General features: G+C 45.2%; 2 protein-coding genes across 3 annotated transcripts; both read right to left on the minus strand.

Moving 5' to 3' along the window:
* Positions 1-29,535: 29,535 nt before the first annotated feature.
* On the minus strand, positions 29,536-34,173 carry LOC121536345 (tumor necrosis factor ligand superfamily member 13B-like). The gene is made up of 6 exons (XM_041843620.2): positions 33,516-34,173; positions 32,149-32,332; positions 31,514-31,570; positions 31,207-31,331; positions 30,546-30,696; positions 29,536-30,463 (listed from the first exon to the last, which is right to left on the minus strand). The coding sequence occupies exons 1-6, from the start codon at positions 33,792-33,794 to the stop codon at positions 30,351-30,353; spliced, it is 909 nt and encodes a 302-aa protein (XP_041699554.1). The 5' UTR covers positions 33,795-34,173; the 3' UTR covers positions 29,536-30,350.
* A 2,609-nt stretch (positions 34,174-36,782) lies between these two features.
* LOC121537095 (protein ABHD13-like) lies at positions 36,783-39,998 on the minus strand. Of its 2 annotated transcripts, none has more exons than XM_041844863.2 (2): positions 39,822-39,998; positions 36,783-38,705 (listed from the first exon to the last, which is right to left on the minus strand). In XM_041844863.2, the coding sequence occupies exon 2, from the start codon at positions 38,659-38,661 to the stop codon at positions 37,600-37,602; it is 1,062 nt and encodes a 353-aa protein (XP_041700797.1). In that variant the 5' UTR covers positions 38,662-38,705; positions 39,822-39,998; the 3' UTR covers positions 36,783-37,599. The 2 variants fall into 2 exon arrangements, with proteins under 2 accessions (XP_041700797.1, XP_041700796.1); XM_041844862.2 differs by having other exon boundaries at positions 39,811-39,998.
* Between the last annotated feature and the right edge of the window lie 32,091 nt (positions 39,999-72,089).

Here is a 72,089-nt window from a genome sequence, read left to right on the forward strand (position 1 = left end):
CATTTCCTTCCCTCTACCAGTCTAAATGGTGTACCCATTTCCTTCCCTCTACCAGTCTAAATGGTGTACCCATTTCCTTCCCTCTACCAGTCTAAATGGTGTACCCATTTCCTTCCCTCCACCAGTCAAAATGGTGTACCCATTTCCTTCCCTCTACCAGTCTAAATGATGTACCCATTTCCTTCACTCTACCAGTCAAAATGGTGTACCCATTTCCTTCCATCTACCAGTGTAAATGGTGTACGCATTTCCTTCCCTCTACTTCTCTAAATGGTGTACCCATTTCCTTCCTTCTACCTCTCTAAATGGTGTACCCATTTCCTTCCCTCTACCTCTCTAAATGGTGTACCCATTTCCATCCCTCTACCAGTCTAAATGGTGTACCCATTTCCATCCCTCTACCAGTCTAAATGGTGTACCCATTTCCTTCCCTCCACCAGTCAAAATGGTGTACCCATTTCCTTCCCTCTACCAGTCTAAATGGTGTACCCATTTCCTTCCCTCTACCAGTCTAAATGGTGTACCCATTTCCTTCCTTCTACCTCTCTAAATTGTGTACCCATTTCCTTCCCTCTACCTCTCTAAATGGTGTACCCATTTCCTTCCCTCTACCAGTCTAAATGATGTACGCATTTCCTTCCCTCTACCTCTCTAAATGGTGTACCCATTTCCTTCCATCTACCTCTCTAAATGGTTTACCCATTTCCATCCCTCTACCAGTCCAAATGGTGTTCCCATTTCCTTCCCTCTACCAGTCTAAATGGTGTACCCATTTCCTTCCATCTACCAGTGTAAATGGTGTACGAATTTCCTTCCCTCTACTTCTCTAAATGGTGTACCCATTTCCTTCCTTCTACCTCTCTAAATGGTGTACCCATTTCCTTCCCTCTACCTCTCTAAATGGTGTACCCATTTCCTTCTCTCTACCAGTCTAAATGATGTACGCATTTCCTTCCCTCTACTTCTCTAAATGGTGTACCCATTTCCTTCCATCTACCTCTCTAAATGGTGTACCCATTTCCTTCCCTCTACCAGTCTAAATGGTGTACCCATTTCCTTCCCTCTACCAGTCTAAATGGTGTACCCATTTCCTTCCCTCAACCAGTCTAAATGGTGTACCCATTTCCTTCCCTCTACCTCTCTAAATGGTGTACCCATTTCCTTCCCTCTACCAGTCTAAATGGTGTACCCATTTCCTTCTCTCTACTTCTCTAAATGGTGTACCCAATTCCTTCCCTCTACCTCTCTAAATGGTGTACCCATTTCCATCTCTCTACCAGTCACAATGGTGTTCCCATTTCCTTCCCTCTACCAGTCTAAATGGTGCACCAATTTCCTTCCCTCTACCTGTCTAAATGGTATACCCATTTCCTTCCCTCTACCTGTCTAAATGGTGTACCCATTTCCTTCCCTCTACCAGTCTAAATGGTGTACCCATTTACATCCCCCTACCAGTCTAAATTGTGTACCCATTTCCTTTCCTCTACCAGTCTAAATGGTGCACCAATTTCCTTCCCTCTACCAGTCTAAATGGTGTACCCATTTCCTTCACTCTACCAGTCTAAATGGTGTACCCATTTCCTTCCATCTACCAGTGTAAATGGTGTACCCATTTCCTTCCTTCTACCTCTCTAAATTGTGTACCCATTTCCTTCCCTCTACCTCTCTAAATGGTGTACCCATTTCCTTCCATCAACCAGTCTAAATGATGTACGCATTTCCTTCCCTCTACTTCTCTAAATGGTGTACCCATTTCCTTCCATCTACCTCTCTAAATGGTGTACCCATTTCCATCCCTCTACCAGTCCAAATGGTGTTCCCATTTCCTTCCTCTACCAGTCTAAATGGTGTACCCATTTCCTTCCATGTACCAGTGTAAATGGTGTACGAATTTCCTTCCCTCTACTTCTCTAAATGGTGTACCCATTTCCTTCCTTCTACCTCTCTAAATGGTGTACCCATTTCCTTCCCTCTACCTCTCTAAATGGTGTACCCATTTCCTTCCCTCTACCAGTCTAAATGATGTACGCATTTCCTTCCCTCTACTTCTCTAAATGGTGTACCCATTTCCTTCCATCTACCTCTCTAAATGGTGTACCCATTTCCTTCCCTCTACCAGTCTAAATGGTGTACCCATTTCCTTCCCTCTACCAGTCTAAATGGTGTACCCATTTCCTTCCCTCTACCAGTCTAAATGGTGTACCCATTTCCTTCCCTCTACCTCTCTAAATGGTGTACCCATTTCCTTCCCTCTACCAGTCTAAATGGTGTACCCATTTCCTTCTCTCTACTTCTCTAAATGGTGTACCCAATTCCTTCCCTCTACCTCTCTAAATGGTGTACCCATTTCCATCTCTCTACCAGTCACAATGGTGTTCCCATTTCCTTCCCTCTACCAGTCTAAATGGTGCACCAATTTCCTTCCCTCTACCTGTCTAAATGGTATACCCATTTCCTTCCCTCTACCTGTCTAAATGGTGTACCCATTTCCTCCCCTCTACCAGTCTAAATGGTGTACCCATTTACATCCCCCTACCAGTCTAAATTGTGTACCCATTTCCTTCCCTCTACCAGTCTAAATGGTGCACCAATTTCCTTCCCTCTACCAGTCTAAATGGTGTACCAATTTCCTTCACTCAACCAGTCTAAATGGTGTACCCATTTTCTTCCCTCTACCAGTCCAAATGGTGTATCCATTTACATCCATCTATCAGTCTAAATGGTGTACCCATTTCCTTCACTCTACCAGTCTAAATGGTTTATCCATTCCCTTCCCTCTACCAGTATAAATGTTGTACTCATTTCCTTCTCTCTACTTCTCTTAATGGTGTACCCAATTCCTTCCCTCTACCTCTCTAAATGGTGTACCCATTTCCATCTATCTACCAGTCACAATGGTGTTCCCATTTCCTTCCTTCTACCAGTCTAAATGGTGTACCCATTTCCTTCCCTCTACCAGTGTAAATGGTGTACCCATTTCCTTCATTCTACCTCTCTAAATTGTGTACCCATTTCCTTCCCTCTACCTCTCTAAATGGTGTACCCATTTCCTTCCCTCTACCAGTCTAAATGGTGTACCCATTTCCTTCACTCTATCCGTCTAAATGGTGTACCCATTTCCTTCCCTCTACCAGTCTAAATGGTGTACCCATTTCCTTCCCTCAACCAGTCTAAATTGTGTACCCATTTCCTTCCCTCTACCTCTCTAAATGGTGTACCCATTTCCTTCCATCTACCTCTCTAAATGGTTTACCCATTTCCATCCCTCTACCAGTCCAAATGGTGTTCCCATTTCCTTCCCTCTACCAGTCTAAATGGTGTACCCATTTCCTTCCATCTACCAGTGTAAATGGTGTACGCATTTCCTTCCCTCTACTTCTCTAAATGGTGTACCCATTTCCTTCCTTCTACCTCTCTAAATGGTGTACCCATTTCCTTCCCTCTACCTCTCTAAATGGTGTACCCATTTCCATCCCTCTACCAGTCTAAATGGTGTACCCATTTCCATCCCTCTACCAGTCTAAATGGTGTACCCATTTCCTTCCCTCCACCAGTCAAAATGGTGTACCCATTTCCTTCCCTCTACCAGTCTAAATGGTGTACCCATTTCCTTCACTCTACCAGTCTAAATGGTGTACCCATTTCCTTCCATCTACCAGTGTAAATGGTGTACGCATTTCCTTCCCTCTACTTCTCTAAATGGTGTACCCATTTCCTTCCTTCTACCTCTCTAAATTGTGTACCCATTTCCTTCCCTCTACCTCTCTAAATGGTGTACCCATTTCCTTCCATCAACCAGTCTAAATGATGTACGCATTTCCTTCCCTCTACTTCTCTAAATGGTGTACCCATTTCCTTCCATCTACCTCTCTAAATGGTTTACCCATTTCCATCCCTCTACCAGTCCAAATGGTGTTCCCATTTCCTTCCCTCTACCAGTCTAAATGGTGTACCCATTTCCATCCCTCTACCAGTCTAAATGGTGTACCCATTTCCTTCCCTCTACTTCTCTAAATGGTGTACCCATTTCCTTCCCTCTACCTCTCTAAATGGTGTACCCATTTCCTTCCCTCTACCAGTCTAAATGATGTACGCATTTCCTTCCCTCTACTTCTCTAAATGGTGTACCCATTTCCTTCCATCTACCTCTCTAAATGGTGTACCCATTTCATTTTAAATTTACATTTTAGTCATTTAGCAGACGCTCTTATCCAGAGCGACTTACAGGAGCAATTAGGGTTAAGTGCCTTGCTCAAGGGCACATTTACGTCATTTAGTAGACGCTCTTATCCAGAGCGACTTACACATTGGTGCATTCACCCTCTAGCCAGTGGGTTTTTTTTTTTGGGGGGGTAGAAGGATTACTTTATCCTATCCCAGGTATTCCTTAAAGAGGTGGGGTTTCAAATGTCTCCGGAAGGTGGTGAGTGACTCCGCTGTCCTGGCGTCGTGAGGGGAGCTTGTTCCACCATTGGGGTGCCAGAGCAGCGAATAGTTTTGGCTGGGCTGAGCGGGAACTATGCTTCCGCAGAGGAAGGGAGCCAGCAGGCCAGAGGTGGATGAACGCAATGCCCTCGTTTGGGTGTAGGGACTGATCAGAGCCTGAAGGTACGGAGGTGCCGTTCCCCTCACTGCTCCATAGGCAAGCACCATGGTCTTGTAACGGATGCGAGCTTCAACTGGAAGCCAGTGGAGTGTGCGGAGGAGGGGGGTGACGTGAGAGAACTTGGGAAGGTTGAACACCAGACGGGCTGCGGCATTCTGGATGAGTTGTAGGGGTTTAATGGCACAGGCAGGGAGCCCAGCCAACAGCGAGTTGCAGTAATCCAGACGGGGAGATGACAAGTGCCTGGATTAGGACCTGTGCCGCTTCCTGTGTAAGGCAGGGTCGTACTCTCCGAATGTTGTAGAGCATGAACCTGCAGGATCGGGTCACCGCCTTGATGTTAGCGGAGAACGACAGGGTGTTGTCCAGGGTCACGCCAAGGCTCTTCGCACTCTGGGAGGAGGACACAACGGAGTTGTCAACCGTGATGGCGAGATCATGGAACGGGCAGTCCTTCCCCGGGAGGAAGAGCAGCTCCGTCTTGCCAGGGTTCAGCTTGAGGTGGTGATCCCGTCATCCATACTGATATGTCTGCCAGACATGCAGAGATGCGATTCGCCACCTGGTTATCAGAAGGGGGAAAGGAGAAGATTAGTTGTGTATCGTCAGCGTAGCAATGATAGGAGAGGCCATGTGAGGATATGACAGAGCCAAGTGACTTGGTGTATAGGGAGAAAAGGAGAGGGCCTAGAACTGAGCCCTGGGGGACACCAGTGGTGAGAGCACGTGGTGCGGAGACAGCTTCTCGCCACGCCACTTGGTAGGAGCGACCGGTCAGGTAGGACGCAATCCAGGAGTGAGCCGGGCCGGAGATGCCCAGCTCGGAGAGGGTGGAGAGGGAGGATCTGATGGTTCACAGTATCAAAGGCAGCAGACAGGTCTAGAAGGACAAGAGCAGAGGAGAGAGAGTTAGCTTTAGCAGTGCGGAGAGCCTCCGTGACACAGAGAAGAGCAGTCTCAGTTGAATGACCAGTCCTGAAACCTGACTGGTTTGGATCAAGAAGGTCATTCTGAGAGAGATAGCAAGAAAGTTGGCTAAAGACGGCACGCTCAATAGTTTTGGAAAGAAAAGAAAGAAGGGATACTGGTCTGTAGTTGTTGACATCAGTGGGATCGAGTGTTGTTTTTTGAGAAGGGGTGCAACTCTCGCTCTCTTGAAGACGGAAGGGACATAGTCAGCGGTCAAGGATGAGTTGATCAGCGAGGTGAGGTAGGGGAGAAGGTCACCGGAGATGGTCTGGAGAAGAGAGGAGGGGATGGGGTCAAGCGGGCAGGTTGTTGGGCGGCCTGCAGTCACTAGTCGCAAGATTTTATCTGGAGAGAGAGGGGAGAAAGAAGTCAAAGCATAGGGTAGGGCAGTGTGAGCAGGACCAGCAGTGTCATTAGACTTAACAAACGAGGATCGGATGTCGTCAACCTTCTTTTCAAAGTGGTTGACGGAAGTCATCCACAGAGAGGGAGGAGGGGGGGGAGGATTCAGCAGTGAGGAGAATGTGGCAAAGAGCTTCCTAGGGTTAGAGGCAGATGCTTGGAATTTAGAGTGGTAGAAAGTGGCCTTAGCAGCAGAAACAGATGAAGAAAATGTAGAGAGGAGGGAGTGAAAAGATGCCAGGTCGGCAGGGAGTTTAGTTTTCTTCCATTTCCGCTCAGCTGCCCGGAGCTCTGTTCTGTGAGCTCGCAATGAGTCGTCAAGCCACGGAGCTGGAGGGGAGGACCGAGCCGGCCGGGAGGATAGGGGACACAGGGAGTCAAAGGATGCAGAAAGGGAGGAGAGGAGGGTTGAGGAGGCAGAATCAGGAGATTGGAGGGAGAAGGATTGAGCAGAGGGAAGAGATGATAGGATGGAAGAGGAGAGAGTAGTGGGAGAGAGAGAGCGAAGGTTGCGGCGGCGCGTTACCATCTGTGTAGGGGCAGAGTGAGTAGTGTTGGAGGAGAGCGAGAGAGAAAAGGATACAAAGTAGTGGTCGGAGACATGGAGGGGAGTTGCAGTGAGATTAGTAGAAGAGCAACATCTAGTAAAGATGAAGTCAAGCGTATTGCCTGCCTTGTGAGTAGGGGGGACGGTGAGAGGGTGAGGTCAAAAGAGGAGAGGAGTGGAAAGAAGGAGGCAGAGAGAAATGAGTCAAATGTAGACGTAGGGAGGTTGAAATCCCCCAAAACTGTGAAGGGTGAGCCATCCTCAGGAAAGGAACTTATCAAGGCGTCAAGCTCATTGATGAACTCTCCAAGGGAACCTGGAGGGCGATAGATGACAAGGATATTAAGCTTAAATGGGCTAGTGACTGTGACAGCGTGGAATTCAAATGAGGAGATAGACAGATGGGTTAGGGGAAAAATTGAGAATGACCACTTGGGAGAGATGAGGATTCCTGTGCCACCACCCCTCTGACCAGATGCTCTCGGGTATGCGAGAACACATGGTCAGACGAGGAGAGAGCAGTAGGAGTAGCAGTGTTTTCAGTGGTAATCCATGTTTCCGTCAGCGCCAGGAAGTCGAGGGACTGGAGGGTAGCATAGGCTGGGATGAAGTCAGCCTTGTTGGCAGCAGAACGGCAGTTCCAGAGGCTGCCGGAGACCTGGAACTCCAGGTGTGTGGTGCGTGCAGGGACCACCAGGTTAGAGAGGCAGCAGCCACGCGGTGTGAGGCGTTTGTGTAGCCTGTGCGGAGAGGAGAGAACAGGGATAGGCAGAGGCATAGTTGACAGGCTGTAGCAGATGGCTACAATAATGCAGAGGAGATCGGAATGAAATGAACTAAACATCTGGGAAAGGAGAGAGCAAGGCCTCCCTCACCAAAAAAATATAACTCTCCCAACTTCCACCTCAGAAACTATAATTGTTTCACTGAACCACCCGAATAAAACTCTCCCAACTTCCACTTTAGAAATTAGAATTGTTGTAAACTACAGCGGTTCAATGTTTCAAGGACTAGACTCAACTTACTTTATTCAGCTAGCTAACTATGACGCCATAGCTAACTAGCATGCTAGCATCCAATAACACACAGTTTAGCACCAATACTTGGTTACAACAAACTACCAATAGTGTGTTAACACACTAAACAGATAATTCGTGTCCGTGTCTGGTTCTTTCATAACGCAGCAATGATTAAACGTTGGCTAGCTAGCACAAAGATATTGTATTTAGCTAGCACAGTACAGCCAGCTGGTAGTGTTGGCTAGCTAGCAATGGCTGCTGTGTTGACTTTGTTTGAAAAACGGCGTCGCTGCGAACGAATGTAGCTGGCTAAAAATATATTGTATTTAGTTGCTACCGTTGCTAATAGCTACTAGCCAGCTAGTCCAGGAGGTGAGTTAGCTAGCTAGCTTAACGTGCTACACCGGCACCGCCGAATACAAAAGTAACCTACAATAACTACATACAACAACTACCCACAACAGCCCACGATGCCTACCTATAATACCTAATAATATAGAGCCCACGATGCCTACCTATAATACCTAACTACAATCTAAATACATAGTTTAAGCCTTACTCGACAAAGCCCAAGCTATGTATAGAGCCAAACTTACCCAACGCCAGCTAACTGGGTGGCAGACTGCAATCAGTAGCTGTAATTAAGTACAGCAGCCACCAACCACCTAACGTTAATGCCTCGGATAATGAGGTTAGAAAAACAGCTGAATGGTAGGTAGCTAGCTGGCTCAATTACAGGTACTCTTAAGCGTGAAATAACATTGGAAACAACTAACCACAGTTGCTAAAAGTTACCAGTAGCTACCCGCTAGCTAGCTAGCTTTGTTGGTCCAAGTAGTGGGTTAGCTAGCACTCGTGCTCCGCCGGGTCCGCCGAATACAATACTTACCTACAATAATTACCTACAATAATTACCTACAATAACTACCTAAGTAAACTACCTATAATACCTGACTACAATACCTACCTACAATCTAAATACATGGTTTAAGCTTTACTCAACATCATATAAAAAGCCAAGCTTACCTCCTGCTAGAGAAAACACAACCTCTCCCGACCACCGCGCTCCCTGCCGGCCATTCTACCAGTCTAAATGGTGTACCCATTTCCTTCCCTCTACCAGTCTAAATGGTGTACCCATTTCCTTCCCTCAACCAGTCTAAATGGTGTACACATTTACATCCATCTACCAGTCTAAATGGTGTACCCATTTCCTTCCCTCTACCTGTCTAAATGGTGTACCCATTTCCTTCCCTCTACCAGTCTAAATGGTGTACCCATTTACATCCCTCTACCTTTCTAAATGGTCTACCCATTTCCTTCCCTCTACCAGTCTAAATGGTGTACCCATTTCCTTGTCATCCTTACTGTCTTCATTCTTTATCTCTCTCCATCTCTCTCTCTCTCTCTCTCTCTCTCTCTCTTTCTCTCTCTCTGCAGCAGGAATAACAACAGGAGCCACTGTGGCCCTCGGGCATAGGGAATTGGATGCATCTTTCTCCTCTCTACCTGTAATATCCCAACTCTCCTCTCCTCTCCCTGAGGGTCTGACTTCTCTCTCTTAGACACTGGAACTGAGTAAAACAAATCCCCAGGCAGAGAGGCAGGGATGCAGGGAGGCAGACAGGCAGACAGGCAGACAGGCAGCACATCTCTCTCCTTCTCCAGACAGTCTGTGAAAGTGAAAAAGAATGACTCTCAGCAACATTATAATGACAAGAAGATGGCCAAGTTTAAAGATGAAAATATTCTGCATACAGGGGAACCAGATGCGGTCAGTTAGATGAATCCAAACCAGTTCAATTACCTACTCTACTCTATGACTACTTTACTGCAATTACTTTGATTTTACTACTGATACATAGCACATGATTCAACATTTACATCACTATCATCATTATCAGAATAATCAGGTCAGTTGGCCCACTTTAAAACCATTGACATAATCAGATAATATCTGGCTGAGGGAAGATATAGTTTAAGTGACTTAGAAACGTCACCCAATTATTCTGACAATCCAATACATTTTGTAACAAAATATGATGATACACTCTCAGAGGAGAAAAACTCTGGCACAATGAGAGAAATCAATGAGAGAAAACTGTTGAACTCTTTGTTGAGTGAATGATCGATAAATATTGCTAAAAGGGCCTCGATTTTACAGAAAGTTTCACGTTTTGTAAGTGGCCGGTATTTAAGAAAATGCCTCAAGACATCTCCAGTGACTGAAGATGATAGTTGCTGTTTGAATAGCTGCACTCGTTTGACTGCCACTCTCTTAAGGTCTTTTCAGAGAAGCTTTATCAAAGGAATGTTCTCATTCACATACAGACAGACACATAGCCTACATCCATAGATAAATGAATGACTCACTCACTATAACATTCCTCTGTTACGTAACCTTGAATTGAGCATTCTGAACAAACAACTAGGCTATATCATACACTGGCTGTATACATTGTTGTTCAGTGATAGATACTGGATGTTCTATCCAAAATACTGTGTGTATTTGGAATGGGTAGGCTATTGTCTGTTTGGGCTGTATAGCTGGAGCTACAGTATTTACAGTGGGGGAAAAAAGTATTTAGTCAGCCACCAATTGTGCAAGTTCTCCCACTTAAAAAGATGAGAGAGGCCTGTAATTTTCATCATAGGTACATGTCAACTATGACAGACAAATTGAGAAATTTTTTTCCAGAAAATCACATTGTAGGATTTTTAATGAATTTATTTGCAAATTATGGTGGAAAATAAGTATTTGGTCACCTACAAACAAGCAAGATTTCTGTCTCTCACAGACCTGTAACTTCTTCTTTAAGATGCTCCTCTGTCCTCCACTCGTTGGCTCTGTCATATTCTCACATGGCCTCTCCTATCATTGTTACGCAGACGACACACAACTAATCTTCTCCTTTCCCCCTTCTGATAACCAGGTGGCGAATCGCATCTCCGCATGTCTGGCAGACATATCAGTATGGATGACGGATCACAACCTCAAGCTGAACCTTGGCAAGACGGGGCTGCTCTTCCTCCCGGGGAAGGACTGCCCGTTCCAAGATCTTGCCATCACGGTTGACAACTTCGGTTGTATCCTCCTCCCAGAGTGCGAAGAGCCTTGGCGTGACCCTGGACAACACCCTGTCGTTCTCCGCTAACATCAAGGCGGTGACCCGATCCTGTAGGTTCATGCTCTACAACGTTCGGAGAGTACGACCCTACCTTACATAGGAAGCGGCACAGGTCCTAATCCAGGCACTTGTCATCTCCCGTCTGGATTACTGCAACTCGCTGTTGGCTGGGCTCCTGCCTGTGCCATTAAACCCCTACAACTCATCCAGAATGCCGCAGCCCGTCTGGTGTTCAACCTTCCCAAGTTCTCTCACGTCACCCCGCTCCTCCGCACACTACACTGGCTTCCAGTTGAAGCTCACATCTGCTACAAGACCATGGTGCTTGCCTACGGAGCTGTGAGGGGAACAGCACCTCCGTACCTTCAGGCTCTGATCAGTCCCTACACCCAAACGAGGGCATTGCGTTCATCCACCTCTGGCCTGCTGGCTCCCTACCTCTGCTGAAGCACAGTTCCCGCTCAGCCCAGTCAAAACTGTTCGCTGCTCTGGCACCCCAATGGTGGAACAAGCTCCCCTCACGACGCCAGGACAGCGGAGTCACTCACCACCTTCTGGAGACATTTGAAACCCCACCTCTTTAAGGAAAACCTGGGATAGGATAAAGTAATCCTTCTAACCCCCCTTACCCCACCCCTCAAAAAAATAATAATTGTAAAGTGGTTATCCCACTGGCTATAAGGTGAATTAACCAATTTGTAAGTCGCTCTGGATAAAAGTGTCTGCTAAATGACGTAAATGTAAATGTAAATGTAAATGTTACCTGTATTAATGGCACCTGTTTGAACTTGTTATCAGTTTAAAAGACACCTGTCCACAACCTCAAACAGTCACACTCCAAACTCAACTATGGCCAAGACCAAAGAGCTGTCAAAGGACACCAGAAACAAAATTGTAGACCTGCAATAGGCTGGGAAGACTGAATCTGCAATAGGTAAGCAGCTTGGTTTGAAGAAATCAACTGTGGGAGCAATTATTAGGAAATGGAAGACATACAAGACAACTGATAATCTCCCTCGATCTGGGGCTCCACGCAAGATCTCACCCCATGGGGGCAAAATGATCACAAGAACGGTGAGCAAAAATCCCAGAACCACACGGGGGACCTAGTGAATGACCTGTGAGAGCTGGGACCAAAGTAACAAAGCCTACCATCAGTAACACACTACGCCGCCAGGGACTCAAATCCTGCAGTGCCAGACGTGTCCCCCTGCTTAAGCCAGTACATGTCCAGGCCCGTCTGAAGTTTGCTAGAGTGCATTTGGATGATCCAGAAGAGGATTGGGAGAATTTCATATGGTCAGATGAAACCAAAATATAACTTTTGGTAAAAACTCAACTCGCCGTGTTTGGAGGACAAAGAATGCTGAGTTGCATCCAAAGAACACCATACCTACTGTGAAGCATGGGGGTGGAAACATCATGCTTTTGGGCTGTTTTTCTGCAAAGGGACCAGGACGACTGATCCGTGTAAAGGAAAGAATGAATGGGGGCCATGTATCGTGAGATTTTGAGTGAAAACCTCCTTCCATCAGCAAGGGCATTGAAGATGAAATGTGGCTGGGTCTTTCAGCATGACAATGATCCCAAACACACCGCCCGGGCAACAAAGGAGTGGCTTCGTAAGAAGCATTTCAAAGTCCTGGAGTGGCCTAGCCAGTCTCCAGATCTCAACCCCATAGAAAATCTTTGGAGGGAGTTGAAAGTCCGTGTTGCCCAGTGACAGCCCCAAAACATCACTGCTCTAGAGGAATGGGCCAAAATACCAGCAACAGTGTGTGAAAACCTTGTGAAGACTTACAGAAAACGTTTGACCTGTGTCATTGCCAACAAAGGGTATATAACAAAGTATTGAGAAACTTTTGTTATTGACCAAATACTTATTTTCCACCATAATTTGCAAATAAATTAATTAAAATCCTACAATGTGATTTTCTGGAGAAAAAAATTCTCATTTTGTCTGTCATAGTTGAGAACTTGCACAATTGGTGGCTGACTAAATACTTTTTTCCCCCACTGTATATGCGCACAGATAAAGTATCTGCATTCACACTGTGTGCTGTGAACTAAACAAATAGACCTACTACCACAGTGCTCTCTGAACATGAAAGAACAGCAACAGGTCCGGTCTCTGCTGTGCATCTATTGCATCTCTCTCTCTCTCTCTCTCTCTCTCTCTCTCTCTCTCTCTCTCTCTCTCTCTCTCTCTCTCTCTCTCTCCTCTCTCTCTCTCTCTCTCTCTCTCTCTCTCTCTCTCTCTCTCTCTCTCTCTCTCTCTCTCTCTCTCTCTCTCTCTCTCTCTCTCTCTCTCTCTCTCTCTCTCTCTCTCTCTCTCTCTCTTGCTCTCTCTCTTGCTCTCTCTCTTGCTCTCTCTCTCTCTCTCTCTCTCTCTTGCTCTCTCTCTCTCTCTCTCTCTCTCTCTCTCTCTCTCTTCTCTCTCTCTCTCTCTCTCTCTCTCTCTCTCTCTCTCTCTCTCTCTCTCTCTCTCTCTCTCTCTCTCTCTCTCTCTCTCTCTCTCTCTCTCTCTCTCTCTCTCTCTCTCTCTCTCTCTCTCTCTCTCTCTCTCTCTCTCTCTTTATTTAACTAGGCAAGTCAGTAATAACAAATTCTTCCCTTTATTCTGATTAATATTATCTCCCGTCTACCTCTCTCTTTCTCTCAATTCAATGGGCCTTTATTGGCATGGGAAACATTTTTACAAAGCAAGTGAAATAAACAAAAACTAAACAACAATGACAAAAAACCAACAAAGCAATTAACCAAAACAAAGACAAAAACAATCAGACATTAACAGTAATTATTACACACTCAAAACATTTCAAGAGAATAACAACCTTGAAAATATTATATTATATATATAATTTCTCTCCCTCTCGCGATGTCCTGACTCACAATAAAAGACTATGGTGAAGAGGAGGAGAAGCTCTGCAGACCCTTCGTGTTCGGAAGTAATTTAGCCATTCATTGTAGACATTGTGCCGTGTAGAGATTTACATTTTACATTTCGTCATTTAGCAGACTCTCTTATCCAGAGCGACTTACAAATTGGTGCATTCAACTAATGATAGCCAGTGGGACAACCACTTTTTTTTTTATGTGGGGGTGGGGGAGGGCGGGGGTAGAAGGATTACTTTTATACTCTTCCAGGTATTCCTTAAAGAGGTAGGGTTTCAAGTGTCTCCGGAAGGTGGTCAGTGACTCCGCTGTCCTGGCGTCGTGGGGAGCTTGTTCCACCATTGGGGTGCCAGAGCAGTGAATATCTTTGACTGGGCTGAGCGGGAACTGTGCTTCCGTAGAGGTAGGGGGGCTAGTAGGCCAGAGGTGGATGAATGTAGTGCCCTCGTTTGGGTGTAGGGTCTGATCAGAGCCCGAAGGTAAGGAGGTGCCGTTCCCCTCACAGCTCCGTAGGCAAGCACCATGGTCTTGTAGTAGATGCAAGCCTCAACTGGAAGCCAGTGGAGTGTGCGGAGGAGCGGAGTGACATGAGAGAACTTGGGAAGGTGCTATTTTCTTGAGTTTTCTCTTGTCAATTAACTCATGACATTCCTGGATTACTTATTATATTAATAAAGTTCGATTGAATCAACAAATACGATAGTCAGTTTTATTTTCTTAGATTAGATTAGTTTATTTTTGTTGCATGGACAGGGTTGCTGTGATGAGGTGATGTCGAAGGAGTCAGGCGCATCTCCCTCCATCTCCACACCTGAGGTGGTAATGCGGTATCCGAAGAAGGAGACGGACTGTTGGAAAAACAGACACTTTTCTGCCTTTGCATAAAGGTCATGTTCCAACAGTCGGGCCAGCACTTTGCGAACCAGGGACACATGCTCGGCGCACTTAGCGGAATACACCTGAATGTCATTGATGTAGACCACTACACCGCGACCAAGTATGACCTGAAACACCTCATTCACAAAGGACGTAAGGCATCACCAGGTATTCGTAATGCCCCATGGTTGTGCTGAACGATGTCTTCCAGTCGTCCCCCCTCTCGGACACGCACCTGGTTGTACGCACTCTGGAGATCTAATTTTGTGAAGAAGCGCGCCCAATGCATTGACTCGATCACAGATGGAATGAGGGGTAGAGGATAACTATAACGTGTTGTCCCCTTGTTCAGTGCTCGGAAACCAATGCACGGCGCAGACCTCTGTCTTTCTTCTCCACAAAAAGAAATAGGAGGAGGCAGGCGAAGTGGAGGGACGTATGAACCCCTGGCGCAGGGACTCAGAGACGTACACTACCATTCAAAAGTTTGGGGCCACTTAGAAATGTCCTTGTTTTCCATGAAAACATACATTAAATGAGTTTGAATAGGAAATATAGCAAAATGAATAGGAAATGTAATCTTTGACAAGGTTAGAAATAATGATTTTTAATTGAAATAATAATTGTCCTTCAAACTTTGCTTTTGTCAAAGAATCCTCCATTTGCAGCAATTACAGCCTTGCAGACCTTGGGCATTCTAGTTGTCAATTTGTTGAGGTAATCTGAAGAGATTTCACCCCATGCTTCCAGAAGCACCTCCAACAAGTTGGATTGGCATGATGGGCACTTCTTACCTACCAACCTCAATAGGGTTGAGATCCGGTGACTGTGCTGGCCACTCCATTATATACAGAATACCAGCTGACTGCTTCTTCCCTAAATAGTTCTTGCATAGTTTGGAGCTGTGCTTTGGGTCATTGTCCTGTTGTAGGAGGAAATTGGCTCCAATCAAGCGCCCGACCACCGGGTATGGCATGGCGTTGCAAAATGGAGTGATAGCCTTCCTTCTTCAAGATCCCTTTTACCCTGTACAAATCTCCCACTTTACCACCACCAAAGCACCCCCAGATCATTACATTGCCTCCACCATGCTTGACAGATGGCATCAAGCACTCCTCCAGCATCTTTTCATTTGGTCTGCGTCTCACAAATGTTCTTCTTTGTGATCCGAACACCTCAAACTTCGATTCGTCTGTCCATAACACTTTTTTCCAATCTTCCTCTGTGTTCTTTTGCACATCTTAATCTTTTCTTTTTATTGGCCAGTCTGAGATATGGCTTTTTCTTTGCAACTCTGCCTAGAAGGTCAGCATCCTGGAGTCGCCTCTTCACTGTTGATGTTGAGACTGGTGTTTTGCGGGTACTATTTAATGAAGCTGCCAGTTGAGGACCTGTGAGGCGTCTGTTTCTCAAACTAGACACTCTAATGTATTTGTCCTCTTGTTCAGTTGTGCACGGGGCCTCCCACTCCTCTTTCTATTCTGGTTAGAGCCAGTTTGCGCTGTTCTGTGAAGGGAGTAGTAAACAGCGTTGTCACGAGATCTTCAGTTTCTTGCCAATTTCTCACATGGAATAACCTTAATTTCTCAGAACAAGAATAGACTGACGAGTTTCAGAAGAACGTTCTTTGTTTCTGGCCATTTTGAGCCTGTAATCCAACCCACAATTGCTGATGCTCCAGATACTCAACTAGTCTCAAGAAGGCCAGTTTTATTGCTTCTTTAATCAGCACAACAGTTTTCAGCTGTGCTAACATAATTGCAAAAGGGTTTTCAAATGATCAATTTGCCTTTTCAAATGATAAACTTGGATTAGTAAACACAACGTGCCATTGGAACACAGGACTGATGGTTGATTATAATGGGTCTCTGTACGCCTATGTAGATATTCCATAAAAAATCTGCCGTTTCCAGCTACAATAGCCATTTACAACATTAACAATGTCTACACTGTATTTCTGATCAATTTTTATGTTATTTTAATGGACAAAAAAATTGCTTTTCTTTTGAAAACAAGGACATTTCTAAGTGACCTCAAACCTTTGAATGGTAGTGTATGTCTCCATCGCCTCCGTTTCAGCCTGCGACAGGGGATACACATGAGGTTTATCATGCAGTCCCCCGCCCGATGAGGTGGTAATTTGGTCGCCTGCGTTTTGGAAAACGCGTGCGCCATATCGAGGAATTCAGGGGAATGCGCATGGTGGAGGTAGTGTCTGGACTTTCCACCGTGGTTGCACCAATGGAAACACCTAGACACCCAGTGAGAACCCTCCGCGGCCATGAAAAGGTGGGGTTGTGTTGTGCTAACCAGGAAGACCTAACACAACAGGGAAATCAGGAGACTCAATAATAAAAAAGGTGACTTGCTCTCTATGGGTCTCGTGCGTAACCATAGTGACTGGTGCTGTAACTTCCCTAACGAACCTGGACCCTAATGGTCGACTGTCAAGTGCTCTGATGGGGAGTGGAATGGATAGGGGAACCAATGTAATGCCTAGACTATGTGCAAATGACCTGTCCATAAAGTTCCCAGCTGCGCCTGAATTGACCAGCACCTTACACTGGGGAACTACTGTGTAATCAGGAAGGTGGAGGTGGGCTGAGAACGCGTGTGTGTGTTCGGGCAGGCCCCTTCCAGGACGTCCTCTAGCAGCCAGCAGGTTGTCCAACCGGATGGCCATGTCCACCAGTTGGTTGAAGGACAACATGGTGTCCCGGCAGGCTAGCTCCCTTCGGACGTCCTCTCGTAGATGGCACCGGAAGTGGTGATTGAAGACAGCCCAAAAGAGGCGAGCGAACTCCCCTTAGTTGTCCAACGCGGCTGCTCCTTCACTCCAGACCGCGTTGGCCCACTCCCGGGCTTTCCCCGAGAGGCAGTAAATGAGGGCGGACACCTTCTCCTACTCCAATGGAGCCGGGCTGATGTTCGAATAGTATAACTCCAGTTGTAGGAGGAATCCCTGGCAGAGGGCAGCTGTCCCGTCAAATCCTGTGGTCGGGATATATGGATCCCTCTGGGTGCTGGGGTGTGGGTGGCTGGATCCAGTCACTCAGCTGGTCCCGAAAGATCAGGTCCTATACTCCTCAGGCGTTGGATGACCTGGAGAACCCGATCCATCGCTTCTCCCAAGCTGGGTAGCTTCGTCGAATGGTCCCCGGACCCGTGCCACGACTCCAGGCATGTACTCCTCTCCTGCTGACTGAAAATAAAAAAGAATAATGAATGCACTAACTGTAAGTCGCTTTGGATAAGAGCGTCTGCTAAATGACGTAAAATTTAAAATGTCTGGTGTGTGATTCTGTGATGAGGTGATGTCGAAGGAGTCAGGTGCAGGAGGGTAAATCACAGAAAAATAGGCTTTATTTCGCGATTACAGAGTTACGCAGAAATGCGTCAAAACACTCTAGTGCGCAAAACAGGCGCACTGGAAAATACACGGCACACTGGGAAATATCCCAGCGATACAAAATACACGGAGCTCCACCGAGCTTCACTATCCTCCACAATAAACAATCACACACAAAGACAATGGGCAGAGGGAACACTTATACAGATACTGATGAGGGGCTATGAACCAGGTGTGTGTAATAAACAAGACAAAACAAATGGAATGATGAGATGCGGAACGGCAGTGGCTGGAAGGCCAGTGACGACGAACGCCGAAGCCTGCCCAAACAAGGAGAGGTGGCAGCTTCGGAGGGAGTCGTGACAGTCGCAGATGTAATCACAGGGTACAGTGAAATTCTTATACACAAGACTGTGTACATATCTGGCTGGGTTGGCAAAATCACTACCTATCCCATCGAGCCAAGCGGGAGAGGCTGCACATTGTCACAGTTCCAAGACCAGTTAGAAACATCCAGCTAACCCTACGCCAATGACGACGGTGGATCTCAAAACTTAACTTAAATCTGCGTTAAGTAGCAATGATATCCTTTTGCCACCGTCGTCTTACGACAGATATATTGAACCAGTCATGATTATTCAACAAAACAATACATCATTTTCAAGAATCTTTCCAGATAATTTCTTAGTTACATGATTGTATAACTAGCAAAGGAGTTTTGAAGTTGAGGGTGCAGTATTTATGAAGTTTGGCAATGAGGACGAAAACTAGCATAGTTCAGCTAGCCAGCTAGTTTAGCCAGCTAGTTTAGCCGGGGAAAACCAGCTCGGGTCTAGTGCGCATGCTTTATTTTGGGTGATTTTTGTACTATGCTAATTACATTTCACGGGTGCGGATTTCGACTCTAGGGGGTTTTAATCAGGTTTCCATCCAACCTTTTTATACCAGTAAAGTACATGCCAGATAAAAAATTTCACAACATCATGGGAAAGCATGTAGTTTATTAGGCTACAGATAATAATAATTATGAGCTTCACAGGGTGGTGAAAGTGCACAGTGATGAGCTTGATGCTCCTTTTTAATAAATACAGAGGGTCATATTCTGGTGACATGATGATCGATGTTTGGCTGCCGTTTGACAAATGAAATGATCTCGCATGATAATTTCATCATATAGGCAATACACCCACTGTATCTGCAAGTGGTTAGCTAGAGCGTGTGTGCCAATACCAGTCAGACCATGAGACATCCCGAAAATCAGTCTTCTCACAAAATTGTCTGTAGCTTCCGAACGGTTTAGACTAAAAACTATTATGATCCCTCTATTGCAAAATGGTTTTCTAATGATCAATTAACCTTTTAAAATGATAAACTTGGATTAGCAAACACAATGTGCCATTGAAACACTGGACTGATGGTTGATTATAATGGGCCTCTGTACGCCTATGTAGATATTCCATAAAAAATTAGCCATTTCCAGCTACAATAGCCATTTACAACATTAACAATGTTTACACTGTATTTCTGATAAATGTGATGTTATTTTAATGGACAAAAAAAAGATTTTCTTTCGAAAACACTGAAATGTCTAAGTGACCCCAAACTTTTCAACGGTAGTGTATATATACATTTATATATATATACACAGTTGAAGTCGTAAGTTTACATACACTTAGTTTGGAGTCATTAAAACTAGTTTTTCGACCACTCCACAAATGTCTTGTTAACAAGCTCTAGTTTTGGCAAGTTGGTTAGGACATCTACTTTGTACATGACACAAGTAATTTTTCCAACAATTGTTTACAGACAGATTATTTCACTTATAATTCACTGTATCACAATTCCAGTGGGTCAGAAGTTTACATACACTAAGTTGACTGTGCCTTTAAACAGCTTGGGAAATTCCAGAAAATGATGTCATGGCTTTAGTAGCTTCTGATAGACTAATTGACATCATTTGAGTCAATTGGAGGTGTACCTGTGGATATATTTCAAGGCCTACCTTCAAACTCAGTGCCTCTTTGCTTGGCATCATGGGAAAATCCAAAGAAATCAGCCAAGACCTCAGAAAAAAAATTGTAGACCTCCACAAGTCTGGTTCATCCTTGGGAGCAATTTCCAAACACCTGAAAGTACCACGTTCATCTGTACAAACAATAGTACGCAAGTATAAACACCATGGGACCATGCAGCCGTCATACCGCTCAGGAAGGAGAAGCGTTATGTCTCCTAGAGATGAACGTACTTTGGTGCCAAAAGTGCAAATCAATCCCAGAACAACAGCAAAGGACCTTGTGAAGATGCTGAAGGAAACAGGTACAAAAGTATATATATCCACAGTAAAACAAGTCCTTAATCGGCATAACTTGAAAGGCCGCTCAGCAAGGAAGAAGCCACTGCTCCAAAACCGCCATAAAAAAGCCAGACTACGGTTTGCAACTGCACATGAGGACAAAGATCGTACTTTTTGGTAAAATGTCCTCTGTTCTGATGAAATAAAAATAGAACTGTTTGGCCATAATGACCATCGTTATGTTTGGAGGTAAAAGGGGGGTCTTGCAAGCCGAAGAACACCATACCAACCATGAAGCACGGGGGGTGGCAGTATCATGCTGTGGGGGTGCTTGGCTGCAGGAGGACTGGTGCACTTCACAAAATAGATGGCATCATGAGGAAGGAGAATTATGTGGATATATTGAAGCAACATCTCAAGACATCAGTCAGGAAGTTAAAGCTTGGTCGCAAATGGGTCTTCCAAATGGACGACCCCAAGGACAACAAAGTCGAGGTATTGGAGTGGACATCACAAAGCCCTGACCTCAATCCTATAGAAAATTTGTGGGCAGAACTGAAAAAGCGTGTGCGAGCAAGGAGGCCTACAAACCTGACTCCAGTTACACCAGCTCCCAGGAGGAATGGGCCAAAATTCAACCAACTTATTGTGGGAAGCTTGTGGAAGGCTACCAGAAACGTTTGACCCAAGTTAAAAAAAGTTAAAGGCAATGCTACCAAATACTAATTGAGTGTATGTAAACTTCTGACCCACTGAGAATGTGATAAAATAAATAAAAGCTGAAATAAATCATTCTCTCTACTATTATTCTGACATTTCACATTCTTAAAATAAAGTGGTGATTCTAATTGACCTAAGACAGGGAATTTTTCCTAGGATTAAATGTCAGGGATTGTGAAAAACAGAGTTTAAATGTATTTGGCTAAGGTGTATGTAAACTTCCGACTTCAACTGTATATGTATATATATATTTTATTTTCCTTTATTTAACTAGGCAAGTCAGCTAAGAACAAATTCCTATTTACAATGACGGCCATATATATATATATATATATATATATATATATATATATACACAGTGGGGAAAAAAATTATTTAGTCAGCCACCAATTGTGCAAGTTCTCCCACTTAAAAATATGAGAGAGGCCTGTAATTTTCATCATAGGCACACGTCAACTATGACAGACAAATCGAGATTTTTTTTCTCCAGAAAATCACATTTTAGGATTTTTAATGAATTTATTTGCAAATTATGGTGGAAAATGAGTATTTGGTCACCTACAAACAAGCAAGATTTCTGGCTCTCACAGACCTGTAACTTCTTATTGAAGAGGCTCCTCTGTCCTCCACTCGTTACCTATATTAATGGCACCTGTTTGAACTTGTTATCCGTATAAAAGACACCTGTCCACAACCTCAAACAGTCACACTCCAAACTCCACTATGGCCAAGACCAAAGAGCTGTCAAAGGACACCAGAAACAAAATTGTAGACCTGCACCAGGCTGGGAAGACTGCATCTGCAATAGGTAAGCAACTTGGTTTGAAGAAATCAACTGTGGGAGCAATTATTAGGAAATGGAAGACATACAAGACCACTGATAATCTCCCTCGATCTGGGGCTCCACGCAAGATCTCACCCCGTGGGGTCAAAATGATCACAAGAACGGTGAGCAAAAATCCCAGAACCACACGGGGGGACCTAGTGAATGACCTGCAGAGAGCTGGGACCAAAGTAACAAAGCCTACCATCAGTAACACACTACGCGCCAGGGACTCAAATACTGCAGTGCCAGACGTGTCCCCCTGCTTAAGCCAGTACATGTCCAGGCCCGTCTGAAGTTTGCTAGAGTGCATTTGGATGATCCAGAAGAGGATTGGGAGAATGTCATATGGTCAGATGAAACCAAAATAGAACTTTTTGGTAAAAACTCAACTCGTCGTGTTTGGAGGACAAAGAATGCTGAGTTGCATCCAAAGAACACCATACCTACTGTGAAGCATGGGGGTGGAAACATCATGCTTTGGGGCTGTTTTTCTGGAAAGGGACCAGGACGACTGATCCGTGTAAAGGAAAGAATGAATGGGGCCATGTATCATGAGATTTTGAGTGAAAACCTCCTTCTATCAGCAAGGGCATTGAAGATGAAACGTGGCTGGGTCTTTCAGCATGACAATGATCCCAAACACACCGCCCGGGCAACGAAGGAGTGGCTTCGTAAGAAGCATTTCAAGGTCCTGGAGTGGCCTAGCCAGTCTCCAGATCTCAACCCCATAGAAAATCTTTGGAGGGAGTTGAAAGTCCATGTTGCCCAGCGACAGCCCCAAAACATCACTGCTCTAGAGGAGATCTGCATGGAGGAATGGGCCAAAATACCAGCAACAGTGTGTGAAAACCTTGTGAAGACTTACAGAACACGTTTGACCTGTGTCATTGCCAACAAAGGGTATATAACAAAGTATTGAGAAACTTTTGTTATTGACCAAATACTTATTTTCCACCATAATTTGCAAATAAATTCATTAAAAATCCTACAATGTGATTTTCTTAATTTTTTCTCAATTTGTCTGTCATAGTTGACGTGTACCTATGATGAAAATTACAGGCCTCTCTCATCTTTTTAAGTGGGAGAACTTGCACAATTGGTGGCTGACTAAATACTTTTTTCCCCACTGTATATATATATATATATATATATATATTGTGATGTCACGAGAGGCTGTGTCCTGGAGGGACGTTACATCCCCTGAGGTGGCTGCAAACCAAGACAGCTATGGCTCCATCTGCTGGTATGGTCGGGAACTCCACCCCTCTATGGCCAATCTTCCCACGCAGCTGAAACCAATCAGGAGCTGATGAGCTGAAGGTTTGTTGAAGGGAAGAGACACGGTCTCCAAGCTGGGCTCTCTGGAGGACAAGAGTGCTGCACGTCCACTTCCATGAGGAATATAAGGATTTGGAGATACTTACCTTTGGGAAATACTCACCTTTGGATATATGCACCTGTGGAAATACGTGTGGGACATTTGGAAGGACGTTTTTGCTGGGTTGGCCACTAGCTGCAACGTGGAAGACAGTAAGACTGGGGAAAAGTTATTTGAGCGAGGGAGAGTTATGATTTTGGATGTGGAAGAGACATCCCTGAACTGTTAACCCTTAAGAGCCACCAGAGAACAGTATTGTGTTATACTTTCGCTAGTTTCCCAAGACCTTTAATAAAATCCTTGTTTTGGTTGAACCTGGTCTCCTTGCACTACTTGAGCAATCCCGCTGAAAGCTGTGTAGCCTCTCGTGACATCGCAGATGGTGGAGAATACGGGCACGCTCAAGCGTTAATAGTGCATGTCAGAGGAGGATACCGAAGGTTTGATCACCCAGTTTTCCAAGTTGGCCGTAGGCTCCCCGCCGACTGAAATGGAGGACATATTGAAAGCCCTTGTTGCTGGCCAGCAAGCCCAGATGCAAGCAAACGTGGCTCTCTTGGAGGAGCAAAAGAAAGCCAACCTTCTGAAGGCAGAGGAATTGCAGTTGCAGAGACAGAGGGTGGTCCAAAATACCCGCCCAATAAAGGCAAGTGACTTTATATCTAAGGTGGGAGCTACCGATGACATTGAGGCATACCTGCATGCATTTGAGGCCACGGCCACTAGGGAAGCCTGGCCCAAGCAACAGTGGGTTGGTCTGTTAGCCCCCCTTTCTAACCGGGGAATCGCTGAATGCTGTCCGGGACCTGGGCCCTGACCAGGTTACTGACTATGATGCCCTGAAGTCTGAGATCCTCAGCAGATATGGACTCACAAAGTTTGGTATGGCCCAGCGCTTTCACAGCTGGACCTTCCAACCAGACCAACCTCCTCGGGCGCAGATGCATGAACTTGTCCGAATCGCAAGGAAATGGCTGGATCCGTAGAGGAATACAGCAGCGGCGGTGGTGGAGGCCGTTGTGGTGGATCGTTACCTACGCGCCCCTGCCTTATGAGGCAAAACGGTTCATCAGTCAACAGGCCTTGACCACGGCTGATCTGACCGTGGAAGCTGTGGAAAAGTACCAGGCCACAGCGGAGATGCTGAATGCTTCCCGAAAAAGACCCCAGGAGTGCGGCCCCACCACAAATGAAAAGAACCCGTCCAAAGGACCCCAAGGTCTCGAACCCAGCCACGTCAGGACTTATCCCGGCTCCAGGGGGAGCCAGAAACCAGGCGGGTCCAAGAAGAGTACACCAGGAGGGGGAAACTTCGACAGTGTTACCGGTGTGGGGAGATGGGACATATCTCCCTGGCAGTGTGGGAAACCAGCCGAGGAACCTATGCCCACTGCGGAGTCCTCCAGCTCAGCACCCACACACCGTTTTGCCTCGCTCTTGGGAGTCGTAGATGGCGGCCCCGATCGACCCCCACCTGCCCGGTAACTGTGAATCACCATGATGTGGAGGCCTTACTGGATTCTGGTAGCCGGGCCACCCTGGTGCGTAAGGATTTGGTGGGCCCAACGTGTCTGACCCCGGGGAAAGTCCTCCCAGTTTCCTGTGTCCATGGGGACACCAGAGAATACCCCATTACTGAACTTACAATGACCAGCACACGGGGAACCATACACACGACGGCGGGGTGGTTGATTCCCTCCCCGTCCCTGTCCTAATTGGACGAGACTGCCCAGCCTTTTACCCACTCTGGAGAGAGTCTCAGGAGAGGATAACCCCGAGTACCTCGGAAACGGAGAGGCAAGACTCATCCTGGGAAGGCTCCGGTGCAATCCTCCGAGTTACTCACTCCCCGCCCGGGCTCGGATAGGGATGGCAGGTGCCCAGACCGACACAGAGACGGAGCTACAGAATCTGGACAAAGAACTGTCTGGTCTGAAGGGGACCGCTGAGAGGTATCGTTTGTTAAAGCAACAGTTAGACATGAAGACAGAAGAGTTAGATATCCTCCAGGCTAAACTCCAACAGAGCTCCTTCCCTAAGCAACAGGAGGAGCTGGAGAGGCTGCGCAGGACCATCGAGGAGTGTGAGGAGACCCTGCGCAGTAGTAAGGAGGTCCAGAAGAAGGCAGAGGAGAAGTACAAGGTGTTGGAGAACAAGATGAAGAATGCGGAGGCAGAGAGAGAGAAGGAACTGAAAGCTGCTCAACAGAAGCTAAACTCTGCTAAAACCAAGGCTGATGCGTTCAGTAAGAAACTCAAGGAGAGACAACAGGAGGCTGAGTCCCTGGTCCTAGAGTTGGAGGAGTTGAAGAGAGAGCAGTCTGGCAAGCACCGCGGCAATGCGGACGCCCTCTCCCGGCGTGATGCCTTCTTCGCTGCCTTTACCCCGACGAGGACGTCGGTCCCGAGGAGGGGGATGTGTGATGTCACGAGAGGCTGTGTCCTGGAGGGACGTTACATCCCCCTGAGGTGGCTGCAAACCAAGACAGCTATGGCTCCATCTGCTGGTATGGTCGGGAACTCCACCCCTCTATGGCCAATCTTCCCACGCAGCTGAAACCAATCAGGAGCTGATGAGCTGAAGGTTTGTTGAAGGGAAGAGACACGGTCTCCAAGCTGGGCTCTCTGGAGGACAAGAGTGCTGCACGTCCACTTCCATGAGGAATATAAGGATTTGGAGATACTTACCTTTGGGAAATACTCACCTTTGGATATATGCACCTGTGGAAATACGTGTGGGACATTTGGAAGGACGTTTTGCTGGGTTGGCCACTAGCTGCAACGTGGAAGACAGTAAGACTGGGGAAAAGTTATTTGAGCGAGGGAGAGTTATGATTTTGGATGTGGAAGAGACATCCCTGAACTGTTAACCCTTAAGAGCCACCAGAGAACAGTATTGTGTTATACTTTCGCTAGTTTCCCAAGACCTTTAATAAAATCCTTGTTTTGGTTGAACCTGGTCTCCTTGCACTACTTGAGCAATCCCGCTGAAAGCTGTGTAGCCTCTCGTGACATCACAATATATACACACACACAATATATATATATATATATATATATATATATATATATATATATATATATATATATGTTTCCTGATCTTTCTTATATCTCTCAGATATAGGACAGACACTTCAGAACAAACTTCCTTTATATTTTTGGGGGACTATCTGTTGTTCCATGTAGTGAATACGTTATTCAATGTGTTTGTATAGGTTAATAGCAGTAAGGCAAAATGTTCATCAAATAACTGTTTTATACTACAATGGGTCTTAAAATTAATTTAGATATGATCTTCTTAGAACTGTTCCATATAGCTTAGTAGAAACCCCCCTCCACATTATCATAGGATGACGTGAGAGAATGATGATCTACAACAGACAGCGCATCTCAGTAAAATAATAAAATATAAGTAAAAATACAGCCAGACTGGCATGCTACTGTGCCTTTCTGGACCTTATAAACTGTCCAGAGTAGACCCACAACTGATCCAAATGGAACAAAACATTCAAATCACAGGGCTTTTGCACCGTTATTCAAATGACATTTTCACAGCAGCCTAGAGTAGAATTTTGTACTCACTTGAAAACAGTAATGCAGTTATTCATTTCATTGTGGTGTTGTAGGCTAGTCTATGTAGGATAATTGTATTGTCCCTAAATAACATCAATATGGGAGCTTTTTGAGCTGCATGTCTCATGTCTTCAATGTCCTTTCATGCGCAATGACGCACCTGGCCTATCCGCTGCTTATCAGCTATTCCTATTTGTTCTTGTGGATTCAAATAAAAAATGTATGCAGCTTTGAATGATTTTATGTGTGGTATGATTGCTAGTTAGCCTATTGCAGATCTGGACAAATGATCCACCTAGACTAATTTACCAATCTAAAATGTTTTTGCTGACATGGGCTAATTGAGTGACTGCTGATGCACAACCACATTTTCGGAATTGCACCTTGTGTATTCTATTATTCTAACTCTCAACAGTAAGTTGAGACCCCGATTGAGTTCCAAAAAATTTAAAAATATTTGGTCCGTGGGCCTACAAAAGGGGGGCCTACGGCTCCCATCCCTGATCTAGAGCGTATAACCTTGCCCCAGTCCTTCTCTATATTGATCTGATAGCTATTTTCAAGGGTTATCTCTTCATCTGTGTCCTGTCATTGCAGTTGAGGAAATGGTTTTTGTAGTGTGATAGCATACTCTCCCAAATCTACCTCTACATTCATGGTTATTGCCGAGTTCAAGACAACTTAGAACTCTGAAACGCCAAGATTTCCTACTTGGAAACTTGTAGAAAGATGAGGTCTGAGTTTCCCATTTGAAATAATCAGAATCAAACAATAGGAAGCTCTACGCACAATAGAGCTTGCCAGTTTGTAGTCCTAAAAATCGTTCAGCCATTCCTATGGGTGAAATGAATGGGGAAAGAATGGGGTTTGGAGATAAATGCCAAAAATAAGGTCAGAGGTTAACCCAGGCTTAGGAGATCTTATACTTTTTGTTCTATGAGATTATATCAGTCAGTAAACATCACGTTTATTATGAAGCCTTTATGTGCTTTGTGTTCTTATTTTGATTACATAAATGCTTCAAAATTCATACCTTATTTTCGACGTTTATCCCCCCAAAAACAGGCATTTCCCCATAAGCTTTGGCCAACGAGCCATGCCGATATAAGCCTCCGTTAGTGCCTACAAAAAGACGCCATTAGTATTGCTCTCTGTAGTGACTCTGTTTGTCCTTTGCACCTCATCACAATATAGTGCAGGTACATGTCCAGTCATGTCCATTCTAGTGTGTGCATGTGTCCATTTGTTTTACTCCAACTATCCACAGTACATACAGCACTACTTTTGGAAGTGTTGTGTTAGTGATTTCCAGTAAAAAATATGGATACAGACCTGCTTTCTGGCTGCCTCAATGTGTCGAGGAAGAGAAGCACCAGTGTACCATAATGTATTTCACTGTAGTTTCCTGTGGGAAGGTTTCCCTCTGTTGGTTACAAGTGGTAGGCTACAACTAACCCCCTCTCAGGAAGGGATGACATCCCTATCAGCACCACCAGCCATAGTGATTGGGCGCATTCGAGCAAATCATTTTTGTCAAGTCGTCACCACCTTTTAAAGTGTCCTGCATTATGAGGATAAAAATTGTCCCACATGACCCTATATGTCGACTGCATGAACATGACAAAAATTTGATCAAAGGTAATGAAGTTTTGACTGCAGTCGATTGCAAGTTTCTGCAGTTGCTCTTCACCAACTTCATCTTGCAGCCATCGCCTGCATTGTGGGAGGCTTTCTTGTTAACCAATCATTAGGGTGTTTTTGTTTGACCCAAGCAAACATGACCAAAGACGTGACTGAAACAGGAACCAACTTTGCTGCAATTCATGTATACAGTGGATAGTTACAAATGAATGTCACCAATATATATAAATATAAAATATAAACGCTACATGTAAAGTGTTGGTCCCATGTTTCATGAGCTGAAATAAAAGATCCCAGAAATGTTCCATATGCACAAAAAGCTTATTTCTCTCAAATTGTGTGCACAAATTTGTTTACATCCCTGTTAGTGAGCATGTATCCTTTGCCAAGATAATCCATCCACCTGACGGGTGTGGCATATCAAGAAGCTGATTAAACAGCATGATCATTACACAGGTGCACCTTGTGCTGGGGACAATAAAAGGCCACTAAAATGTGCAGTTTTGTCACAGAACACAATGCCACAGATGTCTTAAGTTTTGAGGGAGCGTGCAATTGGCATGCTGACTGCAAGAATGTCCACCAGAGCTGTTGCCGGAGAATTGAATGTTCATTTCTCTACCATAAGCTGCCTCCAATGACGTTTTAGAGAATTTGGCAGTACGTCCAACTGGACTAAAAACTGCAGACCACGTGTAATCACGCCAGCCGAGGACCACATCCTGCTTCTTCACCTGCGGGATCGTCTGAGACTAGCCACCTGGACAGCTGATGAAACTGAGGAGCATTTCTGTCTGTAATAAAGCCTTTTAGTGAGGAAAAACTAATTCTGATTGGCTGGGCCTGACTTCCCAGTGGGTGGGCTTGGCTCCCAAGTGTGTGGGCCTATGCCCTCCCAGGTCCACCCATGGCTGTGCCCCTGCCCAGTCATGTGAAATCCATAGATTAGGGCCTAATAAATTCATTTCAATTGACTAATTTCCTTATATGAACTGTAACTCAGTAAAATCTTGAAATTGTTGCATGTTGCATTTCTATTTTTGTTCAGTATAGATGGTACAATGATTCCCAACCCTATTCAGTGCTTGTTTTCTCACATAAACTGAAATTCAGCGAACAATGTAGCATTCTAGCAACCAGGAAATGACAGAGCGATTTCCACTAGTTAACACAGCCACAAAGTCAGAACAGCTTTCCATTTTGACAACAGATGCGGCTCTGGCGGGAGAAATCAATAGGCGAATATCACAGCCAATCACAACATTGGCAGGTAAGTAATACTGTGAAACACTATCATTCCACTATTACTGCAGATATATTATGGACATTTTTTGAAATTATAATGCAAAAATTATTTTAAAAAATCCTGTGTGGAGCACCATTAAAGGGCCAAAGAGTTTGAAAAAATATTGCGATACTGGTATCGTCACAGCCCTAAACAACATGTGTATTGACAATGTATATATACTGTATATGACCATAACAACATGCGTATTGACTATGTCTGTATATGACCATAACAACAGGTGTATTGACTATGTCTGTATATGACCATAACAACACGTGTATTGACTATGTCTGTATATGACCATAACAACAGGTGTATTGACTATGTCTGTATATGACCATAACAACACGTGTATTGACTATGTCTGTATATGACCATAACAACAGGTGTATTGACTATGTCTGTATATGACCATAACAACACGTGTATTGACTATGTCTGTATATGACCATAACAACAGGTGTATTGACATAGTATATGACCAAAACAACATATGTAAAGAGGTCTACATGAGTGAACGTTGAGCCACCTGCCAACAAAAGCCTCAAACATTTCAGATCACACAGTGACAGAGGGTGACACTGCTGTCACATAAGGCATCAGCCAGTCATAGGCCATGAGTCTGTGAGTCTGTCTGTCCGTCCATCCCTCAGCCACAGTGTAAAGCAGTTGGCATCATAGTAGAAAAGATGATGAAGCTATGAGACCCACAAGCCATTAGTTCATTTAAATGTAAAACCATTATCTCTTCTTCACCACAGCCAGTATCCACCACCTCACCACTTCCAGTCCCCCCAGTTTGTATCCCCTAGTCCCCCAGGTTCAGCCCCCCTGGTCAGGGTCAGACCAGTCTAAAGGCCCCCAGGAAAGTAGAGTCTCCATCCAGAGAAATGTTGGCTGTAGAGCGAGGTATCAGCAGCTCCACACTGTCCCCGACCTCCAGCTTCACTATACCTACAGAGAAGAGAGTTAACACACTCATATACGTACAGGCACGTACGCAAACACACACAAACATGCACACGTACGCACTAACCCCCTGTGTAGCAGGTGTTGTATGGGTAGACAGGGTTCATGTTCTGGATACAGCGGAACAGTGTGACATGCTGAGCTTCATCTCCCACAACGTTCCTCTTCTTCCTGTTCACCACATGACCCATGGCAAAGGTCCTGTCCATGTAGTACACCTGTATGAGGAGACAGACAGACACAGACAGACAGACAGACAGACAGACAGACAGACAGACAGACAGACAGACAGAGAGAGAGCGAGACAGAGAGAGAGAGACAGAGAGAGCGAGACAGAGAGAGAGAGACCGAGAGAGAGAGAGAGAGACGAGAGAATGAGACAGACAGACAGACAGACAGACAGACAGACAGACAGACAGACAGACAGACAGACAGACAGACAGACAGACAGACAGACAGACAGACAGACAGACAGACAGACAGAGAGCGAGCGAGCGAGACAGAGAGTAGTTAGAGCCATGACCTATACAGAACATGTGCAGGAGAAGAAGATGAATGTTGTTGGGCTTGTGAGCTATTGTAGTACACCTGGAGAGAGAGAAGGGGAGAGTTAGGTATTGTGAGCTGTTGTGTCTATGTAATAGCTCAGAGCTACTGTACCTTTATCCCATGTGATCTAGCACTAATATGATACACCAAGTTCTCTCCTGTAGACGACCAGTGCTCACCTGGCTGTAGACAAAGTAGTATCCCTCCTCTCTGACAAGAATGCTGTCACTCTCTGCCTCCAGGGCGGAGCCTCTCCTAAGCCCCTCCTGCCAGGGGATCCCTGTGTGAGGCTCCAACGCAAACTCTGCACAACACCAGAAACACAAACCATGCATGAACCAATCAAAACTCCATCGACCTCGACAAACAAACCATGCGTGAGTCGATCCAAACACGAACTACCTAGCATAGCCCAAGTCCCAGTCTGTATGTCCTTAAGTCAATTTAAGTATTTCTGGTAAAATTGTAATTCCTGGTTTACAGTACCTTTCTGGAATGTTTTCCTGTTGCTATCTGCCAGCATCTGTAGACAGGGTTGAGACACTAGAGGGTAGGACAGAGGGAGAGTTTAGCATTGATTCAAACTACCCAATAGTCCCCTCCATGTAGCCCAACTCTCACACTCTCACACACACACACACACACATAATCAAACATGGTTTTTCTTGTATACTGAGTATATCATGTACAATTATAATTACAACTGATTGAACAAACGTTTTTTAAACTTATCTTTGTGTTGTGGTTTTCATATCAGCCCTTTTGGGCTTCCAACCTCACATGGAAACACAGTTTTTACCAGTTTTTTTATCTGTACTGTTTTGTCTTTCACTTATTTTTTTTGGTGCAAAAAAATATTACAAAATATGAATACATAAAAAATAAACCTCACTGTGTACAAGATGAGTTATTTATAGAGAGAGTGAGAACAAAAACTTTGCAGCTTGCCAGAAATAACTAAAGTGTACTTGTTTGAAGTTCAGTGTTCAACATTTTAAAGCAACAGCCCAATTGTGCACCATATAATCTAAAAACAGCACAGCATTGACAACGTGCTAATTCACCCTTCAACATGTCAAACAGATACAAATAGTCACAGAGAATAGTATTGGAAGTCTTGCCTGTGTTCTTAAGTCCTGTGCCCACACTCCTCTTCCTGATGAAGGACAGCCTAGTCTGGGGGTCAGTGGGGTGTGGAAGGGGCTGGGGGTCAGGGGTGTGTGGAGGGGGCTGGGGTTCAGGGGGGTGTGGAGGGTCTGAGCTGCTCCTCCTGGTTCTGGAGCTGCTGCTCATCTGCTGCAGTGTCTGGGTAATGCATCAGAAACAACTCCATCTCATACAGTGAGGGAAAAAAGTATTTGATCCCCTGCTGATTTTGTACGTTTGCCCACTGACAAAGAAATTATCAGTCTATAATTTTAATGGTAGGTTTATTTGAACAGTGAGAGACAGAATAACAACAACAAAATGCAGAAAAACACATGTCAAAAATGTTATAAATTGATTTGCATTTTAATGAGGGAAATAAGTATTTGACCCCTTCTCAATCAGAAAGATTTCTGGCTCCCAGGTGTCTTTTATACAGGTAACGAGCTGAGATTAGGAGCACACTCTTAAAGGGAGTGCTCCTAATCTCAGCGTGTTACCTGTATAAAAGACACCTGTCCACAGAAGCAATCAATCAATCAGATTCCAAACTCTCTACCGTAGCCAAGACCAAAGAGCTCTCCAAGGATGTCAGGGACAAGATTGTAGACCTACACAAGGCTGGAATGGGCTACAAGACTATCACCAAGCAGCTTGGTGAGAAGGTGACAACAGTTGGTGTGATTATTCGCAAATGGAAGAAACACATAATAACTGTCAATCTCCCTCGGCCTGGGGCTCCATGCAAGATCTCACCTCGTGGAGTTGCAATGATCAGTAGAACGGTGAGGAATCAGACCAGAACTACACGGGAGGATCTTATCAATGATCTCAAGGCAGCTGGGACCATAGTCACCAAGAAAACAATTGCCAGTCTCCAGACCTTAATCCCATAGAAAATCTGTGGAGGGAGCTGAAGGTTCGAGTTGCCAAACGTCAGCCTCGAAACCTTAATGACTTGGAGAAGATCTGCAAAGAGGAGTGGGACAAAATCCCTCCTGAGATGTGTGTAAACCTGGTGGCCAACTACAAGAAACGTCTGACCTCTGTGATTGCCAACAAGGGTTTTGCCACCAAGTACTAAATCATGTTTCGCAGAGGGGTCAAATACTTATTTCCCTCATTAAAATGCAAATCAATTCATAACATTTTTGATATGCGTTTTTCTGGATTTTTGTTGTTGTTATTCTGTCTCTCATTACAATTAAAATTATAGACTGATCATTTCTTTGTCATTGGGCAAACGTACAAAATCAGCAGGGGATCAAATACTTTTTTCCCCTCACTGTATCATACATTATTTACAGACTACAGATCAGTAGTGAACATGTAAACATTTTACCTCTTCGTGCCTGGCCTCTTGTTGCTCCTCTCTCCTGCGAAAGACCTCTGACCGGAGCCCCTCCACCTCAGCCCTGAGGGCCAGCAGGTGGAACAGAGATAGGGCTGAGAGAGACGATGAGGTAACCGCTGCCAGGGTCAGCAGCAGGACCGGCCAGGACAGCCTCCGACCGCCAGACTCCTGCCTAGGCACAGGGCCAACATCCTCAGAACTTGGACCTGCAGACACCATCACAGGGACCAGACAGCCTCCTCCGTAGTCACACAGACTGCATGACATGCCCTCTTAAGGGCTCTCCTCTTGGGATAGTAACGCTGGATCTTCAGTCTTTAGTCAATGTTTCTGGTATGTTCTGTTAAGTTCTAGTCTGTATCCTGCTCTCTTAACTGTCTCGTCTCTCCAGACACTCTGTTGTCTCTCCTTAGCTTTTTCTGGACTTACTTTCTATGTACGACTCCTCTGTTAGTCCTTCCCTTACTTCCTCTTCTGTTTCTCCCAGGTCTTTCTTTCTCTCCTGTCTCAGTGACTGCACAGTCTGAACACCATGCTGGAATGGTGTATAAGGCAGGGTAGAGCAGCAGCCTCCCTCTTCTCTGTTCCGCTCGGTTAACCACAGTCAGAACTTCCTGCTCTGATGACGGCCAAGTCAAACCACCCTATCTTTTTATCCATCTACGCTCTGTCCATCCTCCCCGCTCTAAACCACAAACTCTGTTTTCTCTCCGTCCACTTTAGTCTGAAAGGGCACAGCAGGGGAGACACATCTGATCAAGCTATAAAACAGATGTCAAATCATACTTAGTGTGGCACGGAAGAGGAAACGTAAGGATAGAAACATGATGACTCATATTTTGGTCTGAATAGACAGCTGATGACAGGATGGCTAACTAGAAAAGGAAGTGCAAAAATCTCCCCTTAAATAAACATATTTCTGTGAATGTGGAACCAGACCCTTTACAGACAAACATATGCTGCTAAACATCACAGAAGAGAGAGATTAGCAGAACCTTGGGTTTATTCAGTTATTGCATGTTACTGTACAAAGAATAGAAAGTGAGATTGTGTATTTAGAAAAGAAGACTGAATATTTAAAAAACATTTGAGTAGTAAAATTACTGCAGTGGTTGTTTTCCTAAACAGAATGGATGCACAGTACAAGTTCAGTTCATGAGGGTACAGAGCTCTCAACTACAATACCCATAAGCCTCCAGCTCAGACAGCAGTGAACACCCATCATCATCGTCTCAATGTTTAGTCCTTCAACAAATCAGTGTATCAGTATGTTAACATATCATTCTGATCTCCTACATATCAACGCCAGCTTTCACTCCATTCTGAGACTTATAAACAATTGAATATCTGTAAAAAGGATATTTTACACAACGCTAATGCAACATGTAGAATAGCAATTGCTTTGAGATAAAGCATTAAGTTCAATATAACATTATTTATTTCACAATAGGACTTGGTCGGTGGTTAGTAATTGGGCAGGGCCAAAGATTCTAGTAGCAAAATTTCCCGCATTTATCACTTCAACAACTTTGGTGGGTGTAAGGCCAATTTCAGTCAAGTCAGGAATTTAATTGCACTCCTAGGGAGGAATTCTATGTCAAATGTATCTGACAGGATCTGAAATGGGTCTTGACTCCCCCTGCCTCCCACTGTTTACGGCGGATTGCCAGGTCATTGTCTACAGCAGGGGTGTCAAACGTACGGCCCGTGGGGGTTCAATCCGGCCCATGGGTGGTTTGAGGGGTGGGTGGGTTTCTTGACTGTGTCCAGCTTGCTAATAATCACTGAAATGAAAGCAGTCAGGGAGCATTGAATATTCCAAAAACGATGGATAGAGGGACTATTCCTAGCACATTTTGACGGCAAGGAAATAATATAAGACATTTTCAGTGCGGCCCTCCGGACCTGGTTAAAGACCAAATGCGGCCCCCGGGGCAAAATTAGTTTGACACCTCGTCTACAGGTAGTGGTGTGTGTAACCGATAGCTGTGTGTAACCAATAGGGTCAGATTGTGCCAGCACTACACACACTCCTCAACACACACACTTTCATATGGCAGCGAGCCAGTCAGTTCCTGCCATAGAGAAATATGGGCAATCTACTCTCAGAGAGGGTGGACCTGTACTGTAACGTCTACAAACACAACAGAGTCTTAGTGAGCTGGTCACCATACATGCACAACAAGCCAACAACTGCAGACTGAAAGCATGCAGCCCTTGTTTGGTGACAAAATGTCCCACATAATGCAGTATAATGCTGGGGATCTCATCTCACACAGTAGCCTACTGTTTCTCTTCATTTACAGCACACTGGTCAACTCACATCCACACTGACCGCACTGCATTCAGAAAGTAGTAGTCTAAATATTTAATAATAAGTGTGCTATATCAAAGTTAAAACAGTTAAAAAATAGAAATGTCTCTTGACTGTGGCTGTTTCCGCTCAGTGATAAAAGCAGTTTAGTCTGAAGTTAGATTCTAGATCCAACATGTCTGCTGATTCTGAGTGTCTCTGTTTGGTGTATCAGAATGGCTTTGATACAGTAGAATGCTGCAGTGCAGTGAGTCGCATTCATTAGCGCACACCGTAGCAATACATTTTGTAACGAAACCCCCCCGAAAATGAGCATTTCTTATTGGACAAGTATTCCCTCCCTGTTATAATCTGTTAATGATCACGACCCAGCACGGTTAGAGTTTCTATTTGTCTAACTCAGCTCCAGTCCCTGGAAGACATGCAGGAAAAGTTAATTCGCTCGTTAAAAGCGCTCCAAGCAGGTAAAGCCATTTCTCCACAAAGAGCCATGGGGTGAAATGAGACACTAGCCTACTTGACAGAACAATTATTATGTTGAGAAGAATAGATTAACACAAATAATAATACAATTTAGTAACACAAGTCTCATGGTACTAACACAGAGATCAAAATGTAATCCTCACACACCTAACATGCACTCTATCCCACCAAAGTGTCCTTCACTTTCACAGGAAGCTAACAGAGCTAGGTTTTTTCAGGCAATGGTATTTGGGTGAGGGTCCTCTCGCTTTTAATAGTGTGCAGAGTTCAGAACATTGCAGATAGAAATGTATTGTACAGATAGACACGCCTTACATGTCATAATGCAGAATAGTTGTCTATTCTATATAGTACATTTATATCAGCAACAATCTAAAGGTCACATCCACCTGAAAGCCCTGGTGTTGGCAACCAAGATAAAGGGTCATGGGTAAACTATGCAAAGAGTTGACAACAGCTCCAGCCACATCGGCGTTTACATTTATTGTCAGAGAATATACAGTGTAGAATGGGATTTATGCAACATTGGAATATAATCTGGCCATTTACAACAACAAAATAGTTTGGGAGTGAAACATTAAGTGAAACTGCAAGGTTGTGCATGCACCTTTTCACAGTACCACATACATAGCCAATATGATTCAGCCCATATGGCACTATCTATCGGCTGATATGAACGGGATTTTCGGTAAAAAGTCGAATATGAAACTATGAAGATACTACGAGGTCTATAAAATCCTCACACATGTAACTTTAAACAGTGTGTCATGAAATAACAGTAGATTACACAATTAAAATAAACTCAAACTTTTTTTATTGAATTACTGAAACACTATCATATTGGTCAAACATTTCTTATTGATTTACTGAAATGCTATTGTGTTAGTTAAACATTGTCATTGAATTATCGAAATTCAGGTGCACCTTTGGCAGACCTCCTCCAGTAGTTTATTTTCTTCTTCGTTTTTTGAAGTGTTCTTAAAAAGTGTGGTTGTGTTTGACAGGACGAACATGGTTGTGTATGGTATGGTGTGTAAATCATTCAAAGAAGGCCATAACAAGTACATGTTCACCCACTGCAGTCATTGTTCACAAATAGATCATAAAGAACTGGACAGGTATAAGCAATATGGTAGTGGTTGGCTGCACCTTGCCCTAGCTTTTACCATATTGCTTATTACACCTCTTCAATGGTATCTGATCTAAACAAGTGACTAGGGAGTATGGACTGTAGGGTTTTCTCTAGACCACACCCACCCTCTTCCTCTCTCTAGATTAGATGATGGTGACGCTGGCTGTGGACTGGACACTCTCCTCACGGGTGTGGCTATTCATCAGGTCCTTGACAAACTGCTCCAGGGCGGCGAAGTAGCCCTGGCACTGCCACGTGTCGTTATGCGTGCCCTCAGAGAAGATGGCCAGCCGTTTAGTCCGTGCCGGCGACAGCTCGTAAAGTTGCTTCATCATGACAGGCGGGATGAGCTGGTCCGATAGGCCCGACACGAACAGCGAGGGCATCCGGCACAGCGGCACCTGTCTGTAGGACAGGAACTGGTTCCGGTAGAACCACAGGGGCAGCAGCCTCATGGGCAGGAAGGAGAAAAGCGTGGCTGCCATGTGCGGGATGCTGAGGAAGGTATTCTCCACCACGATGGCTGCCACCCGATGAGGGTTGGCCGAGGCCAGGCGCACCGCCACCGCGCCCCCCAGAGAGCGGCCGAACAGCATCACCTTGGTCTTGTCCAGGTCGGGCCGGGTCATCACATAGTCCAGCGTGGCCTGGGCATCCAGGCACAGGCCGTCCTCACTGGGCTCACCTTCGCTCTTCCCATACCCCCGGTAGTCCATCAGCACCACGTTGGCCTTCAGGTTCACCAGCATCAGCAGAGCGTTGGGCACCCGGTGCCCGATGTTGCCCGCGTTGCCATGGAAATAAAGGATGGTGGGCGGGGCCTTGGAGGCAGGGTTAGATGCATTGCCGGGGGCGACCCCGGGGTTGTCAAGGCTGTCTCCGCCAGTGTAGCGGAGCAGGATAAGGTTGAGGCGCACGCCGTCCTTGGTGCGGATGTAGACGTTCTCATGGGGGATGCCTGTGGGCGTGGCCACGTAGAGCCGGGAGGAGGAGGGCTGGTCGGGGAAATAGAGCAGCACGTCCTGGAACTTGTAGAGGATGGCGGCCACCGAGGCCAGGATGAGAGCCAAGAGAAAAAAGCCTCCGTAGAGGTGGAAGGTGAGGATGAGGGCCAGGAGGGAGATGCGACAGGCACCCCAGGACCAGGAGGCCAAGGCCAGGGCACAGCGCTCCACCGAGCCCCACAGCCTCCACGGCTTCTCCATGGCACAGAGGAGACACACAGGATCACACCACCATGACACACACTCTGTGCAGAGAGAGAGAGAGAGAGAGAGAGAGAGAGGAGAGATTGAAAATCATGACTGATGCACTGCACTAGACACGGACCACTCAAGAGATTTTTCATCTCCTCTCACAATTTACAGCTCAGCAAGCCTTCCACAGATGGGAATAACAAGGCCCTTAAATAAACAATTTACACGTCAGAGGAAACAGACACCAGTAGAGCAATGCACACCACACCCACACACACACACACAGACAGACAGAGACAAAGCCACTATCAAATCAGCTGATGTGCAGCCTTGCCTCAATGTTAAAGCAAGCGTGTCTGATATAGCTACAGTCTCAGCGGTGGTTAACTGGTGAAATTAGGCTGACTGCTTTCGCCCTAGGGTCATTGGACTATACAAGAGCCAGTAGTTCTTTCCCACATCATTCCACTGTTTGGCCTTAATCTGCCCAACCATTAAACTGATTAGAACCAAACACGCCTCAGTTACACAATACCTGGTTGGGGTTTAGACTGCAAATCAGCACCACTGTGAATTGGTTGGCAAATATGAGACAGGTATTTGACTATACAACATATGGTATGGTTGGTTCTAATGCACATGACAACAACTCATTGGAATAGAACATTCCAGCAGTCATTTATTTGCTAATAATTCCATCCATGTCACATCAGAGATGGTGTTTTAGAGCTAAAAACAACTGCCAAATGGGTCAAATTAGGAATGCAACTGTCAAGAAAAGCGTTATTATGATTGTCATGTTGTCAAAATAAATAACTGCTAACGTTATCTACCTTGCGTGCTGTCATGTCAGGTCATTGTCAACAACAAAGACTATTTGAACAGTTAACATTTAACTAGATAGCTATTTGCTAACTCTATAACCTGAAAAAGGGTTACACGTCCAGGCAGTGCATGCAGAAACATTATCTAGGCTAGCTATGTAAAAGTCGACAAGACGTAGTTTGCAAATTTAGCTAATTTTATGTGTCCCAAAATGCTCAAGCTTGCAGCTCCTTTCTGTGTGAACATCGATTTGTAATTCACATTGGAAAATGCCACCTACCTAGCATCAACTTGGCACATATACTGTATCCATCTAGCTAGCTACATACTTACCTCTCTCTCACCATTTAGCGATTCAACTGCATGCAGCGAGATAAAACTATTGCAGTCAACGGAGTCGCTGTCATTCGATCTAGAAGCTCACACAAAATGTATTTTCAGATATGAGCAGCTTGACAGAAACAACCCGGCGGAAAAGCTAACGCAGTTAGCTAGCTATCTACTTCCTGTGAGTATTTTTTTGTTTCCACTAGTTATCACAGCCACAAAGTATATCGTAGAAATTCATGAAAACAAACATTTGCTTTTTTTGTCTTAATTTAAGGTTACGGTTAGGCATGATGTTAGCAATGTAGTTAAGGTAAGAGTTGAGGTTAGGGTTAGGTCTGAAATCAGATTTTAAGAAGATACATGGTAGAAATGGGCGGGGTTTATAACTTTGTGGCTGTGGTAACTAGTGACGACCGTATTTTTTCCCTTCGTGTCACTTTTAGAAATACCGTGTAGAACGTGGCAAAAAAGAGAAAGAAGGTTCCACATTTTTTTCATTTCCAACTTCCAAAAAAACGATGTTCAACTGGTCTCCACTAGATGGTGATCTGTGAATATGGCTTTTTATGGCCAAGGCCCCCTGAGGGATGCAAAACTGGAGCATCTCACGCTAATCCATGGTCCATTGTAACATGCATAATAATAAGTAGGTATATATTTAAACCCCTAAATTATGGCAACGTAAGCGATAACCTCAGTTCGTCAGTGATTGTCATTCACAAAACATTGTAGCAACACAGCATTTTGTTCTATCATCTGCAAGGTCGATAAACAATTAAATTAGTGACTGATAGTTATAAAGCAGAATCATGGGAGAGGAAATACAACGAGTGTTCAAGCAGACATCCCCTCAGGGCTTGACATAAATAAACAGTGTTTTTGTTTGTTCAGGATTTTATTTGGTGCCACAGACAGCTGGAGCCAACATAAATAATAACCCCCCTGAGGATGTTGAGAATATCTTAAGCAGAGTGTGTTTGCACCAAAAGGTTGTTCGAATATCTCAAAATAGAACAGCATAAATTATGAGCACTTTATTTCCCACTCCTCCACAAAAAACACTGACAAAGGTCCACTGAGGGATTACTATAGGGAGCAGGTTTGTGTGTGTGGGGGTGTGTGTGCGCATAGGTGTGTGTGCGCGCGTGTGTGTGTGTGTACTGCCAGATGACATTAGATTGTAGAAACAAAATATAGCCACACAGTTATGTCAGTACACAAACAGAGGTGTCATACACAGTGGATCAAATTATATCCAACATTTTTCCAAACATGATGATGGATGAGAAATAGCACAGTGTTGTTTACTGTTGACATGAACTGCTTCATCTCCCAGTGACCTTGTAACGAAAGGCAGAGCTACAGAAGAATAAACTGCATCCCCACAGCACACACATCTCTACCTGATATTCTTCTGATCAACAAGAACACTTTTCTACCAGAGGTTTAGTTTAGCCGCAGAGAGAAGAAAAGGTAGGCTACCGCAAGTTCTACATTTGAATATATGTGACAATAGAAGCAGCCATTACAATAAAACAACCATACAAACATTTTGCTTCCAAAAAACACACACACACACACACACACAAACACACACACACACACACACACACACACACACACACACACACACACACACACACACACACACACACACACACACACACACACACACACACACACACACATACACACCCTCTATCCGTGAAGGCAGCAGGAAGAGAGAGAGAGCGAGAAAGAGAGACACAAAGCACCCTCGGTGGTCACTTCTTAACTGGGCATCCTGCCCCTGGAGTCTCCCAGGGTGACTCTGAGGGTAGGTTCTGCTGTGTTTAATGTTACTAACTAGTCCTCCTCCGCAGGCTGACATTGCTGGGAACAGATAGACTGATGACATGTAGAGTGAGAAACAGCTCTTGACCACTCTGCTCCTCAGTCCTTCAACTTGATTTATCAGATTATCTGATTTACAAATGTTGAACTCACAACCGAATCATTGAAAAGGAGATTCTTGGTTTTCTAGAATCAAATTAAATTGAATTTGAGATAGACACACATATTTAAGGTACAGCAGGAGTAGGCAACTAGATTCAGCCGCAGCCTAATTTTTGTCGGAGCAAATTATACTAATTTGTACACTGCAAATTAACCACAACTAAGCCCAAAAAGAGATTGTATTTGAAAATAACAATAATTTAATACCTTGATTACTTAGAGACATGATCACATCTCTTTTTTTTAATGGGAATACCTACAGTGAGAGAAAAAAGTATTTGATCCCCTGCTGATTTTGTACGTTTGCCCACTGACAAAGAAATGATCAGTCTATAATTTTAATGGTAGGTTTATTTGAACAGTGAGAGACAGAATAACAACAAAAAAATCCAGAAAAACACATGTCAAAAATGTTATAAATTGATTTGCATTTTAATGAGGGAAATAAGTATTTGACCCCCTCTCAATCAGAAAGATTTCTGCCTCCCAGGTGTCTTTTATACAGGTAACGAGCTGAGATTAGGAGCACACTCTTAAAGGGAGTGCTCCTAATCTCAGCTTGTTACCTGTATAAAAGACACCTGTCCACAGAAGCAATCAATCAATCAGATTCCAAACACTCCACCATAGCCAAGACCAAAGAGCTCTCCAAGGATGTCAGGGACAAGATTGTAGACCTACACAAGGCTGGAATGGGCTACAAGACAGCAGCTTGGTGAGAAGGTGACAACAGTTGGTGCGATTATTCGCAAATGGAAGAAACACAAAATAACTGTCAATCTCCCTCGGCCTGGGGCTACATGCAAGATCTCACCTCGTGGAGTTGCAATGATCAGTAGAATGGTGAGGAATCAGCCCAGAACTACACGGGAGGATCTTGTCAATGATCTCAAGGCAGCTGGGACCATAGTCACCAAGAAAACAATTGGTAACACACTACGCCGTGAAGGACTGAAATCATGCAGCGCCCGCAAGGTCCCCCTGCTCAAGAAAGCACATATACATGCCCATCTGAAGTTTGCCAATGAACATCTGAATGATTCAGAGGAGAACTGGGTGAAAGTGTTGTGGTCAGATGAGACCAAAAATAGAGCTCTTTGGCATCAACTCAACTCGCCGTGTTTGGAGGAGGAGGAATGCTGCCTATGACCCAAGAACACCATCCCCACCGTCAAACATGGAGGTGGAAACATTATCCTAAAGGGGGTGTTTTTCTGCTAAGGGGACAGGACAACTTCACCGCATCAAAGGGACGATGGACGGGGCCATGTACCGTCAAATTTTGGGTGAGAACCTCCTTCCCTCAGCCAGGGCATTGAAAATGGGTTGTGGATGGGTATTCCAAAACACATGGCCAAGGCAACAAAGGAGTGGCTCAAGAAGAAGCACAGTAAGGTCCTGGAGTGGCCTAGCCAGTCTCCAGACCTTAATCCCATAGAAAATCTGTGAAGGGAGCTGAAGGTTCGAGTTGCCAAACGTCAGCCTCGAAACCTTAATGACTTGGAGAAGATCTGCAAAGAGGAGTGGGACAAAATCCCTCCTGAGATGTGTGCAAACCTGGTGGCCAACTACAAGAAACGGCTGACCTCTGTGATTGCCAACAAGGGTTTTGCCAAGTACTAAGTCATGTTTTGCAGAGGGGTCAAATACTTATTTCCCTCATTAAAATGCAAATCAATTTATAACATTTTTGATATGCGTTTTTCTGGATTTTTGTTGTTGTTATTCTGTCTCTCATTGTTCAAATAAACCTACAAATAAAATTATAGACTGATCATTTCTTTGTCATTGGACAAACGTACAAAATCAGCAGGGGATCAATTACTTTTTTCTCTCACTGTATTAAACTCATTCTTAGCTGAATTCCTGGCGATTTTACAGTATTTTTGGGCAAAATAAAAATACAAAAAATACAAAATAATATATATATATATATATATATATATATCATTGTTTTATTTATATTTCATTTTTTCTTTATTTTTTGTTACTAAAAACTTTTGGGGGCCCAAAAATAATTACTTGTGGGACGGTTTTGGCCCACGGGCTGCCTGTTGCCGACTCCTAAGTTACAGGATTCAGTAAATGAATAAAACAACGAAATAATATCTGTGCATCAAAGTAGATGTTGAATAACAAGTGACATTGTTGATACTGAGGTGTGTGAAGATCATGATAGCATATAGCAATAGAAGTCAATCATAAGGAGACAGACAATCTCCGCTGCCAATGAGATTCCCTGCTGTCGTTCACACCCACTAGGCCACAGCTGTGGCTAAGAGGTGGGATCACCAGAAGTAAGGAGGTGTCACTCCAGGATGACCGCTAGAGAGGGGGTCAAGGGTCAGGGTTAACGGCAACATTAACTTCCTGGAAACGGTGTATCTGTTAATGTCCAAATTAGGAAGGAAGTTCTTTATCCATAGGACTGAAAGACTATAGCCTTGTACAACCATCCTGAAGTCTTGCAAGCTTACATTCTGATTCGCTACACAGATTCCAGCAGTCAGTGGATCAGGCTTTTGAAAGACGGTCTCATGTCTAGATTGTTTACTGAAACGGACTGGTGGGAAGAGCTTAGCTGCTTGCTGCTTGCTTCTGCTGGATCGGCATCAAGAGTATAGTACAGCTGGATCCAAGCATATCTCCACTTCTGTTAATGGATTCATCATGACTAATGTGAAGCTGTAAAAATATATTGTTAGGCAAAGAAAAGTAATTAGTGTGAGTAAGCTTAAAATACAACATAAATGCAAATGAGGACACACCAATCCCACACATACACGCACGCACACATTCGCATGCACGCGCGCTCACACACATCTTAGGCACAACACACACATGTTTGTCTCTTTTGGTTAGAAGGACACTGTCATTGTGATGGATTCAGCTTATAAGAGACTGACAGTTGGCAAGTTCACTTTCTCTTCCTACGACTCAATTAACTTAGACATGCCAGTCAAAACATCTATTATAAGCACGCACAAACACACACACACACACACACACACCTCTTCTGGACACTTTCCCCAATCCCACGACTCAAATACTTTAGACGTGGCAGCGGTCTAAACAGCCGGCGGCCCTCTGCTCAATAACACAGAGTTAGGATAACACAGAGGCACTGGGACAGGCTGGCTGGGGATATGATGACACCAATTCACCTCACGTCACTCACAATACACGCCCAATGGCTTGAGAGGAGGGCTTGGACCATACAGTAAGACGCAATGACTGAGGTAGAAAGGCTGTCCCTTGGATCTACAGTAGTGAGTGAAATTGACTTCAAGATAAGAAGTACATTCTATTTATTTTTCAAATAATGGAATGTGTTTAATATCTTCTCTTTCTATTTTTGTCAATTGACATTTATTTATTTTTGTCAGAGATGTAACACAAATTCCCATTCTATGTTATGGTATCGGTCTTGATTGCTATGTCTTATTTGCATAGATTAATGTTTGTTGAATATAATGTGATACTGCCCAGCTATTAGTTGTGGTACTCAAGGTGACAGATCTGGTGTCCGTGACTACAGTACATTAGATGAGTGGTCACCTTGGAGACAAGTATGGGAGTGAGTCAAAGAGTACAGCTACATACTGTAGCAACAACTCATTTAGAACTAGCATCCACTACTGCCTAAACCCAGTTCCAGGCCCCAGTGTTTGTGTGTGTGTGTTTGTGTATATGTGTGTGCATGCGTGCGTGCATTGGTGTGTTTGTCCTTGCTTGCTTGTGTGTGTGCATGCGTCAATTCAAATCTAATCACATTTTATTTGTCACATGCAACGAATACAGCTGATGTACTTTACCGTGAAAATGCTTGCTTAATAGAAGTTCCCAACAATGCAGAGTTTAAAAATAAAAATACAATAGTTAACACAAGAGGAATAAAATAAAATACACAAGAATGGAGCTATATACAGGGTGTACCAGTACCAGATCAATGTGCAGAGGTACGAGGTATTTGAGGTAGATATTTACAAGAAGGTAGATATGTACAAGGAGTGGATGTGGTGAACACAACGTACGTCCCCTGTCAACATGGAGATGTGGTGAACACAACGTACGTCCCCTGTCAACATGGAGATGTGGTGAACACAACATACATCCCCTGTCAATATGGAGATGGACAGATGTGATGGAGACTTGCTGTATGTGTGAATGTCTGGGCCAGTATTCATAAAGCGTCTCACAGCGTAAGAGTGCTGATCTCTGATCAGTTTTGCCTTTTTAGATCATATTAAAAAAGATTACAGGGAGGATCTGATCCTTGATAGGCACTCGTATTCTGATAGGCGTTATGACGACCAGGCCCTAATGTCAGTGTATTATCTAATGAGAAGCCGCAGCCATGAAACGTATTGCCATAAGAGATTGAAGACAACATCCCTCTGATAAACACCCAGGATCAGGGCCCATATCCACAAAGCCTATCAGAGGAGGAATGCTAATCTAGGATCAGCTCCAACCTCTTGTTCATCATGATTTAAAAGGGCAAAACTGCTTTGTAAATACGGGGCCTGACCCGAGTTAGATTCTTGAAGATATTTGAGGTGCACTTGATTTCCCTTGGAGTTTGCACTTTTGGGATTAGTCCATTGGTGCCTGTGTACCAGGCAAACTAAATTTACATTTTAGTCATTTAGCAGACGCTCTTATCCAGAGCAACTTACAGTTAGTGAGTGCATACATTTTTTTTTCATACTGGCACCCCGTGGGAATCGAACCCACAACCCTGGCGTTGCAAGCGCCATGGTCTACCAACTGAGCTACACAGGGCCTAAATCAGGTGCATCTCAAGTATTTGACATATGTAAATGTAAGTCGCTCTGGATAAGAGCGTCTGCTAAATGACTAAAATGTAAATGTAAAATACAAGGCAGGGTAAAGTGACTAGGTATCAGGATAGATAATAATAAGAGCAAAATAAAGAACAGAGTAGCAGCAGAAAATGTTGAGTGTATGTGTGTTTGTGTTATGTCAGTCTGCGTGTGTGTGTGGGCGTATGTAGTGTATGTGAATGTGTGTGGGTTTTGTGTGGGAGTGTCAATGTAGTGTGTGTGAGTGAGTGTGTATATTTTTTGTATATATAGTCTAGTGAGTGTGCGTGGGGTCAGTGCAAGATAGGGTCAGTGCAGATAGTTCGGGTACCATTAATTGACTATTTAGCATTCTGGCTATTTAGCAGTCTTATGGCTTGGGGGTAGAAGCTGTCTCGGAGCCTGCTGGTCCGAGAGCCAATGCTCCGGTATTGGCCATTTTTGGGGCCTTCCTCTGACACCGCCTGATATAGAGGTCCTGGATGGCAGGGAGTTCAGCCCCAGTGATGTACTGGCCTGTACGCACCACCCTCTGTAGTGCTTTGCGGTCAAGGGCGATGCATTTGCCATACCAAGCGGTGATGCAGACAGTCAATATGCTCTTGATGGTGCAGCTGTAGAACTTTGAGCATCCAAGGGCCCATGGCACTTTTTTTCAGCCTCCTAAGGGGGAAGAGGAGTTGCAGTGCCCTCTTTACGACTGTGCAGGCATTTGTGGACCATGTTAAGTCCTTAGTGATGTGGACGCCAAGTAACTTGAAGCTCTTGACCCGCTTCACAACAGCCCAGTCGATATGGATGGAGGCCTGCTGTCCCCTTTTTCTCCGGTAATCCACGATCAGCTCCTTGGTCTTACTGACGTTGAGGGAGAGGTTGTTGTTCTATCACCACACTTCTAAGTCTCATCGCTGTCGGTGATCAGGCCTACCAGCGTCATGTCGTCAGCAAACATGATGATGGAGATGGCGGAGGTGTTGTTGCCTACTCTCACCACCAGGGGCCGGCCCGTCAGGAAGTCCATGATCAAGTTGCAGAGGGAAGTGTTCTGTCCCAGGGTCCCTAGCTTGGTGATGAGCTTGGAGGGGACTATGGTGTTGAACACTGAGCTGTAGTCTATTAACAGCATTCTAACATATTTATTTCCCTTCTAGTCCAGGTGGGAGAGGGCAGTGTGAAGTGTGCCCGTTTGTGTGTGTGAGTCAACCTGCAGAGGATGACAGAACTAACCTGACCGGCGATAAAGTGCTTCCTCTATTTTCTCCCTAATATCCCAGATTCAAAATTAACTATATTTTCTCCCTAATACTCCAGATTCAAAATTAACTATATTTTCTCCCTAATACCCCAGATTCATAATTAGCTCTATTTTCTCTCTAATAACCCAGATTCAAAATTAACTATATTTTCTCTCTAATACCCCAGATTCAAAATTAACTATATTTTCTCTCTAATACCCCAGATTCAAAATTAACTCTATTTTCTCTCTAATACCCCAGATTCAAAATTAACTATATTTTCTCCCTAATACCCCAGATTCAAAATTAACTATATTTTCTCCCTAATGCCCCAGATTAATAATTAACTCTATTTTCTCCCTAATACCCCAGATTCAAAATTAACTATATTTTCTCTCTAATACCCCAGATTCAAAATTAACTATATTTTCTCCCTAATACCCCAGATTCAAAATTAACTCTATTTTCTCCCTAATACCCCAGATTCAAAATTAACAGGCCAGAAGCTGCTACTCCGTTCTGCTCTGATGTCTCTGTTCACAAGGCCAATCACTGAGGGATAAGGCCAGAGAGCCTAGTGTACATTATAGTGAGGGCCTAATCAGCTAAGAGTAATAGCTGGTCCTATCTGGGGCTTGTGGTGGGCCCACTCGGCTGACCCACGCCATGCCTGCCAGGAATACATTGGGTGGAAATTGCTCCATGTCTCAGGCGGCAATTAGAGGGCCTCCCGTGGCGAAGAGGCAGACATGAACTAATAAAGGCTGCATTACACTTGCAAATGAGCATCCCAGCATTCCGTTCTCTCTCTCTCTCTCTCTCTCGCCTGCCTCACCCCCGAGCAGATGAACATCTATCATCCCCTTAACCCGAGGATGGGGGATGAGCGGGAAGGGATGGGGGGGCATGGGTGACCTTGAGGTAGATAAAAGGGACACCTCACGCCAAACCTTTAAAGTAATCTGGAGAGAAAAAATTGAAAGTCTAAGTCACAGAGCTCTACACTCTCTATGTGATTCATACATAGCAGCATCATCATCCTCTATGTCTGTCTGACTGTCTGACTGTTTGTCCGTCTGTCTGACTGACTTTCTGACTGTCTGACTGTCTGTCTGACTGTCTGACTGTTTGACTGTCTGACTGTCTGTCTGTCTGTCTGTCTGACTGGCTGTCTGACTGCAGAGGTCTGACCAAACACACATGACTTACTGGAACTGCACCTGATTGTAACTATGGTGATGGCTAATGTGGTAATAGCCCAATGCTGAAAATGCGTCATCACAGGCAATATGGAATTCACAAACGCGTGCATGTGTGGTCTGGACCTCTTCTGTCGCTAAACATCTTTGACATCAATGACACCCCATCTAACAGTAGACACTATAACCTCTCTATTCTCCTCAATGACCTCACTCTATGGCTTTGTTTACATCCCTGAGCGTCATTATCAGTAGCGACATCACAGTTGCTTTCATTTCCATCATTATCATCATCATCATTATCTCTTTACTCCCACAGACTCCTCTGAAAGGGCATTAGAGATGACCTTGTTACACGTTGACCTTTACGCCATATGTCCACCAGATGCGCATGCGTTTTGCCTTATGTTGATTTTGCCAGATGTCTAATCCACATTTTCAGTACTTGACGCACATTCTTAGCAAGGCTGCAGAAAGGTTTGCAGCATGGAGGAGAAGGTCATTTTTGCCCTCTCTGGGTTTCCTGCCATGTTCGACCAAAGCACCGATTGTTACCGGGATGTAAAAAATGCTGCATGGAGGAGCATTGCCAATACTATTGGATTATCTGGAAAGTGGAAGCTAGGTCCTGGCAATTTCTTAGCTAAGCTATCTATCAAAGTGGTTAGCTTTGTAGTTAGATTGCTAGCTAGCTAACTGGCTTGACTGTTAGCTAGCTAATTCGTTTTTGGGTTGGTATTTTAAATATTGAGCAGGTAATCAAATGTATCTAGCTAGCTCAATTGAGAAACTGCTTTTCAATTAGCTATAAACTAGCTATTTGGAGTCTGTGTGTGTCTCTGTCGGTCTAGGCTTCTTTTGTAGATGTCTGGCCTAACTACACTAAACAAAAATATAAACGCTACATCTAAAGTGTTGGTCCCATGTTTCATGAGCTGAAATAAAAAATCCCAGAACATTTCCAGATGCACAAAAAGCTTATTTCTCTCAACTTTTGTGCACACATTTGTTTACATCCCTGTTAGTAAGCATTTCTACTTTGCCAAGATAATCCATCCACCTGACAGGTGTGGCATATCAAGAAGTTGATTAAACAGCATGATCATTACACAGGTGCTCCTTGTGCTGGGGACAATAAAAGGCCACTTTAAAATGTGCAGTTTTGTCACACAACACAATGCCACAGATGTCTCAAGTTTTGAGGGAGCGTGCAATTGGCATGCTGACTGCAAGAATGTCCACCAGAGCTGTTGCCAGAGAATTTAATGTTCATTTCTCTACCATAAGCTGCCTCCAACGTCGTTTTAGAGAATTTGGCAGTACGTCCAACCGGCCTCCCAACCGCAGACCACGTGTAACCATGCCAGCCCAGGACCTCCACATCAGGCTTCTTCACCTGCAGGATCGTCTATTTCCATCTGTGATAAAGCCCTTTTGTGGGGAAAAACTCATTATAATTGGTTGGGCATGGCTCCCCAGTGGGTGGGCCTATGCCCTCCCGGGCCCACCCATGGCTGCAACCTTGGCCAGTCATGTGAAATCCATAGATTAGGGCCTATTGAATTCATTTCAATTGACTGATTTCCTTATATGAACTGTAACTCAGTAAAATCTTTGAAATTGTTGCATGTTGTGTTTATATTTTTGTTCAGTATAGATAAAGAGAGCCTGTCTGTGTGTGTTAATAGATCTTTGACATTCTATTCTGACAGAGGATGAATGTAGGAAGAAGTAAAGAAATCTCAGAGATCATTACATTAAGGAGAAGAAAACTGAAAAGGATAAGCACAGGAGTGGGCAACACCGTCCCTCGCGATACAATCACATAATGTCTCGTCCCACAAGTGGTAACATGACAGGGGAGCCATCTACAGTGCTATGAAAAAGTATTTGCCCCCTTTCTAATTTTCTCTATTTTTTGCATATTTTTCACCAACACAAACCCAGACATATCAACCTACTTAGAATGCTGTATCCACGACTAAAGGAACATGCCAGACACTTAACTACCACATATCTTGTTAATGACATCAGTATGCTTTGCTATGGCTAGCATCAGATTGTTTGAGGTTCCATGTGTCAGTGTTAACCATCACTCTCTTCTGCATTTATCAGATTCGCAGAGAGAACACCTTCACCTGTTCCAGGGCATTGGATTACCAGTCAACAAAAAATACAAATAAAATATTGTGGAAGCATTGAAGTCTTTAAGTTCTGTCATTCATAAAATATGAATCGTTTGGTTACTTTAAATATATCTACCAATATGCAGTGAAGGCGGTTGGCCAATTTTTAATTTTTAATTTTTTAAATTTTAAATGAGTGTTTAATTTTGATATTATATCTTATACACTGTTCTGCACAAACCTGAAAATTGATATTATATCTTATACACTTGTGTAAGGTTAGAATACATTTAAATGTATTTACTACCAAGCCATTTATCAATTCAGTAAGTGCACTTATCAAGAAATGGGAACATACTGTATGGAGCCTCTGAGGGTTAAGTAGAGGAGGTACTGCATGTGTCATGTTGAGTATGTCAGACAGCAGACATATGAATGGAAAATTGCTATTTTTACTTAGTAGGTGGCTCTTAAAAGAGCCTTTGGGTTTAAGGTGGCAATGATAACAGCTTTTGGGCTATTGGTTATGGATCAGACCACCGTGTGTTGCCACTCAACAGCTTCAGCTGCAGAGGAGAAGTATGGGGGGACTGGGCTGAGATCTGCCCCGGGGAGTGGTGTGTCCTGTGGTAGCCCTAGGGTGCCTGCTTGAAGAACCTGCTTAAAGGCAGAGTTGCTCAGGGTCTCTCCATCACTGGCCTTGCCATAGGCACCCATATCAATCACCCGGAAGAGGTAGTTTGCATCCGCCACGGCAGGGAGAACAATGGAAAAGGACCCATTGTAATTGTGGTACATTGAGCCTGAGCAGGGTGGTGCCTGGATGATGATGACATGCTTGCCATTGATGGCCCCAACACAGTTGGGGAATTCCCACCTCTCCCTGAAATCTGCAGCAATGGCCTTCCAGTCATCCTCCTTTGAAACAGGTATATATTCCTCCACCAGACCTTCCCAGATGGCTGTTGCCATTGTGGAGACAATTCTCCCCACTGTGCAGTGACCCACACAGTAGCTGTAATAGATGGTATGGTAGGAATCACCTGTTGCAAGGAATCCACAAAGTAGGCAAACATTTATTATTATTATCAACAAAAAATTATAACAGATGAAAAGTTATTCTCCTATCAACCTACTGGTTTCATAGGCTGGCAGAGCTGCCAACAGACTGGCGCACACAAGGGCGCACTACAACAATGAATCTAGTTGGTTTCTATTCTTCTGTCACATTAATCTCTAGCAACATGTAACTGGTTGTTCCCATATAGAGTACTGATTTAAAATCAATAGCTTGCTCTGCACGTAACAACCCAACAGAATGGCATGCTAAATTACACACAGAACAGTTCTGTGCATAATTTTGCACGCCATTCTGCTGGCTGGTTTCGTGAAAACTAGCCAACAGGGCGCACTACCCAAGTGTAGTTATGAATTGTCCCTGTGCCTTAACTTACCGGAGGCAAATTGCCAGTCATTCAGCAGGCGATATGGGCTCCCCGTAATTTGTCTCCATCTTCCGAAGCAGATCCTCAAATTGGCACATACAGTCGTAGCTCCGAAACCAAGTGGCGGAACTCCCCATGCTGTTTTCAGGACCTGAGCAGGTTGTGCACCCAAACATACCTCCTCCTCTCTCTGTCCAGATTCCAGTACAGCAAAGCAGCCACAACTAGTTTCCTCAACCTTGGTCTCATGGTGGAATGACCAGAACTTTCCCTCTCAGCTATTTATATGACATTTTCCCACACAAATAGTTACATTTTGGAGGTATCATTTGGACCCTCCAAATAATCACACAAGCCTCTATAGCGATTGATGTATGACAAAACATAGGACAGATTACATTTTTATGTTTTTTCTGTCTGCGAAGGCAAAAATCATATTCACCTGCAAAATGTATCAGTTCATCAGTTTTCAAAGATAGACTATAAAAGCACAATATAATATGCTGTAACTAACCAACTACACAATAGTCATCATTTGGCCTCTGTATGGTGTCACTCCCGCCATGGAACTTTAATGAACTTCCGTTTGTACCACTGCACTGTAAAGCAAAGCTCGAGCTGAAAATATTGAACGCATGCGGTACACAGAACGCACAGCAGCTTAGTGCGGCATCCCCAACTTAACGTTTGTGTCCTGCTACATTGACAATGAACGACTTCCGCCCTGAATGCAAAGAATTCGATATATCTGCTGGACATGAGGAGTCAGAGTCGTGATCGCGCCGGAGCTTTATAGTCCACACTAGAGTAGGATGTTTTATTGAAGAGTAGGAAATTCTCTTTTTGTGTAGAGTACTGTTACTTTGTGAGGGTTTTGTGATACTCTCTTTTTGAAAGGTACACTCAGTGTGCTAAAGGTGTGGAGAGTGGACTCTGTGGAGAATTATACTCACTCTACAGAGGATGTTTGGAGGATACTGCACTCATGAAAGACACATACTCACTCACTCACTCAATTTGTAAAAGGCACGTATTATGCTTGTGAAGGGCACACATGAATTTTGTGAAGGGCACACTCACTCTCTTTATGAAAGGTATGCACTTTTAGAAAAATCCATATGCTAATCTAAAATCAATTCTGTTTTTCGGATTTACTGTACTTACTTATCTTTGTGTTCACACTTTCATTCTGTAGGGCATAGTCACTTTGTGTGTGTGGGTGGGAAGGTAGTCTCATACCATGCATAGACTACTGTCATGTAAAGGGCAGATTCAGCTACTTTGTCGAGGACACAGTCACTTTGTATAGGTCACTCAGCCCAATAATAAGTGATGGTTTGAGTTGTTTTTTATTTTTCTCCTCTGATTGACTTGATGTCTGGGGACACACAGACACTGGTCTCCAGTAGTAACGAACAGGCCTGCAGTCCACACTAAAGGTTACTGAGCTAGCCTGTGGAGAAAAAGGCCATCTATCATCACTCTTCACTGTGTGTGTGTGTGTGTGTGTGTGATTGTGTGTGTGTGTGTTTGTGTGTGTGTTTGTGTGTGTTTGTGTGTGTGTGTGTTTGTGTGTGTGTGTTTGTGTGCGTGTGTTCGTGTGTGTGTGTTTGTTTGTGTGTGTGCGTGTGCGTGTGCGTGTGCTTGTTTGTGTAAGCGGTGGATGCCCCACACTTTGTACATACAAACTGTCATGTGTCTATACATTACATGCTGTGTGTGTTTGTGTGTGTTTGTGTGTGTGTGTTTGTGTTTGTGTGTGTTTGTGTGTTTGTGTGTGTGTGTGTGTTTGTGTATATGTGTTTGTGTTTGTGTGTGTTTGTGTGTGTTTCTATGTGTTTGTGTGTATTTGTGTGTGGCTGTTCACTGAGTATACAAAACATTAAGAACACCTGCTCTTTCCATGACATAGACTGACCAGGTGAATCCAGGTAAAAGCTGTGATCCCCTTATGGATGTCACTTGTTAAATCCACTTCAATCAGTGTAGATGAAGGGGAGGAGACAGGATAAAGAAGGATTTTTAAGCCTTGAGACAGTAGAAACATGGATTGTGTATGTATGCCATTCAGAGGGTGAATGGGCAATTCCACTCCAAGGTTTTTTACAGGAATGATAGAGGTAGAAAACACAGCTCAGATCATTACTCAAGCACAAACACACACATAGGTCACTGGCACACGTAAAAAGACAGGAACACACATACAGAGAATGACACACACATTCGCACACGCGTGCACGCACACACGCACGCACACACACAGACCATGGCATTTTGCTTTAATGGGGAGGACGATCCAGAGCAGAGCAGCAGTGTGCGGCAATGTGTGTGTGAGTCAAAGCTGTGATCTGTGCTCTTTATCTGAACATAGCCATTCATTCATTTAGACTGGTGCTTCATTTGGTGCAATGGGGGAGGAGGGGAGCCATTTATCACTATGTGTCACCAGGCCACGCTCTATAATGCAAGTTGATTGGCTACTCCTTGTTTACATTGCTCTGGCCCAAAATGATACAAACACAGTTGGCAAATGTCCCGCATGACAATGGGTTCAACTATGTAATGGCATAGAATTAAGGCAGGCTATAAAGGCATACGATATCATGGTTGTTAAGCTTTACTGTAGAGGGCTATTCTGTCAAGCCCATAATCTACTTTATCACTCAACCAACCAAACAAATCATCAGGGACACTAGCTGACCAATTAAAAAGCTCTCAAGACCAACTACGCAAGTTGGTTGATCAGTTAGTCATCCAACCAAATCAATAAGATATTAAATCACCCACCCTCCTGACCGATCAGCTGAGCAACTGACCAGCCATAAACTAAACAACCATTCAATCCGGCCCATTCACTACACAGCCAATGACAGAAAGCAATTACTAACCAGACAGTGAGCCACCTATCTAGCCAACCCTGGAAAACTGCTCAGCAGATGTTAAAGAACATGGAGTGAAAGTTGTATAACAGTGAGGGGGCTATTCAAGTGAATATCATGTTTATGTAAAATCCATATACTCTCGTGAAGGCATGATCTCAGCAGTAGAGAGGGTGATATATTTAAGGGGGGTAAAGAAAGAGAAAGAGGAATGAAGATGGAAGAGTAGGATAGAGAAAGAGAGTAAGAATGGACAGAGAAAGAGAAAGGAAGTGTGGAGAAAGGGAGAGAGTGTGATAGTGAGAGAAAGAGAGAGAGAGAGAGAGAGAGAGAGAGAGAGAGAGAGAGAGAGAGAGAGAGAGAGAGAGAGAGAGAGAGAGAGAGAGAGAGAGAGAGAGAGAGAGAGAGAGAGAGAGAGAGAACAGTATTGGTACAAGGCAACCCCAAACAGTTTCAGCTGGACTTTCACCTAATCAAAGAAATAGCTAAGCAGGAGAAGCTCTCCCTTGAGAAAGATACCCCCACCCCGAGCGGGTCAGACCAGATCTCTTCATTATATAACCCTACTGACGAGCAACCCCAAATGGAAAGTCAACCTCCCAGCACAGAGTACCACTCCCTCATTGAAATGAAGGATAAATTCACCCAGCTGGAGGTAAGGCCGGTGGAGCTGGAACAGCAGATGAACACACTCCAGTCAGCACAAAAAATGGTCCAGCTCAGCCACACCCCCTCAACCAGACCCGGAGAGCTGGAGGTGGAGAGAGACATATCTGCACTCTGGACTGTGATGAGACAACATCAGCAGGAGAAAGAGCAGGAGCAGGAGGAGAACAGAGCACTAGAGGAGACGATCAGAGTGCTGGAGGAAAAGGTGAGAACGATGACAGGTGACAGAGAACAACCCATTAGAGAGCTGGCGACCCCCGCAGAGAAGCCAGCAGGACAGCCCACCTCAGATCCTGACCAAAGTCTCGACACCACAGCAGAACCGTCCACCCTAGACCCTGACCATAGCCTCGACATCACAACCGGACAATCAAATCCAAGATGGCGTAGCAGTGCAGTCTTGTTTTAATCGTGTGTCTGTAAATAGCCTGTAAATACCCAGTTTTTTTGTATTTTTCGTACATATTTCCCTATCAGACTTTTCATCCTTCTACAAAATATACTTTCCTGCAACCCGCCTCACTCAATGTGGAACGGATTCTATTATAGACTTACCTTTTATCTCCAGTTGAAACTAGCTAGCCAGCTAACTAGCTACTTTCTATTAGCCACAGTTAGCGGTATTTCACCCAGAACATTGGATTTTTCTGCCGGAATAATTTAATCACTGGACATTAATCACCGGATCGCAACTAACTAGCCGCAACCGAATGGATGTTGCTGATTGGCTAATCACCACTGCCCCCATTGCAAGCACCAGTTAGCCTCGAGCTAGCCTAGAGCCAGGCCCATATCCCGGCTATCTACCTCTTGGTCTACCGGACGGGAGTAGCCAGCTAACTAGCTACTTGCTATTAGCTACCGTTAGCGGTTTTTCACCATTGTCCGTGGCCTGCACCACCTACCAGCCAGCTCTAGCCTGGACTATAATTTGGCCAGTCTGCACTGTCTGCACAGCGCGTTATCGACCCAGAACATATCGGTTTTTCTGCCGGAATCACTGAATCACTGGACCTTTAACACCGGATTCATCGCTACCAGCTAGCTGCAACAATATTGCCGTTGTGGTTTGGCTAATCAGCCTGAGCTAGCTTTGAGCCAGGCCCATGAGTTGAGCCAGGCCCATCTCCCGGCTATCTACCTCTCTGTCAACCGGACGGGACCACCTAGTGTTGACACGGAGCCCCGCCGATCCAACACGACTGGTCTGCCGACAAAATCGTCTGATGTGGTTACAACAGGCTTCCTGTTACGACGTCGACCACGAAGATTCCATCTGCTAGCCCCGGCCTGCTAGCACACGCTAGCCGTGGCCTCTTGCTCGCTAGTGCTTTTGCAGCCCCCGAACTACCTCCGAACTATCCTATTGCTGTTCACCGGACCTTATGATATCTCAGCTATACAGCTGATGCCTGCTGGACTGTTCCTTTTTACGGTACCGCATCCTGTTTATGTTTAGCCTCAGCCCAAACTGTGTCGCCATTACCAGCTGTTGTCTTAGCTCTCTCAAATTACACCTGTGATTGCTTTATGCCTCTCTCCCATGTCAATATGGTTTGCTTATTGCTGTTTCGGTTATTTCTTATTGTACTATTTCACTGTAGATCCCCCAGCCAGGATCTCAGCGATCACTGCCTTATTGCCTGCGTCCGTAATGGGTCCGCGGTCAAACGACCACCCCTCATCACTGTCAAACGCTCCCTAAAACACTTTAGCGAGCAGGCCTTCCTAATTGACATGTCCCAGGTATCCTGGATGGATATAGATCTCATTAAGTCAGTAGAGGATGCCTGGTTGTTCTTTAAAAGTAATTTCCTCTCAATCTTAAATAAAGATGCCCCATTCAAAAACCCCTGGTTCTCCTCAGACTTGACTGCCCTTGACCAGCACAAAAACATCCTGTGGCGTACTGCATTAGCATCAAATAGCCCCCACGATATGAAACTTTTCAGGGAAGTTAGAAACCAATATACACAAGCAGTTAGGAAAGTAAAGGCAAACTTTTTCAAACAGAAATTTGCATCCTGTAGCACTAACTCCAAAAAGTTTTGGGACACTGTAAAGTCCATGGAGAGCACTTCCTCCCAGCTGCCCACTGCACTGAGGCTAGGAAACACTATCACCACCGATAAATCTACAATAATCGAGAATTTCAACAAGCATTTTGCTACGGCTGGACATGCGTTCCACCTGGCTATCACTACCCCGGCCACCAGCTCTGCACCCTCCGCTGCAACTTGCCCATGCCCCCCCCCCCCGCTTCTCCTTCACACAAATTCAGACAGCTGATGTTCTGAAAGAGCTGCACAATCTGGACCCCTACAAATCAGCTGGGCTAGACAATCTGGACCCTTTCTTTCTAAAACTAGCCGCCGAAATTGTCGCAACCCCTATTACTAGCCTGTTCAACCTCTCTTTCGTAACGTCTGAGATCGCCAGAGATTGGAAAGCTGCCGCGGTCATCCCCCTCTTCAAAGGGGGTGACACTCTAGATCCAAACTGTAACAGACCTATATCCATCCTGCCCTACCTTTCGAAAGTTTTTAAAAGCCAAGTTAACAAACAGATCACCGACCATTTCGAATCCCACCGTACCTTCTCCGCTATGCAATCCGGTTTCCGAGCTGGTCATGGGTGCACTTCAGCCATAATAGACAGTACTGTGCAGCCGTCTTCATCGACCTGGCCAAGGCTTTCGACTCTGTCAACCACCGCATTCTTATTGGCAGACTAAATAGCCTTGGTTTCTCAAATGACTGCCTCGCCTGGTTCACCAACTACTTCTCAGATAGAGTTCAATGTGTCAAATCGGAGGGCCTGTTGTCTGGACCTATGGCAGTCTCTATGGGGGTGCCACAGGGTTCAATTCTTGGGCCGACTCTTTTCTCCATGTATATCAATGATGTCGCTCTTGCTGCTGGTGACTCTCAGAACCACCTCTACGCAGACGACACCATTTTGTATACATCTGGCCCTTCATTGGACACTGTGTTAACAAACCTCCAAACGAGCTTCAACGCCTTACAACACTCCTTCAGTAGCCTCCAACTGCTCTTAAACACTAGTAAAACTAAATGCATGCTCTTCAATCGAACGCTGCTGGCACCCGCCCACCCGACTAGAATCACTACTCTCGACGGGTCTGGCCTAGAGTATGTGGACAACTACAAATACCTAGGTGTCTGGTTAGACTGTAAACTCTCCTTCCAGACTCACATTAAGAATCTCCAATCCAAAGTTAAATCCAGAATCGGCTTCCTATTTCGCAACAAAGCCTCCTTCACTCATGCTGCCAAACATGCCCTCGTAAAACTGACTATCCTACCAATCCTTGACTTCGGCGATGTCATTTACAAAATAGCCTCCAACACTCTACTCATCAAATTGGATGTAGTCTATCACAGTGCCATCCGTTTAGTCTCCAAAGCCCCATACACTACCCACCACTGTGACCTGTACGCTTTTGTTGGCTGGTCCTCATTACATGTTCGTCGTCAAACCCACTGGCTCCAGGCCATCTATAAATCACTGCTAGGCAAATCCCTGCCTTATCTTAGCTCATTGGTCACCATAGAAACACCCACCCGTAGTATGCGCTCCAGCAGGTATATCTCACTGGTCATCCCCAAAGCCAACACCTCCTTTGGCCGCCATTCCTTCCAGTTCTCTGCTGCCAATGACTGGAACGAATTGCAAAAATCTCTGAAGCTGGAGACTCTTATCTCCCTCACTAACTTTAAGCATCAGTTGTCAGAGCACCTTACCGATCACTGCACCTGTACACAGCCCATCTGAAATTAGCCCACCCAACTATCTGTGCCACTAACTGTGCCACTAGATCCTGGTTCGAATCCAGGCTCTGTCGCAGCCGGCCGCGACCGGGAGACTCATGGGCGGCGCACAATTGGCCCAGCGTCGTCCAGGGTAGGGGAGGGAATGGCCGGCAGGGATGTAGCTCAGTTGGTAGAGCATGGCGTTTGCAACGCCAGGGTTGTGGGTTCGATTCCCACGGGGGGCCAGTATAAAAAAATAAATACAAAATATGTATTCACTAACTGTAAGTCGCTCTGGATAAGAGCGTCTGCTAAAATGACAAAAAAAAAAAAATATATCCCTATATTGTTATTTATTTTGCTCATTTGCACCCCAGTATCTCTATTTGCACATAATCTCTTGCACATCTATCATTCCAGTGTTAATACTAATTGTAATTATTTTGCACTATAGCCTATTTATTGCCTTACCTCCATAACTTGGTACATTTGCACACACTGTATATATATTTTCTGTTGTATTTATTGACTTTATGTTTTGTTTTACCACATATGTAACTCTGTGTTGTTGTTTTTATCGCACTGCTTTGCTTTATCTTGGCCAGGTCGCAGTTGTAAATGAGAACTTGTTCTCAACTGGCTTACCTGGTTAAATAAAGGTTAAATAATTAAAAAATTAAAATGAAGAACCCCAAGCCCAGGGGATCCCACCCCCTTTGAGCCCCCCCCTGTCAGCCACCCTGATAGCCCTCCTGACGACCCCCCCACACCCACTGAGGACATACACAAGCCACAGATTGCACTCAATATGGACTCAAACAGGAAATACATACAAGAAAATACACTTTTTCCCAAACACACAGTGTCTAAACTCTGGTGTCCAAACACCCAGCGGGCCCTAGACCTTCTGTCTGAGGACCAACTAGGGTCACCCAGCCAAATAATAATACACACAGGCACAAACGACCTGAGAACACAGCAGGAAAGGGTGGCCACAGCACTCAAGGGAGTGATTGAAAAAGCTTCTTCTACTTTCCCCAATGCACAATTGGTTATCTCCACCCTGAATCCACGAAAAGACTTCCACCCTGCTACCATACAGTGGGTAAACGCAAGTATTCCCCTACCTGGCCCACCACTCTACCCTGGACATGAACGCTCTTTACGACCAGGTCCACCTATGCAAGGCAGCAGTGCCCACCTTCGCCCGGACCCTAAAGGAGATCGCCCTCAACCGCATCCCCAACACCTCACACAGGCAACCATGCCCACACCCCATTTAGGCCCCCTCAGATCAGACCTATGCCCCTCCTGCCCACCCCATGCCCCCCACTTCCGCAAAGGGGGCCTCAACACACATACACCCAGGCCGTGAGCAGGCAAACAGGCCCAACCCCCGCTCTTACACTAGCCCAAGCCAATGGCATGTACCAGATGCTCAGCAGGCTCTGCTCACACCTATGGTCTGAGGCCAAACCACACGACTAACAACATTGGACACTTTATGGAGCACAAAACCTTCATTATCTCATCCTGGAATATCCAAGGCCTGAGGTCATCTGCCTTTGGCCTAAAGAGCAGGAACCTGGACTTTACCAAAGAAATCAGCAATACAGACATTGTCATCCTACAAGAAACATGGTATAGAGGAGATGGACCCACTGGTTACAGAGAGCTGGTAGTCCCATCCACCAAACTACCAGGTGTGAAACAGGGAAGGGACTCAGGAGGTATGCTAATTTGGTATAGAGCAGACCTAACACACTCTATTCAATGAATCAAAACAGGAACATTTTACATGGCTAGAAATTCTAAAGGAAATGATCTCAACAGAGAAAAATGTCCTCCTTTATGTGCTTACCTATATCTCCCCACTAGAATCCCCATACTTTAATGAAGACAGCTTCTCCATCCTGGAGGAGGAAATCAATCATTCCAGGCCCAGGGACATGTACTAGTCTGTAGCAACCTAAATGCCAGAACTGGACAAGAACCTGACACCCTCAGCACACAGGGGGACAAACACATACCTGGAGGTGACAGCATTCCCTCCCCCATATGCACCTCTAGGCACAACTACGACAACATAACCAACAAAAACGGGTCACAACTCCTGCAGCTCTGTTGCACGCTGGGTATGTACATAGTCAATGGTAGGCTTCGAGGGGACCCCTATGGTAGGTACACCTATAGCTCATCTCTTGGCATTAGTACTGTAGACTACTTTATCACTGACCTCAACCCAGAGTCTCTTAGAGCGTTCACAGTCAGCCAACTGACACCCCTATCAGATCACAGCAAAATCACAGTCTACTGAGCAATACTCAATAATGAGTCATCAAAGCCAAAGGATCTGAATAATATTAAGATACGCTATAGATTTCCTTTTTAGTCATTTAGCAGATGCTCTTATCCAGAGCGACTTACAGGAGCAATTAGGGTTAAGTGCCTTGCTCAAGTGCACATCGACAAATTTTTCACCTAGTCGGCTGGGGATTAGAACCAGTGACCTTTCGTTCATTACTGGCACAACGCTCTGAACCACTAAGCTACCTGCCGCCTTAGATGAAAGGACAGTAGTGTGGAAACCTACCAAAAAACAATTAGGCAACAACAAATTCAATCCCTTTTAGACAACTTCCTGGACAAAACGTTTCACTGTAATATTCAAGGTCTAAACTTGGCAGTAGAAAACCTAAACAGTATATTTCACCTCTAAGCTTCCCTATCAAATCAAAAAAATTCAAACAGAAAGCCAAAGAACATTTACAACAATGACAAATGAAGAATGCAAAAACCTAAGAAAGAAATTGAGAAACCTATCCAACCAAAAACATAGAGACCCAGAAAACCAGAGTCAAAGCCTTCACTATGGTGAATCACTAAAACAAGTTACAGAAATACACTACGGAAAAAGGAGGAACAGCACGTCAGAAATCAGCTCAATGTAACTGAAGAATCCATAGACTTTAACCACTTCTGGGAAAATTGGAAAACACTAAACAAACTACAACACGAAGAGTTATCTATCCAAAACGGAGATGTATGGGTAAACCACTTCTCCAATCTTTTTGGCCCTATAACAAAGAACAAATAGCAAAAACATACACATGATCAAATACAAATCTTAGAATCAACTATTAAAGACTACCAGAACCCACTGGATTCTCCAATTACATTGAATGAACTACAGGACAAAATACAAACCCTCCAACCCAAAAAGGCCTGTGGTGTTGATGGTATCCTCAATGAAATGATAAAATATTGTAACGATCCCGGCAGTCTGAGTCGGGTCCTGTCTGTGGACTAGTTTTTCTGCTCGTGATCTCCAGTTTCCCGAGGGTTCTGGAACGCTCCGGGGAGCTCTCTTGAGTTCCGCACCTGCATCCCATCAGCAATCTGCACACCTGGTCCTGATCATCACCCTTCTTAGGCTCTGGCCTAACATCCATTCCCTGCCGGATCGTTAGCCATGAACAGTAGGTTTACCAGAGTATCAGTCTTAGAGCTTCTAGCGTTAGTTTTGTTGTTTTGCACCTTGTTGGTTTGTTGTTTACTTACCTCCGTTTTGTTCCATCTGCAGTCACTCGTCCGGAACCTTCATCCAACCTCTGCCTGGTGGTCGGCGGCTGCCGAGCCATGATTGGATCAACCACTGCACCCCCAACAACTAATCAACGCCGCCCGCTCTGTTCCCTGGATTATTCAGCATCACTCTTGACTTTGTAAATAAACACTCACCTTCGTTTCAACTTACCTTGTCCTGGTCTGCTTCTGGGTTCTGGCTTTGTAACTGCGTGACAGAACGATCCGGCCAGTAATGAACCCAGCGGACCTGGACTCTGTTCGCCATGCCATTACCCATCAGGAGAAGATGTTGGGCCATCATAGCACGGAGCTACAGGAGATCGCGTTGGCAGTTCGGAACCTTTCTACCGGTCTGACGGAGGTCCAGAACCAGCGCAAGTTTCCGGTGGAGGATCCACTACCGGTTTCACCCATCTCGCCTGCCGCGTCTGGAGCTGTGTCCTTCCGTGAGCCCAAGGTTCCGACGCCCGGATAAATATGAGGGGGAGCTGGGAAGATGCCGTTCTTTCCTTATGCAGTGTGGGTTAGTGTTCGATCTACAGCCCTACTCTTATGCCACAGACAAGGCTAGGATAGCCTTTGTGATTGAGTTGCTGCGTGGTCGAGCGCTGGAGTGGGCTTCAGCCGTTTGGGAACGACAAGACCCCTGCATGGCTTCATACCAGGGGTTCACGGCCGAGATGAGGAAGCTCTTCGACCATTCCGTCCGAGGGAGGGACGCAGCTAGGCGCCTGTTTTCGCTTCACCAAGGAACTCGCAGCGTGGCCGACTTCGTGATCGAGTTCAAGACGTTGGCTGTGGAGAGTGGGTGGAATGAGGAGTCTCTGCAAGCGGCCTTTTACCAGGGTCTGTCGGAGCAGCTCAAGGATGAGTTGATCTCCTATCCGGAGCCTAGTGACCTGGACAGCTTGGTAGCCTTGTCTATTCGGGTGGATAATCGAGTCCGTGAGCGAAGGAGGGAGAAGCAATGGGGTCCGTCCAATCGATCAGCTTCTCAGGTTCCAGTCGGGTCGGGGATTGGACCAGAATACGTCGATCATCGTCCACCACACAGGATTAGTGGAGAGGTCCTGTCTCCCGATTCTGAACCAATGCAAGTAGGGCGGCACGGGTTAACCAAGGAGGAACGCCAACTCAGACGTAGGACTAACTGTTGCCTCTACTGTGGTGGTTCGGGACATTACCTCGCCACCTGTTCCCGGCGGTCGTCAAACTGCGCGGCTCGCTAAAGTTGGGAGGACTTTTAGCGAGCCAGTTTCGACCTCTCAATACCTCTGTCAGACCCCGTTTCCCGGCTACCCTTGTGAACAGGAATCAGAGCTTAGCGATTAACGCTTTTATCGATTCAGGTGCCGATGGAAGCTTTCTTGATGCCGAGTTGGTGGAACAGCTGGGGCTTTCCAAGGAGCAATTGCCGGAAGCCATTGAAGCGACCACTCTGAACGGCAGTAGTCTGGCACGATCACGATGAGGACTGAACCGGTTAAGATGCTGTTGTCGGGGAATCATTCGGAGATGATTTCATTCTTCATTCTGCCGTCTTCCCATGTTCCTCTGGTCCTTGGATACCCCTGGCTGAAGGAACACAATCCCACGTTCGATTGGGTGACGGGCAAGGTAACGAGTTGGAGCCTTGATTGTCATGCTAACTGTCTCAAGACTGCCTGTCCCCATTCGGTTCCCAGTCAGGTGATTGAGGCTAAACCCCCAGATTTGTCCCTGGTTCCCGAGACATATCACGATTTGGGGAAGTGTTCAGTAAGCAGAAGGCTCTGTCACTCCCTCCCCACCGACCATATGATTGTGCCATCAACCTGTTCCCTGGAGCTGTCTACCCCAAGGGAAGGTTATACAGTATCTCCCGCCCTGAACGTGAGGCTTTGGAGACCTACATCAAGGAGTCCCTAGCTGCTGGTCTCGTTCGTCCCTCGTCATCACCCCCTGGGGGCAGGATTCTTCTTTGTGGGTAAGAAGGATGGCTCTCTTCGACCGTGTATTGATTATCGGGGGTTGAATGACATCACGGTCAAGAACAAGTATCCCCTGCCCTTGATGAGTTCTGCCTTCGACTCCTTACAGGGTGCTACGGTGTTCACCAAGCTAGACCTACGCAATGCGTATCACATGGTCCGGATCAGAGAGGGAGACGAGTGGTTGACGGGTTTCAATACACCGATGGGTCACTTCGAGTATCAGGTGATGCCGTTTGGACTGACCAATGCTCCAGCGGTATTCCAGAGTATGGTGAACGACGTCCTGAGAGATATGATCGGGTCTCTTTGTGTTTGTTTACCTGGATGACATTCTGATCTTCTCGAAGGAACCTTCCGACCACGTCCAGCATGTCCGGCAGGTTCTGCAGCGATTGTTGGAGAATCGCCTGTTCGTGAAGGCCGAGAAGTGCGAGTTTCACGCCCACACGACATCCTTTCTCGGGTACATCATCTCCAGGGGGGAGATTAGGATGGACCAGGAGAAGGTTAGAGCGGTTCTGGAATGGGCCCAGCCCGGTACGAGATTGCAGCTCCAGAGATTTTTGGGGTTTGCGAATTTCTACCGCAGATTCATCCGGGATTACAGCCGTGTGGCCGCTCCGTTAACTGCCTTGACTTCCAGTATCAGGAGCTTCAAGTGGAATCCGGAGGCGGATCGAGCGTTTCTGGATTTGAAGAGGCGATTCACCAACGCACCGATCTCTCTCTCAACCGGACCACGGCCCGTCAGTTCGCCGTTGAAGTGGACGCGTCTGATGTGGGAGTTGGCGCCATCCTGTCGCAGCGATGCTCCACGGACAGTAAACTCCATCCCTGCGCCTACTACTCTCGTCGCCTTTCGCCTGCGGAGAGGAATTACGATGTGGGTAACCGGGAGCTTCTCGCGGTGAAACTTGCCTTGGAGGAGTGGCGCCACTGGTTGGAGGGGGCGGAGCAACCGTTTATTGTCTGGACTGACCACAAGAATCTTGCTTACGTGCAATCGGCTAGACGTCTCAACTCCCCGTCAGGCCAGGTGGTCGTTGTTTTTCGGACGATTCAATTTTTTCCCTGACGTTCCGACCTGGATCTAAGAACGGCAAGGCGGACGCCTTGTCTCGGATGTTCTCCAAGACGGAGGAGAGTGGGTCCAAGACCGAGACAATTCTCCCCCGGAACTGCGTCGTGGGAGCTGTTAGGTGGAAGATTGAGGAGGAGGTGATGGCGGCCCTTCGGACGCAGCCCGGTCCCGGTAACGGTCCACCCGGTCGGTTGTTTGTGCCTGAGTCGGTTCGTCCTGCGGTCCTCAAATGGTCCCACGCCAGCAAGATGGCTTGTCACCCTGGCGTGGCTCGGACGATGGCGTTTCTTCGCAGACGTTTTTGGTGGCCTGCCATGGCCGAGGATACTCGGGGTTATGTTGCTGCCTGTCCAGTGTGTGCGCAGAATAAGAGTACCAATCGGCCCAGCCCTGGACTACTTCACCCCCTTCCTATTCCCCCGGCGACCATGGTCGCATCTGGCCCTGGACTTTGTCACTGGGTTGCCCGTTTCTGAGGGAAACACGGTCGTTCTGACTATCGTGGACAGATTCAGCAAGTTCGCCCACTTTGTGCCTATTGCCAAGCTTCCCTCTGCCTCGGAGACGTCCGAGATCCTGGTTAGGGAGGTTTTCAGGGTCCACGGTTTGCCCAGTGATATCGTTTCCGACCGTGGCCCTCAGTTTACCTCTGCTGTCTGGAAGTCCTTCTGTTTGGCCATTGGAGCTACAGTCAGTCTCACATCTGGTTTTCACCCCCAATCTAATGGTCAGGCGGAGAGAGCCAACCAGAAGATGGAATCCACGCTACGCTGCCTGGCCTCTTCCAACCCCACCTCCTGGGTCTCTCAGTTGCCTTGGGTTGAGTATGCCCACAATACTCTCCCTACATCTGCCACTGGGATGTCTCCCTTCCAGTGCCTGTATGGCTACCAACCTCCCTTGTTCCCTTCTCAGGAGAAGGAGCTCTCAGTGCCTTCTGTTCAGGCCCATATTCGTCGTTGCCACCGGACCTGGCATCGGGCCAGAAAGGCACTCCTTAGAGTTTCGGACCGGTATCAGCTCCAGGCGAATCGTCGCCGGATCCCCGCTCCCACCTATACCATCGGAGATAGGGTCTGGTTGGCCACACGGGATCTTCCTTTACGGACTGAGTCTAGGAAGTTGTTACCGAAGTTCATTGGTCCGTTTGTGGTGGAGAAGGTGATCAATCCAGTGGCAGTTCGACTCAAACTACCGAGGACGCTCAGAGTCCATCCCACCTTTCATGTCTCCTGCCTCAAGCCTGTTTTCCTCAGTCCTCTGTTGCCTCCTCCGCCTCCCCCTCCTCCTCCTCGGATGATCGGAGGTGGTCCTGCCTACACGGTGCGACGCATCATGGATTCCAGACGGCGGGGCCGGGGTTTCCAGTATCTCGTGGACTGGGAGGGGTATGGTCCTGAAGAGAGGAGTTGGATTCCGCGGCGACAGATCCTAGATGCTGACCTCATTCGTGACTTCTACCGCCTCCATCCTGGCGCTCCGGGAGTCCGCCCGGTGGCGTTGTCGGAGGGGGTACTGTAACGATCCCGGCAGTCTGAGTCGGGTCCTGTCTGTGGACTAGTTTTTCTGCTCGTGATCTCCAGTTTCCCGAGGGTTCTGGAACGCTCCGGGGAGCTCTCTTGAGTTCCGCACCTGCATCCCATCAGCAATCTGCACACCTGGTCCTGATCATCACCCTTCTTAGGCTCTGGCCTAACATCCATTCCCTGCCGGATCGTTAGCCATGAACAGTAGGTTTACCAGAGTATCAGTCTTAGAGCTTCTAGCGTTAGTTTTGTTGTTTTGCACCTTGTTGGTTTGTTGTTTACTTACCTCCGTTTTGTTCCATCTGCAGTCACTCGTCCGGAACCTTCATCCAACCTCTGCCTGGTGGTCGGCGGCTGCCGAGCCATGATTGGATCAACCACTGCACCCCCAACAACTAATCAACGCCGCCCGCTCTGTTCCCTGGATTATTCAGCATCACTCTTGACTTTGTAAATAAACACTCACCTTCGGTTCAACTTACCTTGTCCTGGTCTGCTTCTGGGTTCTGGCTTTGTAACTCGTGACAAATATACAGACCACAAATTCCAATTGGCTATACTTAAACTCTTTAACATCATCGTTAGTTCTGGCATCTTCGCCAATATTTGGAACCAAGGACTGATCACCCTAAATTTGACAAATTTGACCCCAATAACTACTGTGGGATATGCGTCAACAGCAACCTTGGGAAAATCTTCTGCATCATCATTAACAGCGAACACATACATTTCCTCAGTGAAAACAATGTACTGAGCAAATGTCAAATTGGCTTTTTCCCAAATTACCATACGACAGACCACGTATTCACCCTGCACACCCTAATTGACAAACAAACAAACCAAAACAAAGGCAAAGTCTTCTCATGCTTTGTTGATTTCAAAAAAGCTTTTGACTCAATTTGGCATGAGGGTCTGCTATACAAATTGATGGAAAGTGGTGTTGGGGGAAAAACATACAACATTATAAAATCCATGTACACAAACAACAAGTGTGCGGTAAAAATTTGCAAAAAACACACACATTTCTTTCCACAGCGCCGTGGGGTGAGACAGGGATGCAGTTTAAGCCCCTCCATCATCAACATATATATCAACGAATTGGCGAGGGCATTAGAACAGTCTGCAGCACCTGGCCTCACCATACTAGAATCTGAAGTCAAATGTCTACTGTTTGCTGGTGAACTGGTGCTTCTCTCCACAACCAAGGAGGGCCTACAGCAGCACCTAGATCTTCTGCACAGATTCTGTCAGACCTGGGCCCTGACAGTAAATCTCATTATGAAAAAGATAATGGTGTTCCAAAAAAGGTCTAGTTGCCTGGACCACAAATACAAATTCCATCTAGACATCGTTGCCCTAGAGCACACAAAAAACTATACATACCTCGGCCTAAACATCAGCGCCACAGGTAACTTCCACAAAGCTGTGAATGATCTGAGAGGCAAGGCAATAAGGGCCATCTATGCCATCAAAAGGAACATAAATTTGACATACCAATTAGGATCTGGCTAAAAATACTTGAATCAGTTGTAGAACCCATTGCCCTTTATGGTTGTGAGGTCTGGGGTCCACTCACCAACCAATAATTCACAAAATGGGACAAACACAAAATTGAGACTCTGCATGCAGAATTCTGCAAAATATACTCAGTGTACAACGTAAAACACCAAATAATGCATGCCGAGCAGAATTAGGCTGATAACCGCTAATTATCAAAATCCAAAAAAGAGCCGTTAAATTCTACAACCACGTAAAAGGAAGCGATATCCAAACCTTCCACAACAAAGCCATCACCTACAGAGAGATGAACCTGGAGAAGAGTCCCCTAAGCAAGCTGGCCCTGGGGCTCTGTTCACAAACGTAAACAGACCCCACAGAGCCCCAGGACAGCAACACAGTTAGACCCAACCAAATCATGAGAAAACAAAAAGATAATTACTTGACACATTGGAAAGAATTTACAAAAAAACTGAGCAAACTAGAATGCTATTTGGCCCTAAACAGAGAGTACACAGTGGCAGAATACTTGACCACTGTGACTGACCCAAAATTAAGTAAATATTTGACTATGTAAAGACTCAGTGAGCATAGCCTTGCTATTGAGAAAGGCCGCCGTAGGCAGACCAGGCTCTCAAGAGAAGACAGGCTATGTGCAGGCTGCCAACATAATGAGGTGGAAACTCAACTGCACTTCCTAACTTCCTGCCAAATTTATGACCATATTAGAGACACATACTTCCCTCAGATTACACAGACCCACAAAGAATTTGAAAACGAATCAAATTTTGATAAACTCCCATATCTATTGGGTGAAATACCACAGTGGGCCATCACAGCAGCAATATTTGTGACCCTATTGCCACAAGAGAAGGGCAACCAGTGAAGAACAAACACCATTATAAATACAACCTATATTTATGTTTATTTCATTTCCTTTTTGTACTGTAACTACTTGCACATCATTACAACACTGTATATAGGCATAATATGACACTTGAAATGTCTTTATTCTTTAATGTTAATTTTTTAAATCGTTAATTCACTTTTGTTTATCATCTATTTCACTTGCTTTGGCAATGTAAACGTATGTTTTTCATGCCAATAAAGCCCCTTAAATTGAAATGTTATTGAATTGAAGGAGAGAGAGAGAGAGAGAGAGAGAGAGAGAGAGAGAGAGAGAGAGAGTGGGTGTAGAGCTAGGGGGACAGATCATCAGGCTTTGCCAAATGTCTGCCCCCGATATCTTCTCATGGGAGGTGGCGATGGGGTGAGGTTGTATTTCTCTAAGCGGGAAGTAAGCTTGGCTTCTTCTTTATATGGTGTCGAGTAAAGATTCAACCATGTATTTAGATTGTAGGTAGGTATTGTAGTTAGGTATTGTAGGTAGTTTATCTAGGTATTATTGTAGGTAATTATTGTAGGTAAGTATTGTATTCGGCTGAGCCCGGTGAAGCACGAGGCTAGCTAACCCACTACCTGGACCAATAAAGCTAGCTAGCTAGCGGGTAGCTACTGTTTTTTTTATTTTATTTTTTTATTTAACCTTTATTTAACCAGGTAAGCCAGTTGAGAACAGGTTCTCATTTACAACTGCGACCTGGCACTATTAGCAACTGTGGATAGTTGTTTCCAATGTTATTTCACACTTAAGAGTACCTGTAATTATCTACCTACCATTCAGCTGTTTTTCTAACCTCATTATCTGCAGCGTTAACATTAGGTAGTTAGTAGCTACTGTACTCGAAATGTAGCTAGCTTGTTGCTACCTGGATAGCTAACTAAACAATAGCTGGAACGACCTAGCTGTAATGTTTGGACATTTCTTTTAATTTTAAATGTACATACTGGTAACCAGAGTAATTCAAAAGGAATTCAAGACATGGGTGACTAGTTAACGTAAGCTTGGCTCTCTCTGTGTGTTTCATACCGTGGGAGGATGGGTTGGTTCGTTGACAGAGAGCAATGGCTAGCTAATATGCTAACTATTCTAGCTAGCTAACTAACTGGTTGAATAAGTTGATGACTGTCAAAACAAACCCCAAAACTTTACACAACGTTAGACACGGACACGAATGATCTGTTTAGCGTGTTAACACACTATTGGTAGTTTGTTGTAACTGTCACAAGCTGATGTGGATGCGGTGTTGGAGTCAGGCGCAGGACACAGAAGCTTAGTCGAAACGACTTTCATTGTCACAAAGACAATAACAAAAATAACGGGCCTCAAACACAGGAGGCGAGCGATTACGCAAACAGTGCGTAAAAACACTAACTACTAGAGCACAATAAAGATACACCAACGGACAGGCGGACAACAACACACAACTGCAAACAAAACCAAAGGAAACTTATAGGTGACATAATCAATACATAAGACGAAACAGGTGCACCAACAAGACAAAACCAAACAAACATAGAGAACATCAAGCGGAGCTAGTACTCCGGGGACGACGAACGCCGAAGCCTG

The sequence above is a fragment of the Coregonus clupeaformis genome, chromosome 23, assembly GCF_020615455.1.
Source record: "Coregonus clupeaformis isolate EN_2021a chromosome 23, ASM2061545v1, whole genome shotgun sequence".
Classification (NCBI taxonomy): Eukaryota; Metazoa; Chordata; class Actinopteri; order Salmoniformes; family Salmonidae; genus Coregonus; species Coregonus clupeaformis.

Excerpts from the sequence above, each read along its gene's own strand:
- LOC121537095 (XM_041844863.2), bottom strand. The coding sequence starts at position 38,661 with ATGGAGAAGCCGTGGAGGCTGTGGGGCTCGGTGGAGCGCTGTGCCCTG.
- LOC121536345 (XM_041843620.2), bottom strand. The coding sequence starts at position 33,794 with ATGTCATGCAGTCTGTGTGACTACGGAGGAGGCTGTCTGGTCCCTGTG. Across the intron at positions 31,332-31,513 it reads CAGGAAAACATTCCAGAAAG|AGTTTGCGTTGGAGCCTCAC; the intron begins GTACTGTAAACC and ends GGTGTTGTGCAG. Across the intron at positions 30,464-30,545 it reads CAACACCTGCTACACAGGGG|GTATAGTGAAGCTGGAGGTC; the intron begins GTTAGTGCGTAC and ends TCTTCTCTGTAG.